The following is a 72,089-nucleotide window of genomic DNA, read 5'->3' as shown; positions in this document are numbered from 1 at the left end:
TATACTGTACAAACAAAAAGTATAATTTCTATTTCCAACGAAGTCTCAGAGATTCACTTAACGGATCTATTATATATATATATATATATATATATATATATATATATATATTATATTTATATTATATATTTTTTTCTTGATAAATTGTCAGTTGAGAAGCTGACTAAATATGCTGCAGACAATTCTTCTCTCTAAACCTATATAAGATCAGGGATATCGCTCAGCAGCCAGACCTGTATGCTGAGCTGAGATGCCACGTTACAGATCTGTACTGCTCCATGTTGTATCACAGATACATGGAACAACCTAGAACAGCAAGATGGCTGATACATGTTCTCTCTGCAAAACAATATTTCTCCTTTTTATCATATCCAGCACAGAATCTAAAAAGTTGAGCTCAGGACCTGGATGTTTTATTGGAAATAAAGAGAATCTTATAAATGCTGAATATTTTCAGGATGGGGACTTCATTATCGGAGGGATTCTAAGTGTCCACTATTATCACAGAAACTTAGCAATCTCTTATGATAAATCATATTCCCTGTGTATGCTGTAAGTAATTTAAACATTAAACTCAGTTCTCACGTGCATTGCTTCCTCTGATTGTTTTCTGATTTTCTGACCTCTTTGACCATCAAAGAAGCAGAAATAAAGTCATACATTAATTAGCTAATAATAATAATAATAATAATAATAATAATAATAATTTAATAATCATTTTCTTTTCCATAAAAAAAAGAGACTAAAGAAAATTTGCCCTTTTTTTTTATTGAAGTCTATGATGATGTAAAGAAAAGAGTGTTTAACTACAGTCTGTTTTTTTTATTTGTTTTTAAGAAACTTTTCATGTACAAATAGCCTTAACCCCTTAAAGACAGAGCCTGAAATGGCCTTAATGACAGAGACAAATTTTATGAATATGACCTGTGTCACTTTATTCATTAATAACTTCGGGATGCTTTTACCTATCTGCCTGATTCTGAGATTGTTTTCTCATGACATATGGTAATTTACATTTCTGGTAAATTGGAGTCGATATTTATAAGGAATCTTATAAAAATCCAAAATAACATGCAAAATTGGGAAAAAAAGCATTTTTCCAACTTTGAAACTTTTCTGCTTATACAAAAAATGGTTATGCCACATAAATTATATATTAAATAGCATTAGCAATAAGTCTACTTTATGTTGGCGGCACTTAATAAACTATCTTTCCTTTTTTTAGACAATAGGAAGCTTAAAACATTTGCAGCAATTTTCCAAATTTTCGGTAAAATTTCTAAATCAGATTTTTTTTCAGGGACCTGTTCAGGTTTAGGCTGGGTTCACACTATGTATATTTCATTCAGTATTGTGGTCCTCATATTGCAACCAAAACCAGGAGTGGATTAAAAACACAGAAAGGATCTGTCCACATAATGGTGAAATTGAGTGGATGGCCGCCATATAACAGTAAATAACTGCCATTATTTCAATATAACAGCTGTTGTTTTAAAATAACAGCAAATATTTGCCATTAAATGGCGGCCATCCACTCAATTTCAACATTGTGTGAACAGATCCTTTCTGTGTTTTCAATCCACTCCTGGTTTTGGTTGCAATATGAGGACCACAATACTGACTGAAATATACGTAGTGTGAACCCAGCCTAAGGCTATGTTCACACTGCGTATATGTCCGCTACTTGCGGCCGGCTACGTACGGACCGCGAACTTACGCCCGAAGTCTACTTACGCCTCCCAAGAGCCCTACGTAGCGATCTGACAGCGGTCTTTTACTTGGAAAGCTTGGCCTAGCCCCAGGCACCCCACAGAACCTTTTGGATCGGCACAAAAAGCTGCAAAAATGAAGAAATCACCACTACGTACGGGACCGCATGTAACGCTACGGGCATAAGTTCCGGCATTTTCGTACGCAAGCAATGGTCTGGTTAATTTTTTACGCCGCCACGTACGATCCGGGCGTAAGTTCATCGTAGTGTGAACTGTGCGCCTGTACTTCGTATACCTTCCATTATATGCAAACTACGTAAGTTTCCGGCAGTAGCGCGTTCCGCGAATAAGCGGCCGGAGACTTACGTAGTTTGCGTATAATGGAAAGTATACGAAGTACGGCCGTGTGAACATAGCCTTAAAGTGTATTTGGGGGGACTGTTATTATCAGAGAAATGCACCCCAATATTGATTGCCCCGTTTCTGCAGTTTATAGAAGTACACCATATGTGGCCCTATTGCGCTATTTGACGCAACCACAAGCCTCAGATATAAGGGAGCGCCTAGTGAATTTCAACGCCTCAGTTATACAGTATTTGGTCATTTTTGACTGTACCACTTCAGGTGCCAAAACATAAAAATCACCCCTAAAGGGACACCATTTAGAAAACTACACCCCTCAAGGAATGTAACGAGGGGTGCGATGAGCATTTGGACCCCATAGGTGCTTCACACATTTTCAGAACAATGTGGCGTGAAAAAGGAAAAAAAATATTTTTTTACACTAAAACGTTGTTCTAGACTTCATTTTTTCATTTTTACAAGGGGATAAAGGAAAAAAACAACACCAAACGTGTAGAGCAGTTTCTCCCGAGTACGAAAATACCCCACATGAGGACATAAAGTGCCAAGCGGGCGCAGGACAAGGTTCCAAAGGGAAGGAGCGCCAATTGGCCTTTGGAAGCTGAAGCTGAATCGTGGAAACATTGTGCGTAAATGTAAGCCGGTTTGCATTAAAGCCCACCCTGCGGGGGCGTACATTTATGCCCAATGTTGTTAACGGGTTAAAGGGGCAACTCATGCATTCAGAGTCTCTTAAACTATACATACCTTATACTATTCTCAACCAAGAAATAGATACATTGTTGGGGAAGACTTCCTGTCTGGTCCTTTTTTTTTTCTTTCCTTTTTTTAACAGAGCATGGACAAACAGAGATTGGCTTTGATAACATAGATTAACTTTTTTTTTTAAGGAAAGTATAGCACAAAGTATGTTTTGTTGAAAAATAAATCATTAAAATTAACATCACATGATTAGAATGACGGAAAAGGCGGTCATGATTCATAAAGCGCTAGTGCCTACTGGCCTACTGGCCTACTGCCCATACACAACCTATAATACCTTGGTGCGAGATTGCACAGGAAACCTGCAGAGGTTCATTTGATAGGTCAGAGCTGTGTTTGGTGGCATGATATATAAATACTACATTTAAAAAAAAAAATAAAAAAATAATAAAAAAAATAATATATATATATATATATATATATATATATATATATATATATACAGTATATATACATTTTTTTAGAAGGATTAGGACGGTGCAGTGCCCAGAAAGACTTCTTTTACATATGATACGCTAACTTTTAAAGAGACCCCCCCCCCCCCCCCATAAATAAGATTCACATCACAAAAAAACAACACTTTATTATTCACAAAAAAAGATTTAAAAATCCCCCAGCACCAAAATACATAAAAAAAACTATGGAGGAATCACATAAAGCTCCCAAAACACAGACCATGGACCTGGCAATAGTATAAACGTGAAGTATTCCCTCTGAAAAAGAGTTAATGCCCTTGTAAACAGTGGCGCAGCTATATCAGTCACAGCAGTCGCAGTCGTGAACCTGACCAACAGCTAGGGCCCAACCAGCCCCCCCCCCCATGCCACTTCACTCTGTTCCCTACTTTTTTTTCCGTGCAGCTGTTTGCATTTATGGGTCACATAGACCCATGGATGGAGGCTGCTGCTAATGGGCAAGTTCCAGAGCTGAGTGCAGGCCCCGCCTGCATCCTGTCAATTCCCCATTCGCATCCCATTCACTTGAATCACCCCTCCACCAGCCTCCAGCCCCCAGGTGCCGTAATGACAGCAGCCGCGGCCTCCATTAAAATGGACACAAAAGTAGTGTCAGCTACGTTTTTGTGTCCGTAAAAAAAAAAAAAACGGATCCGTTTTGATCCATTTTTTTTTTACAATGGAAGTCAATGGAAAAACGGATCAAAACAGATGCACACAAATGCATCCACCTTTTTCATCCGTTTTTTGCAAAAAACAGATTGCAAAAACGCAGTGTGAACCCAGCCTTACTGTGATAGATAATCAGTGTTAATACTCAGGACAGTGTCCTTACTACTACCTACAACAGTTATATTGTGTTCTTTAGGTATAAACTATGTTTCTAAAGGTGTGTCTTATTTTCTTTTCTGTTTCTAATGAAAGTTAAGTTTTATATATCAGTGGCCTCCTGTGAATTGCCACTTGTTGGCTTACTGTGCTTGTATACATGTATTGGTCCTCTGATGTCCACTCCGCACATCTGTTATTAAGCTCTAAGGCCTTATTCACACGTCCCGTAAAGTTGTCGGTAATTGCAGATCCTTAATAATGGTTCAACTTAGTTCACATTGATTTCAATAGGGCTATTCACAAAGTCAATTTTAATTTGTATCCGTAATCCGTTCCGTTAAAAAAAAAAAAGAAAAAAGGAAAAAGTATGGATTACCAATAGAAGTCTATGGGATCTGTAAAAGAAACATGAACCAAATCTAAGCAAACTAGTATTGTTCACATTTTACGAAAACAGATTCAAATACGGATGATTTTCCATGGATGTTTTGTGGCCCAGAAAAATCACTGTACTTGTGAATCAGTCCTAAGAAGATGGCGCAGGTGTAAGATTTGGAACTACAACAAAGAGCTGTGGGAGATAAGAGCATTGAGGCATAGCAGGCCTAGGGCATGGGAGCCCTAGATTTCGCTGTTTCGACACTGTCATGGTCGATAAAAAGATTTTTTTTAAATAAAACTAAAGCCACAAAAATACTTTTTGAAGATACGTCTGTACATTGTTTATTAAAGCCTACATGAATGTATGCGAGGTGACTAGAGATGAGCGAACCTCCAGCATGGTCGAGTCCATCCAAATCCGATCATTTGGCATTTGATTAGCGGGGGCTGCTGAAGTTGGATAAAGCTCTAAGATTGTCTGGAAAACATGGATACAGCATATGACTATATCCATGTTCACAACATAGCCTTAGGGCTTTATCCAACTTCAGCAGCCACCGCTAATCAAATGCCGAACGATCGGGTTCGGATGGAATTGAGCATGCTCCAGGTTCGCTCATCTCTAGAGGTGACAGATACTTTTTTTAAAGAAATAATTTTGTTTGTTAAAGATCACATTGTTCAAACAATCACAGTTTTTGGCCGTGATATTATAACTCAACAACTTAACATCATGATGCAAGAAACTGTTAGGGTATGTTCACACTGAGCAAATGGGGCAGTGGAATTCAGCAGCGGAAGGTTCTGCTGCAGAATCCCGCCTGCTTCAATGTCAGACTGAATCTCTATGTGTCATGTCACTTTTTTGAGAGGAGGAGAGCAGAGACACGCAAGCCCTCCTATAGAAACGCTGTCTGATACTGAAGCAGGCGGGATTCCATGACTGAGAGATCCACCACAGAATTACGCCCCATTTGCTCAGTGTGAACCTATCCATACATGGTGCACCCCAGGGAAACTACCATCACCTGCCATCCAGCCCCCTTATAACTGGGCCCAAACACAAAGCATGGGAAGACCCTGTGGAAGTACTCCATCCCCTGTGACACAGTATATGACTGGAAAAATATTACATGTCCCAGCCATCCCAAACAGATCCTCCTAGTTGCACCATGACATTGGTGCAAACAATACAGGCAGATATGTATTAGCATTGTGATTTAGTAAGTCAACTCTCTTTAATTCTGCACTCTCCTCTTTTCCATGTTATATAGACCACTTACCGTCTTCTACAAATATGTCCTGGCTTTCATTTTTGCCATAGATGAAATAAACAAGAACCCTGATATATTACCCAATGTGACTCTGGGATACCATGTGATTGATCCGTGTAACAGTGTGAATAAAGCCTTAGAAAGCTTGTTTCAGATCCTGTCCGGTCCTGGTGATATAATCCCAAATTATTCTCATCGAGGCTCCGAGAGACTGGCCGGGATTATTGGAGATCATAATGTAAAGACGTCTTCCTTCATAGCACATATAGTGAACATCTATAGATATACACAGGTAAGTTATGCTGTATATTGAATCTTTATCGTATACATAATGGAAATTTAACTTATGGTATGCCAAAAGATTGCACTGAAAATGGTGTTACTTTTTCAGGAAATGTTGAGAAACTAAATTTTTCACTTAGATAGAAAGTACTAAAGACACATGGTACATTGTAGCTAGCTTTGTATGTGGCTGTGTGGTGTTCCATTATGGGTGTTGCTAGTTTATATACACCTTGCAAAAGCCTGTACTCTAAGTAAAAGTAAATCTTATGTGTAAGTATTGCACAGATGTAGTACTCAAGGGGTTATTGTTCGTGATTTTTGCACCAATAAGAGCTCTTTCCTCTTCTCCACCTATCTCCATTTTCCTTCTTCTTTTGCTCTTCTCCACCACTCACAGCAGGTATTACATACCCTGTAGGAAGTTGTCACATGGGGAGAGGAGGTGTAGTCAGACATTTAGTCAGTCTTAGTCTGGTTCCTGTACAGAGAGGACACAAGCCAGAAGGATCCCTACAGCAGTCAAGTTGGGCCCTGGCTTATGCCAGGTTCCCTGTTAGAGGACAGTCCAATGTGGTCTAGTCTGGAGTGAGTTAGTGGGCAGACGCACATGGGAAGCACAGTTGCTCTTTTCTTGAAAGCAGCACTTCTGCTCACTATGCAGTGCTAAACACTCACAGAGAGGACAAAGTCAGGGATCATCCCAGCCCGCACCAAGAACAAGTCTAAAGGTGCAGGAGAGTATCCTGAAACAAGAGGAACTGATCCGGATAAAGCAAAGTTGCTACAAGCCTATATACTCTATCTTGCAGCGCGGGTGTAACCAGATAAACTTGGCAACTCTGCTCATCCCAGGTAACAAGGTCTAGGGCTTGTGTCACCCTAAGAGGATGGGTCACCTGACACTGTAGGGCAAAAGGTGATATAGCGACTAAGGTAAAAACACGGGAACAAGTAAACTTCTTCTTCTAAAGTTCCAGCAGGTCACATTACTACTTGGGTTGGGACTCTGGTGACCTCCTCCTCTCAACTTCTCTGTACTCACTTTACTTCTCAGCACGCAACCAAGCCAGCATGGCTATGCTACCTATCCAGCTCTCAGCAAAAGTCTTGTCAGTCAAGTCCAAAGTGTTTTATCAAGTCAGAAGTCTATTATCTACAACGGTATTAAGTATTCCTAAAAAGATATGTTTATTTATTGTAACAGGACTCAGTGATTATTACTCTAACACAGACACAGTAATGGCATCTTCCTTGGGTCATCTTCCCTCTCTGTGGGTGTCGGTACCGATAGTCCATGTGGGTCACAGCTCCACTCTGGACCACCGTGATAAGCGTTCAAGGGAACCCCACCCCCTAACCCCCACTCCTACACAGCCCGGCAGGTCACCGACCACAGGGGAAAGGGTATGGAGAGTAAAGGAGCAGTGGAGCAGTTGCCCCAGCAACAAATCAGATTGCTCCTTTTTAAAAAAAAAAGACTTCTGAAAAATGAAAACTGTACTCTACATAGTTACATAGTCAATAAGCATGAAAAAAAGCAGAGAGTCCATCAAGTTTAACCTACAGAAAGCCTATTGTGCTGATCAAGGGGAAGGCAAAACCCCTCATGATGAAGATAAAAATTGCCCCATTACAGGGAGACAATTCCTTCCCGACTCGACTCCAATTTAACAATCAGAATAATCCCTGAATCAATGTCCTATTACATGTAATCTAGTGCCTATAACTAGGAATATAATATTTTTCAAGAAAACCATCCACCCTTGAACTTATTTAATGAATTAGGCATGACAACATCATGTGGCAGAGAGTTCCATAGTCTCACTGCTCTTACAGTAAAGAATCTGTGCTCACGGTGAAACTTTCATTCCTCTAGACGTAGAGGATGCCCCCTTGTCATGGTTACAGGCCTAGATGTAAAAAAAATCACTACAAAGACCTATGTACTGTCCATTCATTATTTGTACATTGTGACCAGATCGCCCCTAAGACATCTTTTTTCTAAACTAAATAATAGTGATGAGCGAACATGCTCGTTCGAGTATTAGGGTACTCGATGGTACTCGTTACTCGGACAAGCATCTCGAGATACTCGAGAAAATCTCATCATCCGTTTCCAGTAAGTTTGGGCACTATTTCTCAGCCAATAAACATTCAGGAGACTCTTTGGTACATCCTGCGATCACGTGGGACCCATACATGTCGATAGCAGCGATTGGTTGGCCAGATCAGATGACCCTGCCGTATAAAAATCGTGGCCACCGAGGCTCGGCTCACATGCATGCTGGAAGAGATTAGGGACAGAGCTGCTGCTGGTCAGGGAGAGCGTTAGGGAGAGAATTAGCTTTCCAGTAGGAAGGGAATAGGCAGTAGGCAGCAGCGAAAGAACCAAAACAGCCCTTGTAAGGGCTTCAAATCATTTTTAAATTATATTACTACAGACTGCTGGCTGGGACTTACAGTGCAGCTACCACGATTTCAGCAGCACACTGGTGATCAGCTGCTGGCAGAAAGGGGACATTAGGTGTTGCATACAGACCCCTAAGGAGTGCTCAGTACTCTTTTATGATTTTGTGTCTGGTGGTGCTGCTGACGTACATTGTATTGCTGTGATTTGTATTACACCTGCATAGAACTTCACTGCTCATTGTAAGGGGGTGTCACAGAGTGTATTGGTGCAGCAAACACCAGATTGTATACCACAGCCCCCCAAAAAACTAGTGGGACCACTAGTATATTTTCTGATTTCTGTATTTCTTACTAAAGCCATATCTAAGTTAACTACTGTTTAAACAGTGTAAAGGGGGTGTCACAGAGTGTATTGGTGCAGCCACCAACAGATTGTATACCACTGCCCCCCAAAACTATTGGGACCACTAGTATATTTTCTGATTTCTGTATTTCTTACTCAAAGGCGGCATATCTAAGTTCACTACTGCTTGCACAGTGTAAAGGGGGTGTCACAGAGTATATAAATGCAGCCACCAACAGATTGTATCCCACAACCCCGCAAAAACTAGTGGGACCACTAGTACAGTATATTTTCTGATTTCTGTCTTTCTTACTCAAGGCATATCTAAGCTCCATACTGTGCAGTGTGCATAAAATGGTGAACCTCAGGGGTAAGGGTCGAGAACGAGGACATGAGTGTGGGCGTGGGGTTCCAAGCGATGCAGTTGGCAGAGGCCATGGTTCAGAGCAGGGTGACACAGCAGCACCCGTTGAAGAAGGAGCAGTGGCACACCGCAGACGTTCACTCCCTAGCTTTTTCACCCAACTTACCGGGTCTAATGGTAGACCGATATTGAAACCGCAGCAGTCTGAACAGGTGATCACGGGGATAGCTGATGATGTGTCCAGTAACTTATCCACCACCCAGTCTTCCAAGCAGTCCACCCACGTCACCCAAGGGAGTGGAACCCTTGCTGCATCAGCTCAGCCTCCTTCCCCACAGCCTGGCTCCTCCAAAGACAGAAGGGATTTAGATCCACCACCTCCCAGGAACTCTTTTCTGGACCCTTCCCTGAGTCTGAGCACATTGATTACATATTTATTACAAAATCGTAACAAAGACTGCACAGTGTTTTGCTCATTCTGGAAAGATGAAGCTCAGTGATACACAACTCTGGAAATTGTGCAAAGGTTGCAGCAGTATCTTTCTCCTTAAGAGTGGATTATTGGTTAAGTCTGCCCATTCCCTGCCACAGGGGCCTGCAGATCCTTGCACTGCAAGAAGATACATACTCCTCTGGGTGTGAAGGGAAGGAACATGGCAGAAATGCGCCTTTCAAAAACGGGGGAAATAAAATTAAGGAAGCTGACCTTGTCCATCTTTGCAAATGAAATACGAGAAGGATTTTCAAAAATGCACAAACATGTGTTTCTTTTATTACCAAATAATGCTACAATGAACAATGCAAACTTTGCTGTCTAATTTTGTGTTTGTCTCTCTCTCTCTCTCTTTCTTTTTTTTGTAAAATTTGGAAACAGAGTGGTAAACTTTGTCAGTATACTGTTCTTAACTGTGTGTCTGTATACACACCTGTGTCTGCTGGCATAAAATGATAACAATACAAAAGAGGAAAAAGGAAAAAAAAAATCCGACCCTGCTCAAACTAAAGAAAAAAATGACAATTCTAGTTGTTGGGCAGCACATAATTAGTAAGGCAGGAACTCAAGTGATGATCCCTTTACATGAGACAATTGCCAGATCCTCAAGGAATTAAAACCAGGATGCCTGAGCCACATCAGTTCTGCAGTTATGTTGAGTACTGTGCTGAGACAGCCATACCCCATGAACATCACATGATGCAGGGAATGTTACTCCAACTGCTACAGTCAAAGTCAAACTCAAAACAGCAGTGGGGGGAGAGGTGGTGACTCACATGATGCAGGGAATGTTACCCCAACTGCTACAGTCAAATTTAAAGTCAAATTCAAACTCAAAACAGGGGTGGGGGGAGAGGTGGTGAGTCACATGATGCAGGAAATGTTACCCCAACTTCTGCAGTAAAATTTAAACTCACATCCAATTTAGAATCCTTGTCTTGTCCATTTCGAACCATATTATCTGTGGATGTAATCTTACGGGTGTCCTCTGCCGTCCTTTCACCAGTACCTTCTATCTTCTTTGGATGTTGCTATGTTGTGTTATGCAAAGTTTTTGGGTGGTTCATCATGTGCTACCTCTGTTTTAATGGTTCCCTGTGTTCTCACTGCCATGCTGTGCCAAGCTAAATTTTGGGATGGTTCATATGCTACCTCTGTTTTAATCCTTCACTGTGTGATCATTGCCATACTGTTGCCCAAAATTTGGCTTAATAGTGTGATTAGGCAGCCTCAGAGGCATCCATGCATGCTGCCCCTGCTGTTTCTTGTCCATTTCCGTGGTGTTTCCTCATTTTCTGAGGTTGACTGGTTTTCACGCGACCTTCCCTCTACCGAGCTTGTGTCCCCTGCAAAAATGCTCGAGTTTCCCATTGACTTCAATGGGGAAACGTTGCTAAACGTGCACTTCAGTATCGGGAAATATTTGTCTCGAGTAAGGAGCATCTGAGCATTTTAGTACTCGCTCATCACTACTAAATAACCCTAAGTTTAATAACCTGTTTTGATAACGTAACCCACCCATTCCCTTAATGACCTTGTTTACCCTCCTCTGCAACCGCTCCAGTTCAGTCATGTCCTTTCTTATATACCAGTGTCCAAAACTGTACACAGTACTCCATGTGTAGTCTGACCAGTGATTTGTGAAGAGGCAAAACTACTCATCTTTAGCATCTATGCCTCTTTTGATGTATCCCATCATTTTATTAGCCTTGGCTGCCACTGCCTATCACTGATTACTAAAGTTGAGTTTACTGTCCACTGATATCCCCAGGTCTTTTTGAAAGCAGTTTTACATAGTGTTTAATGAATTAGCACATAATCGTACTTTTTTCTATGGCCTAAATGCCTATTTTTACATTTATTCACATTAAATCTCATTTGCAATTTCTCTGCCTCAGCTTCCAGCTTCTTCAAATACCTCTGTTATATTATATTATTCTCTGTGGTGATTACTTTACGCAGTTTAGTGTCATCTGCAAAAATAGACCATCACTTCAAGCGGCACAGTATCAAATGCCTTTTAAAAGTCCAGATACACTATCCACACACCCCACTAGGTCACGTCTATATCTGACCTCCTTATAGAAGCTGATCAAATTAGTCTGACAGGAGATCCCTCATTAACCCTCAAATACTTTACCCACTATAGATGTTAGACTTACAGGCTTATAGTTTTAAAGGTCAATTTTTTTACCCCGTCTTAAATATTGGAACCACATTAGCTCTCTGATTGGTAACTATGGGCAACTTTTTTTTAAACTTTCCTATTGTCTTTTGTGTCATGTGGCCATATGGTACATTTATTGTTGGCTGGCCTTAGCTATGTATGATTAGTGTGGTAACACTGAAGGCCACAGGAGGAGGAGGAGGTTATGGACTCTCAAGCACAACCGTATATACAGCAGATAAATGTGTGTATGTGGGGACAACACTGTGGTGTACAGCCACCACCACATATATAGACTGCTTATAGGAGACTCCAGTAAACACTCCACTTTTTACTGTACCTTGATGACATTGGAAGAGCCAAACATAACCACACCATGTAATCAGAACAATAGGTTATCAATAGTTGAAGGGCAAGGTGTCAACAAATGCACCAACACTGATCAGCTTTTTAGCACCCGCACTACAGTGAGAACAGAGCAAGAAGTAGTTTACTCTGTTCCCTGTGAAGCTGTGGCACCAGTGCCCTGTATCCCAAACTTACTATTCTGTTACTTTATCTAGATCACCTACAGCACCACAGATTCATTGTTATCCAACAGAAGGCTCTTCCCTTATTTATTCCAAATTTTTCCCAGTAACCAGATCCAGTTCCTGGCAATTATTATGCTACTAAAACATTTTGAATGGACCTGGATCGGTGTAGCTGCATCTGACGATGAAGCTGGACAAAACCAGAGTAAGGAGCTTAAGAACGCCGCAGCTATTCATGGCATCTGCATTGAGTTCATTGTCTCCTTCCCAAGACTAGATCAAAACTATAGACCAGTCTCAGAGAAGAGCATGCACATTCTTCTCAAATCAACCTCAACAGTAATGGTTTTGTGCGGCACACCTCCTATCACTGCAGAAGATATTTTACAACCTCTTTGCAACAGCAGTAAAGTGAAAACTCTGATTATACCGGCAGGGTCAATCATTCATGTTATAAGTGCCTATAAAATTAGACCATTATTGGATGGAAGTCTGGTGTTTTCACCACCTTTAAAACATGTTCCACATATAACAAGATTTCTAGATGACATCAGCCTTGAAAATCGTCCAGATGACATTATACTTCAATCTATTCTTTCCCACCATTTTAACTGCATTACTTCAAATAAATACTTAAATTTATTAGGCAACGCTGCTCGGAACTGCAACAAAAGTGTAAAGTTAGTGGAATATGGTGACAACCAGTATAAGACTAAAACATTGACAACAACTCTCCCAATTTATAGAGCTGTCTATGCCATAGCGCATTCTCTGCATAAAATGCAATTGTACCCCTCAAAATATCCAAATAGTGACGTAACCTATAACCTCAGACACATATACAAGGTAATACAATGAGTGAACATGTATAATAATAATAATATTTAAATATTACACAAATGGCTTAATCAAATGTTCTGTAATCGGTTTGTGAATATGGATGATGTGCAACAAAACGTTGTCCCTACCTACTTTCAGAGCAGGTCCTAAACAACCGTCTACAACTTGGCGACAGTCTCTGCTCTGAGGTGCAAAAACAGTTAATACGGAAAAGGAAAGAAGGAGCTGCTGCACATCACACCTACGGCTGACACTAATGCCTCTCGGCTACATTTAAAAACCAACGCCAGGATGTTGGTATATAATTTGATCTAACCATATTTCCTCATGTACCACGTGCAGGTCTCCTGGTTTACATGAGTCCGTACATTAACTCAACACTGTGTCAGTCAGCTACCGCCAAAACTGCAAAGCATAGTCTCTTGCACAGAAGTTGAAACTTCACCCTAGAGGGCGGCACTGATGCCTTATCAGCGATTATCGTTCGTAATGGCTGATAATCGGTCAATTACAGACGATAATCACTTCATGTAATAGGGCCTTTAGGCTGCCTTCCCACCATGTTTTAGGTTTTAGCTACTCTCAAAAAGTCAGTAAAAGATTCCACAGTTCAGACCGACTTGTTCAAACAAACGAAAAAGATTTACCTTGTTCCTGAACTTTTTCAGAAAAATTGCGCGTGCTTGTGAAGTCCACGGTACAGTTGTCATTTTGTACGTTGGTATGCCTTTTTGACATTATGCTTATGAACTGTCCATTGTAAACAATCAAATATTCTGTGATTTATTGTATTTTATTTGAAGTTTTTAGAAAAAGCTAATTTTGAAGATCCCACTGGAGAAGAAGTGTTCTTTAATGAGAAAAGAGAAATGATCGAAGAGCTTGATATCACTAATTATGAACTTTTACCTAAGGAGAATTATAAAACTATTGGCAAGTTTACTGTAACTGCTCAGAGAGAACAACAGCTTATTATGTACAAAATTCCGCATTACTGGAAATATGGGGAGGTTAGTGTTCGTTTGTTACTATGAGAGATGGCAGTTCTGTTAGACTTATTCCTTTCGTTCATGGCGACACAACTTTCTTTTTATAATAGATTTTAAAATTTTACAATTGAAAAGTAAAAAAAAAAAACAACTTTAAATAAATCAGTATTAGGCTATGTTTAGGTCACATAACATGTTCTGGTCTCAGAAAAGATCATCCCGGCCAGTACGGATGATCTTTAGCGTGGCTAAGTTCTGATGCGGGCACACCTGTGAGCACCCACATCAGAACTCCCCCCTGCACACAATGCCGCATGCTCCATTGTGTGAACTGACAGGGTTTTCTGTGGCCACTTTTCATTGAATAGCGGCCGCAGAAAACTGACATGTCAGTTTCTCACTGTGTCGCTCGAGATCCCGGGCGGAGTATATACTATGTGTATACACTCCGGCCGAGATTCCCTCAGTCTTCAGCACAACATAAGTTCCTTACTATTCAAGGCCGTTGTAACAACGTCCGTGATTACTGCGGAACTTACATTGTGTGAACATGGCCTAAGGGTATGTTCACACAACATATAAACATATAAACCGTTTTTCGGCACTTAAAACAACAGTCGAAAATAATTGACATGATCTTTATTTCGACGGCCTAAAACAATTAAAATCATCATCATTGCCCAACAATTGTTTGCACAAAAATGAATGACTTCTTCCAGACGTACCCTCTATTTACCTGATTTGGTGTGTGTGTGTGTGTGTGGGGGGGGGGGGGGGCAGCAAAGCAGGGAGAAATTGAGATTTATAGTAGTTCATACCTGTCAACAGGCTTTAAAGAGGTTGTACCACCAGGTACGTCCTCTTTAATATGACACAGGGATAAAACGGCGCCGTGACAGGGAAGCCGGTTCCACGGTCTGTTTTTCGAACTGCGGCCTGGTTCCCCTGTACGGTGCTGTTCTTTCCACAGTTACTGGCCGGTGCTCAAGCACTGGAGGTAGGCTGGCCCGCCCCCAGTGGGAGGGGATTCCCTCCCTTGTATGACGCGGCTCATGTCCGCTCATCCACTCAGCACTCGTAACGGGGTCCTGTTGATTGCCAGGGAGGTGAGAGCATGTTATTTCTTTGTGCTTGTGAAAAAAAATAAGTCTGCCCGTTCTTCTCCTTTAATTTATCAATTATTTGGAGTATTAATGGGTAAAATGTAGAGATGCGGTGACATCTTACTGGAATGTTGCAAACACTTAGGGTGAGACATGCTTCGTTACTTAAATTTGTTGCATGGCTTGGCTTTTTCTGAAATAGAGTCTCTGACATTAAAAATAACATGTCATAAAGTAGATTAAAACTTGATCGCAGCCCTACTTAACATTTACTGTGAGAGAGAGTGCGACGTTGGCCATGCCAACCGCTCCCGGGTCACTCATTTGTTACAATAATGTAGCCTCATTGACTTACATTGTAGGTTATACAGCTGGCGAGTGGATCACATGGCCATTACTCTCCCCCCTGGCTATATCACCTAATAACAGCAGCTCTCAGCAGTAAGACACACTGTGATCAATGACTTTTGACACATTTGATGATACGTCAAAAGTTTTTAATGGCAGCGACTAGAGATCAGCGCTTGAGTAATGGGGTACTTGAAAGTACTCCATGCTCAAAAGAGTACCGCTTGGTGCTTCAGTAAAACTGATCTCCATCCCACATGTTGAGTGGCATTTGTCAGACAATAAACATGTGAGGAACTAGTCGGGAGATCCTGCTACGTAGCAGCCATGTTGGCTGCTGGTATTGCTGTTATTGGTTGGCTTCATCAGGTGACCTGGGAGTATATAGACCTAGGTCCCCTGATGCTTGATTCACTTGTGGTCTGTTAGCTAATAGGGAGAGCTCCTGGAGCAGGGAAAGACGTAGCGTAGGGTAGTTAGGTTGGTAATTAGCCTACAACGAAACCCAATAGTCCTTTTCAGGACTAGCAAAGTCTAAGGGGGGCATTTATTAAGTCCGGCGTTTTTTACGCCAGACTTAAAAATGCCCCCGCAGCTCCGGCGCTACGGAGATTTATGTAGAGGCGGACTGCCTCTCCATAAATCCCGTGCATGCCGGTGCGCATCACCAAAAACCTACACCAGCTGAGGACTGGAGTAGGTTTTCGGCGTATATTTGGGCAGAACAGATGGTAAACCGCGCGAACTCTGAGTCGCGCCCTCCGTTCCGCCCACTACACACCCCCTTTGCGCCCCCCCTGGCGTACTTGGCGGAAAGTGCCGATTTGCGAATATTTTATTCGCAAATCGGCCATTTGCCATTTCGGCACTTTTCGCCGAAAATCATCCGTTCGCAGGATGATACATGTGGCCCTAAGTGTCACACACAAAAAAAACACATTGTCCACACAACCAAAAAGTATTATAGGAATACTAAAAGTGGTATACAGCTAGGAAATAATCCACAACTTATTTTTTATTATTATTTTTAGAGATAGTGTTATACCTATTGTAAACAGTGGTACATAGTGGTACAATGTAGTGGTGTTGCTGAGTGAGTATGTGCCTTTGTATACTGTGTTTAATCTGCTCACAAAACATGGGCAAGCCTAGAGGAAAGGAAGGAGGATATGGGCGTAGGGATGCGGACAGAGGCCATGTGACTGGTTATAGTAAGAGCCTTCTGCTGCTGCTAAGGTAGAACAAAAACACAGCTCATGCAGGATCAATGGCCTTCGCTCCCAGGTGTCAGGGATATGAGTTACACCAATATTAGATCCACAGTGGTGCAAGCAGGTGTAGATATTGATGGCAGATAATGCGGACAGTTAATCTTCCACCACACAGCATTCCACAGTGATGGCTGATTCCCCTTTGAGATCCTCCTCTGAAGGTGAAATGAGCATTCGAGCATTGTGGTGCTCCCTCATCTCTAGTTTTTACCCACAATTATAAAAAGGGCCACAACAGGCTTTCACCCACTATTTTATGGGGGTCACTACCAGGCTTTCTCCTACAAATATAAGGAGGGTCTCCGCCAGGTTCTCGCACAAAGGGAGGCATTTATTAAGTCCGGCGTTTTTTACGCCGGACTTAAAAATGCCCCCGCAGCTCCGGCGCTACGGAGATTTATGTAGAGGCGGACTGCCTGTACATAAATCCTGTGCGCGCCGGTGCGCACCGCCGAAAACCTACGCCAGCTGAGTACTGGAGTAGGTTTTCGGCGTAGAATTGGGCGGAACGGATGATAAATCGCGCGGACTCTGAGTCCGCGCCCTCCGTTCCGCCCACTTCCCGCCTACTTTCCGCCCCCTTTCCGCCCCCTGGCGTACTCGGCGGAAAGTGCCGATTTGCGATTATTTTATTCGCAAATCGGCCATTTGCGTATAAAATAATACGCAAATCGGCACTTTCCGCCAAAAATCATCCGTCCGCCGGATGATACATGTGGCCCAAAATGTTTACAGCATGTGCAAAAGGCGCTCCTCCATGTGTAATAAATGGTATATGAAATTCCCTTTTTTTCCCTTCAATTTTTGGTAGCACTTGGTGCATTGTGTTGATGAGTCCATCCTTTAACATTTAAACATGATGGGTCTGACCACGTCACGCACACAAACACTGACAGTTACCGATGGGTGTAGTTTGAGTTCCCCCTCGTCTACGGCATGTGTAGTCAGAAATGACAGGAACAACTAAGGTGAGAGATGGGCAAGCATTTAAAGGGTGTAGGGAGATTTTTTTTTTCCCTTTCTGGCTTCTACATTAAAGTGTGTTTCCTAACTTTTTCCCCCACTTTAAATTGGACTTTATATTGGGTCAGGTGCACAATATTATCAGTTTTTAAGGGTACAAACCCACTTGGCGGGTCTGCAGCGAGCCTCCTTGCTGCGTTTTTGCAGCGAGACTCGCTGCAGATCCCAGCCCTATACTTTCATTAGCAGAGAAACTCGCAGCAGGGATGTACATCCCTGCTGCGATTTTGTCTGCAGCCCTCTCCATTAACCCCCTAGCCGCCGGACATTATACATCACCGGGTCCCCGTTCCTGCTTGCTTCGGGGCTCCCGGTGTCTTCACAGCCCGCCAGGCCAATCAGTGCGCTGCGGCAAGGCAGCGCACTGATTGGCCGGGCAGAACGTGCCGGGAGCCGCCGAAGCAAGCAGGAGCGGGGACCTCGTAATGTATATCCTGCCTGCCCCCCCTGCCGCCCCGATCGCCCCCGGCTGCATGATCGCCCCCCGCACCCCCCGCCCACATGATCGCCCCCAGTACCCCCTGGCCGTACGATTGCCCCCCCCCCGCAGCCCCGATCACCCCACGCAGCCGCCGGCAGCACGATCGCCCCCCCCGCAGCCCCCGGCCAGGGGGGGCGGGGGGGCGATCGTGCGGCCGGGGGCTGCGGGGGGCTATCATGTGGCCGGGGGCTGCTGGGGGGGCGAACGTACGGCCGGGGGCTGCGGGGGGCGATCATGCAGCCGGGGGCTGGGGGCGATCGGGGCTGCAGGGGGGGGCGGGCAGGATATACATTACCAGGTCCCCTCTCCTGCTTGCTTCAGCGGCTCCCGGCACGTTCCGCCCGGCCAATCAGTGCGCTGCCCCGCCGCAGCGCAATGATTGGCCGGGCGGGCCGTGAAGACACCGGGAGCCCCGAAGCAAGCAGGAACGGGGACCCGGTAATGTATAATGTCCGGCGGCTAGGGGGTTAATGGGGCGGCAAGGAGACTCGCTGCAGATCCGGCAAGTGGGTTTGTAGCCTAAAAGTGGTGTAATTCAGGGACATGGGAGTCTTTAAGGCAACCATGCACGCTCAATCTGCTGGGCCAGTTCCATTTCTGTTGTGTTGCCATCACTTTCTGAGATTTTCAGGTGCACCAGACATCCTCCCCTCTGTCCAGTATGAAGCTCTTAAAAAATACTTGAGTCTCCCATTGGCTTTCCTGGGGTTAGTAACACAAATTGAGCACTTGAGCCTTAGAAAGTACTTGACTTGAGTAATGAGCATTTAAGCATTTTAGTATTGCTCATCTCTAATAAAGACTTAAATTTGCTGATTACTTGGAGTATTCATGGGCAAACGTAGAGATTGAAAATTAGGAGAGAGCATTTTTTCTTAAATAAAACCTTTCCAAATTAATACATACATATTAACATGTATAATGTCTTATTTTTATATTGTCGTGTAGGTCCCAATTTCAAAGTGCTCAGCAGATTGTCCTCCAGGGTATAGACGAATCCAAGACAATGTAATCCATAAGTGCTGTTTTTACTGTCACCAATGTGCTGAGGGAGAAATCTCAAATGATACAGGTAAAAAAAAAAAAAAAAAACATTATATTTGTCAGTCTTTTTAGTTTCAAGCATTGGATATTTTCTGTATTTTAGTTGCTATAATACATTTCATGCCCTTAGTTATTACTTACACTTTAAAGTTCAACTCTGAAACATTAATAATTAATAGTTTTCAATGGGAACCCAAGTCCATATGTTTTCTTTCTTTACTTAAGAAAACATACTGTATGCAATTTTTTATGCAACTTTTTTGAGAAAAATTATAGCAGACGTACAATGTGATATGTGCTTAGTAAGTACAGGAGCAGGTACTTCAACATGAGTCTCTGCTCTTGTACATATCTACCTGAAGTGAATGATAATGATATATACTGTATATATATACAGTACAGTGGTACCTTGGTTTAAGAGCGTTTTGATTTAAGAGCTCACAGTTTTTCAAAATTGTGACTTGGTTTAAGAGCATTGCTTTGGTTTAAGAGCTCCATGTACTGGGTGGAAGCGCGAGTGTGGGAGGGGCATGGTCTGCATAGCGGGGTCTACAGCACTGTACTCTGACCCAGGAAGTCTACCTCACCTTCCAAATCATAGCAGATCCACTTCAGGCTGCGGCTTGCACCAGGGGACAGGACTGTGGAGGTAATCTCTCCATAGCTGTAACCCTTCTCTCCCCAGACAGAGACTGACGCATTATGGGCCCACATCTGCATGCTCATTCCTTCATGCTCCCTGCAGTCTCTACCAGCCCTTGTGTTTCCCATCCTCTCCATTATTGTACAGTACCTTATAATATCACATATTCTGCTGTTTCTGAATGTTTGTTTTATCTGTTTTACATGTTATTTAGAATAATAAATCATTATTTTGGGGGTGTGGAACCAATTGTCTGCATTTTTATGATTTCTTATGGAAAAATTTGCTTTGGTTTAAGAGTGGATTTGGATTACAAGCACAGTCCCGGAACGAATTATGCTCGTAATCCAAGGCACCACTGTATGTATGTATATATATATATATATATATATATATATATATATATATATATATATATATTTCCCTTACGTCCTAAGCAGCAGCACATAACGGGGAAGATTCTATCTTCCTGCAATGATAGGACAGATGGTAACAAGCAATAAAGAGTTAATTGCCCCGCCTATAAGGCCCTATGCTGACCCAGCCTCCTTGTGTTTTTTTTTTCTGTCCTTCTGTGGGACAGGTGGTAGGAGGAGAGCAGGGAGCAGGCCTATGTGTGTGTCTCTGCTCTCCTTCCAATAATTCTTCTTTTCCACATGGTTGTGTGGAGAGGGAGAGTTATTTTGTATATGTATTTTGTTTTCTATCCTGCTCTGTTGTGTACAGAGCAAAGATTTTATTTTTCTTATGGAAGCAGCCGCCATCTCAGTGATCGCTCAGCTTCTATGCTCTGGTCAGTAAGTATTATGGCGCCATCCGCTGCCGGGGCTGCACGTGGCTGCTAACCATGGCGCTGCTCAGACAGGATGCCGCTTCCTGGTGTCTGTCCTCACTCTTCAGAGAGGTAAGTCATAGTCATACTGCCTCTTTTGTGAGGAATTGTATGCTGCCTGTGCAGGCTCTCTGCCTGGAAGCCTGACCTGTATTGCAGGAGGCCTGTGTGCAGGCTAATGGGTATAATTTATAATAGTTTATAATTTATTTATTTTTATTTTTTTGCCTATGCGAGCTCTGTGAGACAGTTCCGCTATGTGATCATGTGGTATGGGTCCTGCTATGTAATAATACAGTAAAAGCTATGGATCTGCTATATGTGAATGCTGCCTTAGATAAGAGCTGTTAGTTGTGCGGTCTCTGAGCTGTTTGTGCACCTGGTTGCTGATTTCTTGCACTAGTTGCTGGTTGTGTATTGATTGCACCTGGTATCTTTCTTACACTGGCACTGCTTTTGTTGCATTGAAGCTATGAAGCTGCATTGTGTGTACACAACCCTAGATTTGCTAGGTGTGTATTGGTGACACCTGATGCATGATTCATTACACCTGAGTGTGATTCCTGGCTCTAGTACTGCGATTGAAGAATGCAGGGAAGCTGTGAGACTGCAGTGTGTGAACACAAGCCCAGAGTTGCTAGGTGAATATTTATTCCTTGCTCCAGTTCTGCTGTGGAAGGATGCATTGTGTGAACACAAGCCTAGAGTTGCTATTATTGCTCCTGACCTCTGATTCCTTGCTCTAGCACTGTTGTGCAAAGATGAATTGTGTGAACACAAGCCTAGAGTTGCTGTTATTGCACCTGATGTCTGATTCCTTGCTCTAGCACTATTGTGGAAAGATGCATTGTGTTAACACAAGCCTAAAGTTGCTATTTTTTTATTACACCTGATGTTTCTCTTAGTACTGCTATTGAATGAGGCAGTAAAGTTATGAAACTTCGTTGTGTGAACACAACCCTAGGATTGCTAGTGGTGTATTGATTGCACCTTAATGTCATCTATAGCTCTGCTTTTTGTTTGATGCAGTGCAGTTATGAGACTGCATTGTATGAACACAACCCTAAAGTTCCTGGTTGTGTATTGAGTGCATCTGGGTTTTTTTCTAGCACGGTTACTTATATTTAATGTTGCATTGAAGCTATGAAACAGCATTGTGTGTACACACGCCTAGAGTTGTATAGTACTGCTATTCTTAAAATAGTAAAACATAGATATTGCAGGGTATGATCACAACTTTAGAGTTTCTAGTTGTGTACCGAGTATACCTGGTGGCTGTCTTACATTAGTTCTGCTATTGAAACAATGATCCATTGAAACAATGAGGCTGCATCGTGTGAACACAGCCTTAGAATTGCTAGTTGTGTTTGCTAGTTGTGTATCAGGTGCTCTGAGGTATCTGGTTTTCTTGCACTACACAGCAGTCTGTTGCCTCTTTACCTGGCACAGGTTTATTATCATTTTATCTCACTTAATGCAGGAATCTAATTTTCAGGGTGAGGAAACCTTTGGGAAAGCTCAGTCATATATGTATGTGTATCCTGCAAGATTCCACATACAGATGGCAGTGGAATTTTTTTTTTTTTTTGTAGATTGTATCTTCTTTGTAAACCATTACAGAAAATGCTATATCTTAAGCAGATAGTGCTTACTTCTGAGTATGCGTGTCACTCCACATTTGGCTTCCCGATCCATGGCCCCTCCACATTTGGCTTCCCGATCCATGGCCCCTCCACGCTTGGAGAGGAGCATTAGACTTTGCCAGAGATGGATGTTCTTTCTAATAATACTCTATGTACCATGAGAATCCACCTGAATGGATTGGGGACACTGAGGAAGGACTCTTCCTTACAGAAAGGTACAATCTCTGCCCCAGTCTGAAAAGGAGAAGGAAATCCTCCCTTGTTCCCCATTCTATAGAAGTTTCCAGCATGGAAGGTACTGGAAGAAATGATGGATCCGTCACTAAAAGGGATCATCCATCTCAGAGGTCTTGTGGATGTGGACAAAGAAGCTTGTGACAAAAGCTACTCTGGCAGCAACCGTGGGCTTACCTTATGATGCCAAATTCTCGACAGTTTCCGATCCAAAGAAGGTAAGTTGTTGGTGAACGTCCATAGATCTACAGTTCTAAGCAAAGAAGGTTCTATATGGAGAACATATGCTCTGTGTTCCCCCTCCTAAAGGAGACTAACCATGCTAGTTGTGAGAGACACATATCTACATGTACCTGGCTACAGAGAAGACTGTATACACCTGCATATACCTGGCTACAGAGAAGACTGCATATTCCTTTGCATCTTTCTGAAATCACCTCAGCTCCCTTTACATTCACTAAGGTTACCTGCTGGGCCTGGAATGACATATATCTATCCTAAGATAAGAAGGGAAGTAGATGGGACACTCTTTTATATGTCATGTCAGCTGTAGTCACCATCTGGAGAGAATCCAAGATCACCATTGGCTCCTTCCTGCACGAGTGATTAATTGTCAAAAACTTACAGTACTATATTTTCACCTACCTGTAACCATTCCTGGGTCAGGATTCCTAGAACTCCCCAATTGGTGTATCTTCACCCAATGATGTGAAGGTCTCATGACGTCTGCAAGCAACGAATTGAATCGGCAGGTTGGCATATGTATCCCCTTGCAGCAGATGCTGTCAGTATGGGACCAAAGAATAAACAGCCTACATTGGGTTATGGTTTATACCCACAGATAAAAGGGCCTCAACATTTTCTTCAGTTAGTGGCTGACCAATCTCGCCCTCAAAGTGGGTGGAGGCAACCACCGATCTATCTAACAAAGGGTGAGACAGGCGAAGAAGACTGTGTTCCTAACAGAAGTGGCTGTCATCCAACATGTGAGAGATGAGTGCGGTAAGTGAGCTCCAGTCCACTTCAGCACATCAATCTATGGGGAAGCTATCGGGGTAAGCTCAAGAATGCATCTACAGTGGTGCACATCGATCTTCAGAGCTGCATGGGATCAGTAGCATTACTGTTAAAAGCAGAAGCTGTTTTTGCATGGACCAAGAGATCTATCCAGCAACAAGGGAAGTCACAATACCTTAATGTAAAAGGCTAAAGCCATTATATTACCCTGACAGAAGAATGGTCTCTGGACCAGGAGATGTTCTAGTGAATCGCCAGATATTACAGTGACCCATTGGTCCCATGGCCATTTCGGGTAAAACCAGGATGCGTGGTTTAACTCCTAAAAACTACTGTGGACAACAATAAGTAGAAGTCTTGTAAAAAGACAATACAGGATCAGTCTCATTAATCCTGATAGCCACAGATTGGCCCAAGAGGTCATTGTGGTAATTGTTGTCCTCTCCTAATGAATATGTCCAAAAGGACATTTTGGAGACTTCCCCAGATTCCTCACCTAGGACTGATTATGGACGGATTATGTCTGGCAAATCACCAGATATTATGGCGACCCTTACGTGGACCTAATGGCCATTTCAGATATTGCCAGAATATGTGGTTTTTACTCCCTAAAACTGCTAGGGACGACAACCCGTAGTAGTCTTGTAAGGACAAGACAGAATCATGCCTCATTACTCCTAATAGCTCAAGGAGGCATGGTTGTTCTCTCCTGATGCATGTGTCCAAAAGGACATTTTGGAGACTTTCCCAGAATCCTCACTTACTGTCACAGAAGGGCAGATTGTGTCTGGGTCTGGACCACCTATGATTGACAGCCTGATGACTGAGGCTTTTTAGAATTGGTGGTAAACATGATTCTGCTATTAAGAGCAGAACCCACAAAGAAAACCTCCCTGACATTGTCTATCCTGGTTGAAGAATTGGACTTGTATCACTGGCTAGAAAGGCGATCCTTCGATTTCTCCAGGAAGGGTTTGAGAATGGGCTGAAGCTGCGACCGTCAAAGTACATGTCTTTGCTCTTTATGCTCTTCCAGACAGCTGACTGTCCCATAAATCCCTAATACAGAGATTTATTAAAGCTACGCAAAGGATTAAAGCAACTGTAATGGATCCAACTCCCAGGTGGGATCCGGGACTCGTCCTTCGTCCTTCATCACCTTGCACGGCTTCGTTTTGAGTTCTTATCTTTAGTTGAATTAAAATACCTCACCCTCAAGGTATGCTTCCTAGTAGCTATTACATCTGCTAAACGCAGGAGTGTGCTCAGACATTAGGAGCCACTGAACCATATCTTGTTATCCTTCAGGACTTTGTCTTTTACCCTTAAGGTTCCTTCCTTATCCAACATTACTCAGCAGATTGAGTTACCTGTTTTTGCCTAAATTCCTCCAATGAGGAAGCGTTACAACCGAGCACTCTGGATGTGGGCGGAGCCTTGTGCCGACACTCTCTGGTTGTGGGCGGAGCATTGAGAGTTTATTAAGTGAGAACCAGAGAAGTCAGAAGATTTTATCTGTATTTTTTTTCAGGAAGGAACAGTGATTGGAAGTCCTCAAAAGCCACTTTATCCAGATGGATACGGCAGACTCTGTGTGTTACCAAGAGGTGAGAGTCCCAAGTACCTGAATCCATTAAGGCCCTTACCACAAGGGCAATGTCTACATCCTGGGTGGAGGAGATGTGCATGCCCATTGATCAGATATACAGAACTGCATTGTGGTCTTATACTTTTGGACATTAGAACTTCTGGGCAACCAATCTTGGTAAACCAGTTCTCATTGCTGCTGTATGATTCTCACACCCTTTATGTGATCTTGCTATATCCCCATTATGTGCTGCTGCTTAGGACGTAAGGGAAAGTGGAATTTTATACTCACCGTAAATTCTCTTTCCTGTAGTCCGAAGCAGCAGCACAAACTAACCCTCCCTATAAAAGTTTATGCATCATACCTTGAGTGTTTTGGGTTATGTTTTCCTAGATCGTTAGCAGCTCAGAGACCGCACAACTAACAGCTCTTATCTAAGGCAGCATTCACATATAGCAGATCCATAGCTTTTACTGTATTATTACATAGCAGGACCCATACCACATGATCACATAGCGGAACTGTCTCACAGAGCTCGCATAGGCAAAAAAATAAAAATAAATAAATTATAAACTATTATAAATTATACCCATTAGCCTGCACACAGGCCTCCTGCAATACAGGTCAGGCTTCCAGGCAGAGAGCCTGCACAGGCAGCATACAATTCCTCACAAAAGAGGCAGTATGACTATGACTTACCTCTCTGAAGAGTGAGGACAGACACCAGGAAGCGGCATCCTGTCTGAGCAGCGCCATGGTTAGCAGCCACGTGCAGCCCCGGCAGCGGATGGCGCCATAATACTTACTGACCAGAGCATAGAAGCTGAGCGATCACTGAGATGGCGGCTGCTTCCATAAGAAAAATAAAATCTTTGCTCTGTACACAACAGAGCAGGATAGAAAACAAAATACATATACAAAATAACTCTCCCTCTCCACACAACCATGTGGAAAAGAAGAATTATTGGAAGGAGAGCAGAGACACACACATAGGCCTGCTCCCTGCTCTCCTCCTACCACCTGTCCCACAGAAGGACAGAAAAAAAAAACACAAGGAGGCTGGGTCAGCATAGGGCCTTATAGGCGGGGCAATTAACTCTTTATTGCTTGTTACCATCTGTCCTATCATTGCAGGAAGATAGAATCTTCCCCGTTATGTGCTGCTGCTTAGGACTACAGGAAAGAGAATTTACGGTGAGTATAAAATTCCACTATATATATATATATATATATATATATATATATATTGGATTCAGATTAAACAGATTGTTTTGATATTGCAACAATTCATGCATGTATGATTATTATTGTCACATGGGTAAAAGTTTAAAAAAATTAAGATTAACATATTTATTAAGCACACTAAAGAGGACCTGTGGCTGTCACTGCTACCATTAAATAACATAAGGTGCCCTGCGAACATATTTTTCTTTTCTAGTTTTTTTTATATGCCCTTCCTTTCCTGAAATATGTAGGTTCAAATTTTATTAAATCAGTTACTAGTCAGATGGGTGTGAACTTAATTTATTAATGGGAATAAATATCAAGTAATAGTACATATAATAAAAAATAATAATAAAAAAAAGCTGTTTTTATCACCTCATCAGATGCATATCCCTCAATTTAATGTCTGTCTATCAAAAGGAGGTGGGAAAGTTTATACATTAAAGCTTTTCACAACCATGGGTCATTGATGCCTCAATGCCAAAGTTGCTGGGCAAACTGGGCATTGAAGTCCTTATGTTTGTCCCCTCTGTCCCGGCTGGCCTTACCTTCCTCCCTTCCCCATTGGCCTGAGGTTTCCAGTTTCCATGGCTACCTTCGGGGCTCTGCAATCACATTGCAGAGCCTGGTGGATGGCTACCAGACAAAGAATTCTCCCTTAGTAGAGCAAGACTTGTCTTTTTGAAGCCCTATAGATGCTGCGGTCGCGCCAGTTATAGTATCTATAGGGCTAATTTTTCCAGTGCTGACAGTTGCAGCAGGACTCCGGCTATCACTGACAGCTTGGACCTGCCACGGATGACACAGGCACAGCTTCAGTGCCTGTGTCATCCAGGGAATGTAAATTTACATCGCTGCAGCCCTGGGCATTGTCTGCAGTGACAATAATTTACAGTGCAGCGGCTGGAGAGGGTAAAGTGCTATACATACACAATTTAAACGTAATGTTGTTCTATATTCAATATGGAGGTTAATCTGTTTGTTCTGTTACGTAAATAGATGGAAAAAAAACTGAATTGTTTTCTAAAGTAATAAACATCATCATCACCATCACACAATATATATATCACCTGTGTTTTATTTTTTTTATTTTTTTTTTCAGCTAAAGGGATCTGCCAGAAGTGTCCAGAAGATCAATGGCCTAATGATAACAATCAATGTGTATTAAAGTCAGTGGAATATTTATCCTACACCAGTGACCCCATAACTATTGTCATCTCCAGCATTTCTATATTTTTCTTTATTATTGCCTCTATTATTTTGGGCATCTTTATTCTCTACAGAGCCACCCCAATCGTCAAAGCCAACAACCAAACTCTGAGCTTCTGTCTATTAGCCTCTATTATGTTGAGTTTCCTCTGTGTCTTCTTGTTCATGGGTCGTCCTCTCCATGTAACCTGCATGCTTCGCCAGACTTCATTTGGAATCATCTTCTCAGTGGTTGTTTCTTGTATTCTGGCCAAGGTTATTCTAGTCTACATGGCCTTCAAAGCCACAAAACCCGGATGTACCTGGAGAAACTTCATCAGTGCAAAACTTTCCAGCTCTATAGTTATTATTGCTGCTCTTCTCCAGGTGATAATCAGTACAGTCTGGTTATCTGTTTCCCCTCCATTCCCAGAAGCCAATACTCACATCTACCAAGACAGAATTATCCTTCTCTGCAATGAAGGGTCAATGTTAGCGTTTTATGTCTCCCTGGCTTACATGGGGCTTCTTGCTGCGCTGAGCTTATTTTTTGCTTTCATGTCCAGAAATTTACCAGATAGTTTTAATGAAGCTAAAAACATCACATTCAGCATACTGGTTGTGTGCAGTGTCTGGGTGGCTTTTATCCCGGCCTATATGAGTGTTACTGGGAAGAATACAGTTCTTGTAGAAATATTTGCTGTAATATCTTCAAGTGTTGGTATTTTAGGCTGCATATTCTTCCCGAAATGTTATATTATACTGGTCAGACCAGATTTAAATTATAAAAGCAGTTTGCTCAGATAATGTAGGCTAATAATAATAATAATAATAATAATAATAATAATAATAAATTATAGAATATAAGATAAAGCATTAATTATTTAGACCCTGGCACCCTGATATATCTTAGATTTACTTTTTAATAAAGATAGTTACTTTTCTCAGATTTATGACTATAACTTTATTTAAGAATTACCTCATTCTTTGGGCAATTTATGATGCATCAGAATGTATTAGTCATGTATTTCAGTATTTTTTTTTTTTTTTTTTTTTTTTTTTATAAATAACACATAAGTAGTAGGAAACAGAAGGGAAACACTTGGGAAGTATTTGGTGAAAACTAGAGTTGAGTAAACTTCTCAAAAATTGGCTTGGCCAATTCCAAAATTCTAGTGGAAATGTTTGGTTTAGATCGAATAAAAAAAAAAATAGGTTAAAAAGGAGTGAAAAAAACTGTGCAAATATTTTACTATAATTTTGCCCTTTCAATTTCACTCCCAGCATGCTGGTTGTGTGTAGTGTCTGGGTGGCTTTTATCCAGGCCTATATTACTGGAGTATTACTGGAAAGAATACAGTTCTTGTAGAAATATTTGCTGTAATATCTTCAAGTGTTGTTGTTTAAGGCTATGTTCACACATAGTATTGCTGTCAGTCTTCTGGTCAGTATTTTTTTCAAAACAGGACTGAGTTGAATACACAGACTGTGCAAATCTTTCCATAATAATTTTGCCCTGTCATTTTGGCTACAAATACTAACCAAAACACTGACAGAAATACTGACCAAAATACAGTGTGTGTGTGTGTGTGTGTGTGTGTGTGTGTGTGCATATCCTATATACTTCCCTATGGCTGCGTTCACACTACGTATATTTCAGTCAGTATATGTATATTTCAGTCAGTATATTTGTCAGTATTGCAACCAAAACCAGGAGTGGATTAAAAACACAGAAAGGATCTGTTCACACAATGTTGAAATTGAGTGGATGGCCGCCATTTAATGGCAAATATTTGCTGGTATTTTAAACAATGGCTTTTGTATTGAAATAATGGCAATTATTTATTGTTATATGGCGTCCATCCACTCAATTTCAACATTGTGTGAACAGATCCTTTCTGTGTTTTTAATCCACTCCTGGTTTTGGTTGCAATATGAGGACCACAATACTGACAGAAATATACGTAGGTGAACCCAGCCTCAATGTTACATTTTACTGGTCAGACTAGATTTATATTCTAAAAGCAGTTTGCTCAGAAAATGTGGGCATCTATTAATACGCTAAACAATAATAATAAAATAAAATAAAAACAGCATGACTATTTAGAGAAGCTGGAGGCTTGGGCGGAGAAATAGCGAAGGAAGTTTAATGTGGATAAATGTAAGGTTATACATTTGGGCCATAGAAATTATAAGTACAGCTTTGTGCTAAATAATAAAACACTGGGTAACACTGCTTCTGAAAAGGACCTGGGGGTATTGGTGGACAGTAAACATAACTTTAGTGATCAGAGCAAGGCAGCAGCTGCCAAGGCTAATAAAATAATGGGATGCATCAAATAAGCATGAATTCTAAAGATAAGAACATAGTTTTGCCTCTTTATAAACCACTGGTCAGACCACACATGGAGTATTGTGTACAGATTCAGCACTGGAATCTTAGAAGGACACAGCTAAACAGGAGCGGGTGCAGAGGAGGGGGACAAAGGTCATTAAAGGAATAGGTGGGTTACAGTACCAGGACAGGTTATCAAGCTTAGGGCTACAAATATCTGAATAGACAGTACAGAGATCTTTGTAGTGATGCACAAACAGTGAGACTGTGGAACTCTGGTGTAGACAGGCTACAAGAATGATGGCTGGTCCGAAGCATAAAAGCAATCAGGAAGTACTTGAGGATCTAAATCTTCGTAGTCTAGAAGAAAGAAGGGAAAGGGGGGACTTGATCAAAACCTTTAAATATGTTAAAGGACTAAATAAGGTTTAAGAGGGAAGTGTTTTTAATAATAAAAAAAAACCTGAACACGAGAAAAAGGGGACATAATCTGAGGTTAGTGGGGGAAAAGGTGTCCTGACTGGAGTCGTGGATCCGCTGTACCCTTGCTAGCCCTGTCATAAGGGCACCATTGAGCGGAGTCAGAGGGGCCACTGGTCTTCACAAGTGCCCACTGCAAGGAGGGATGGAATTGCTTCGGCAGATGACCTCTAGGTCACTACCTCTTGCTTGGCTTTCTAGCGGCGGTGGGCAAGGTGCAGCTGGAGACAGGTCAGCAGGCAGCAGAACTCACGTCTGGAACTGTGATAGGGCAGGTGCAGCTTTATAGGGTAGGTGATTAGATGCAAAACTAATTAGGGACGTATCCCTTTAAATCCAGTGATGGCTGCACCGTGCCCCTGCAAGTGGGCTCTGGCACCAGCTAAAGACAATGAGCATATTACAAAGAATGGATCCATTACAATTCCATTTTTTGAAGGAACAAAACATTTTTGACAATTCTCATCTGTCTTTTCCAATAAAAAGATAAGAAAATGGAAATGTGCGAAATAGACTCAGAGGGGGGCATTTATTAAGTCCGGCGTTTTTTACGCCGGACTTATAAATGCCCCCACAGCTCCGGCGCTACAGAGATTTATGTAGAGGCGGACTGCCTCTACATAAATCCCGTGCGCGCCGCTGCGCACCGCCGAAAACCTACGCCAGCTGAGGACTGGAGTAGGTTTTCGGCGTACATTTGGGCGGAACGCATGGTAAATTGCGCGGACTCTGAGTCCGCCCCCTTCGTTCCGCCCACTACACGCCCCCTTTCCGCCCCCCTGGCGTACTCGGCGGAAAGTGCCGATTTGCGAATATTTTATTCGCAAATCGGCCATTTGCGAATAAAAAAATACGTAAATCGGCACTTTCCGCCGAAAATCATCCGTTCGCCGGATGATACATGTGGCCCAGAGTCTTCTATCCATGACAGATGCCTTGTTTAAAACAGGGAAGTTTGTCCCCTTTCTCTCCCTGTATAGTTGTAGACATATTGCCTGTCTTCCCAACCACTGCGCTCTTCTCTGAGAACGGTGTCCGAGCTGTGGAATCCTTGGGAGCAGCAGGTGTGTACTTTCACTCCCTTTATGTCTCCCACTGAGATTGCACACATTTTCAGGGCTTGGATTGTCCCTGGAAATATGTGTAACCTCAGTGGGAAACATAGTGATGCTGAGCTGATTCATTGCTTCCCCCTTATTCCTCCAACGTTGAACCAGGAAGTGAATAAAGGCCAGAGGTGCTAAGTTAAATTTAACTCAATAGGGTTCTATAAAGATCTCATAGGTTAACTATAATGCAAATTTCTTATTCTTCTTTTTACCTTTTTATAAAATCCTTTGAGACACACATGGTTAATAAGAATTATGTGATATCAGAAAAAAAAATAATAATTACAAATAATAAATAATAATAACAAAAAGAAAAAAAAGATATATATATATATATATATATATATATATATATATATATATATATATATATACATACACACTATCGTTCAAAAATTTGGGGACACCCAAACAATTTTGTGTTTTCCATGAAAAGTCACACTTATTCACCACCATACGTTGTGAAATGAATAGAAAATAGAGTCAAGACATTGACAAGGTTAAAAATAATGATTTGTATTTAAAATAACATTGTTTTTACATCACACTGTGCTTTTGTCAAAGAATCCACCTTTTGCATCAATTCCAGCATTGCCCACCTTTGGCATTCTAGCTATTAATCTGTTGAGGTAAGCTGGAGAAATTGCACCCCACGCTTCTAGAAGCAGCTCCCGCAAGTTGGATTGGTTGGATGTAGGGATGGTCCGAACAGAGTTCGGTTTTGTACGAACCCGAACCCTCGGTAATGATTCCCGCTGTCTGCCTGCTCCATGGAAAGGGCGGATACAGCGGGAGGACCGCCTGGAAAACTGGGATACAGCCATAGCCATAGGCTGAATCCCAGTTTTCCAGGCGGTCCCCCCGCTGTATCCACCCGCACCACGGAGCGGGCAGACAGTGGGAATCTGATGCCGAGCGTTAGGGTTCAAACGAACCCGAACCTCGGCAGGTTCGGACCATCCCTAGTTGGATGGGCAATTCTGGTGTACCATACAGTCATTCTGCTCCCACAACAGCTCAATGGGGTTCAGATCTGGTGACTGCGCTGGCAACTCCATTAGCGATAGAATACCAGCTGCCTGCTTCTGCTGTAAATAGTTCTTGCACAATTTGGAGGTGTGTTTAGGGTCATTGTCCTGTTGTAGGATGAAATTGGCTCCAATCAAGCGCTGTCCACTGGGTATGGCATGGCGTTGCAAAATTGAGTGATAGCCTTCCTTATTCAGAGTCCCTTTTACCCTGTACAAATCTCCCACCTTACCAGCACCAAAGCAACCCCAGACCATCACATTACCTCCACCATGCTTAACAGATGTCGTCAGGCATTCTTCTTCCAGCATCTTTTCATTTGCTCTGCGTCTCACAAACGTTCTTCTTTGTGATCCAAACACCTCAAACTTGGATTCATCCGTCTACAACACTTTTTTCCAGTCTTCCTCTGTCCAATGTCTGTGTTCTTTTGCCCATCTTAATCATTTTCTTTTATTGGCCAGTCTCAGATATGGCTTTTTCTTTGCCACTCTGCCCTGAAGCCCAAAATCCCCTTCACTGTAGATGTTGGCAGTGGTGTTTTGCGGGTACTATTTGATGAAAATGCCAGTTGTGAGGCTTCTGTTTCTAAAACTAGAGACTCTAATGTGCTTATCTTCTTGCTTAGTTGTGCAACGCGGCCTCCCACTTCTTTTTCTACTCTGGTTAGAGCCTGTTTGTGCTGTCCTCTGAAGGGAGTAGTACACACCGTTGTAGGAAATCTTCGATTTCTTAGCAATTGCTCGCATGGAATAGCCTTCATTTCTAAGAACAAGAATAGACTGTCGAGTTTCAGATGAAAGTTCTCTTTTTCTGGCCATTTTGAGCGTTTAATCATCAATTAGCCTTCTGAGCCAATGAGCAAACACATTGTACCATTAGAACACTGGAGTGATAGTTGCTGGAAATGGGCCTCTATACACCTGTGTAGATATTGCACCAAAAAACAGACATTTGCAGCTAGAATAGTCATTTACCACATAAGCAATATATAGAGTGTATATGTTTAAAGTTATGCAAAAGAGGAGTCCGTGGAGCCTCATTGAAGAGTCTCAAAACACAGGACTAGCCAGATATCCCTCCGGGAAGGACCCAGCCAAGGGGCAGCTCCTGTTAGGAAACCACCAAAACCACCATATTAAGTGGCCCTATAAGTCAGTGTAATGACAAGGGATAAACCAAGGCTAGGTAACCATCCACATACAGCTGTTTCGGGGTGTTGCTCCTCATCAGTGTGGAGCAGGATTCTGGCTAGGTGGGAGCAATGCCTAGTAGAGCCATAAGAGAAACAGATTGCTGAACTCAGGGAGAACAGCCAAATGACAACACTGCCGGCTGCTAGTGAAAGCGCTCAATGCAGTGAAGTCCTAGGTGCATTGCCCCCTGGGCATTGCCCCAATGAGGCTCCACGGACTCCGCTTTTGCATACTCATGTTTCCCAGGGGGCAATGCACCTAGGACTTCACTGCATTGAGCGCTTTTACTAGCAGCCGGCAGTGTTGTCGTTTGGCTGTTCTCCCTGAGTTCAGCAATCTGTTTTTCTTATGTTTAAAGTTAGGACTAGTTTAAAGTTATCTTCATTGAAAAGTACAGTGCTTTCCCTTAAAAAATAAGGACATTTCAATGTGACCCCAAACTTTTGAACGGTAGTGTACCTTACATGTTCATGTTTAGTTACTACAAACTGTTTTCCAGCTGAAGGGACCTGCCAGAAGTGTCCAGAAGATCAATGGCCTAATGACAACAATCAATGTGTACTAAAGACAGTTGAGTTTTTATCTTACATAGGTGATTTTATAACCATTGTCATCTCTAGCATTTCTATATTTTTCTTCATTATTGCCGCATTTGGGCATTTTTATTCTCCACAGAGCCACCCCAATTGTCAAAGCCAACAACCAAACTCTGAGCTTCTGTCTATTAGCCTTTATTATGCTGAGTTTCCTCTGTGTCTTCTTGTTCATGGGTCGTCCTCTCCATGTAACCTGCATGCTTCGCCAGACTTCATTTGGAATCATCTTCTCATTGGTTTTTCTCGTATTCTGGCCAAGGTTATTCTAGTCTACATGGCCTTCAAAGCCACAAAACCCGGATGTACCTGGAGAAACTTCATCAGTGCAAAACTTTCCAGCTGTATAGTTATTATTGTTGCTCTTCTCCAAGTGATAATCAGTACAGTCTGGTTATCTGTTTTCCCTCCATTCCCAGAAGCCAATACTCACATCTACCAAGACAAAATTATTCTTCTCTGCAATGAAGGGTCAATGCTGGCCTGATCCATACTCCTGGGCTATATGGGACTACTCGCTGCTGTTAGTTTCATTGTTGCTTTCTTGGCCAGAAATTTACCAGATAGTTTTAATGAAGCAAAAAACATCACATTCAGCATGCTGGTTGTGTGCAGTGTCTGGGTGGCTTTTATCCCGGCCTATATGAGTGTTACTGGGAAGAATACAGTTCTGGTAGAAATTGTTACTATATTGTTATATTGTCAGGATTCTGTGTTTTATGCTGCATTTTCTTCCCTAAATGTTGTATTGTACTGGTGAGACAAAATTTAAATTCTAAAAACAGTTTGCTCAGATAATATGGGCATCCAATAATAATAGGTTATACAATATAAAATATAGTATGGACATTTTAAACACATTATTAAATAAATTATTCTATGGGCAATTCATAATGGCTCACGATCAGAGATAGTCAAACTTTTGAAAACATAAGAAGAAATGGCATTGATGTACATGTTCACATGTTCATGTTTAGTTACTAGAAACTTTTTTCCAGCTAGCGGGACCAGAAGTGTCCAGAAGATCAATGGCCTAAAGACAAAAATCAATGTCTACCAAAGCCAATTGAAATAAACCTGTGTTTTACTTACAATAAAACTTACAATTTAATAGAATAGATAAAAATATGTGAACCACACACATATATTGTAGGGGTATTATTGGATGGGCTTTATGAAGGGGGGAGGTAGGTAGTTCATGCCCCCTAACCAGTTGATCACGCCTCCTCCTCCCCTGCCTTTTGGAGTACCCAGTGCTGACAACAGCTTGCCCCAACCACAAGGACGGTCCCTCCTTTTCACTAATGGAGGGAAAGGATGGGTATACTTACAATCAAAGACAACATTAAATCCAATTAAATCCAAGAATCCATAAAAAAAATTATTTAAAAAGCACAATACAACAAATAAAAAGATTTATTTCAGGGCCGAAACGACTCCTTCTTCAGGTAGGTGCATATATTCAACTAAATCATGGACCCTGTTTGTAGGAAATTACATGTGAACATAGGGGGCGGGTACAATCCCAGCTGGCAATCAATAAAAAATATTTAAAATCAATTAACACAAAATAAATAAATAATAAAAAAATAATAATAATACATTGAAATGTGAATAAAAATGAATGAATACAAACGTAGCAAATAAAAGTATACTATCTCACAATACAACTACAGAAGCAAGAAAAAAAAATATGTTTTAGCTAATAATAATATCTGACCTCATTCAGACCCTCCTAAACTACTTTGCTTTTCAAAACCTCAAATATGTTTGATGTATGTTTTGGGTCTATGGGCATAACGCTAAGGGAACTCATATCTTTATTTTGAGAAAAATTGAAATGGCATAATAGCCATGAAGAAAATAATATAAGTGCTGTGCCAACACCTCGTGCACTCAGGGCTATTCACATCTATGTCCAACTGATACCAATAAGTCCCCTGTTGGACAGAAAGATTAAAGTACCAAATATTAATAAGCACAAACAGAAGGTAAGTATAATGTAACTCCAGTTTATTCTTAGTAGGATCCCCTCAGCTCACCTCAGATGCCCTATGGGTTTATCAGGGAACCATGCTTAACGTAATTCATAAATAACAAATGTCTGTACAAAGATGATGCCCAAAACTAAAATGGTGATTACATATATCCAAATAATGCAAGAAAGATGGAGAAAAGAAGCATAGTCAAATGATACCATATGAAAAGCCTTGTATTTTACGTACTAATAATAGCAAGTACAGTAAATATGTTAGGAGTATCCACACTATAGTAAGGTGAAGATGAGAAAAAAATCTGAGGAAAAAAAAGACTGTAAAAAAGGCGCTGCTTGACATAAAAATAAATAAATAAATAAAAACATTGTTGATTTATTTTAAAAAAGCACAATACAACAAATAAAAAGTTTTATTTCTGGAACAATGACTTCTTCTGGCAGATACATTCGACTCCGAAACAAATATTTTTATTTGTTGTATTGTGCTTTTTTATTTATTTATTTTTTATGTGGAACAGCACTCTTTGCAGTCTTTTTTGCTCATATTTTTCATATCGCTACCGGAGGAGATTTTTCGCATTGGATCCTGACCGACAGCAGCAGCTCCCATATGGTCTTTAAGCTTTTCGGTGTTGTGCTTGTACCCAACCCGATCAGGTGTGCACACTTTGACCTGGTGTGTCCATTATTCACACTTGAAGTGTCTGTATATACCCTTTTATCTTTTCTCACTATGGTAAGTTGGTATTATATACCATTTATTAAGGCAAAGCATATTCCAGTCAAGCGGGTCCTAGTGTGACCATGCCCATATATTATATCAGTGATATTAACCATATGTAAGGCTAGGATGCATAGCGGAGATATGACCATAGATGAGAACCATGTCATTCCATGATGTCTACAATCCCCCTACAGTGAAGAAGAAATGACATTGAATTGCTAATATTAGGTCCCTTTATAGTATTAAATAGCAGCAACAAGTTTCATACTACGCACAGTTAAGAATAAATGGCATAATGGCGTTAAGGTCTTCAAAGCGACTCTGTGCCGACAATCTGAACTCCCTCCCACCCCCCCAAACTATTTCTACCTTTGGATAGCTGCTTTTAATCCAAGATCTGTCCTGGGGTCCGTTCGGCAGGTAATTCAGATATTGTCCTAAAAAAAACAACTCTTACCTTGCAGCCCTGTGCCCAACGGCTGTGTATGCGTTAGGTTTGCACACCCTCTCTGTCCCTTCTCCCAACCCTCCTCATCATTGGGAATTCTCCAGGCAGATTTTCTCCTATTCCTCACCTATGTGAGCTTGGCACATGGGTTGGATCGTTAAGGCACCTGTGTAGTGTTCACTGTAGAGGAATAGGAAAAATAGTGCCAGTGGCACTCCTAATGATTAAGAGGGTGGGGAGGAGGGATGGAGGGGTGGTGCAAAGTTAGAGCACAGATACTGTAAGCCACGGCCATTTGACACAGGGCTGCCAGTTTAAAAGTAGTTTGTTTAGGACAATAACTGCATCACCTGCCAAACGGACCCTTGGACAGATCTTGGATTAAAAGCAGCTATCTGAAGGTACAACTGGTTTGGGGGGGACATATTGTGGGTACAGAGTCACTTTAAATTTGTTCCTGTACTAGAAGGAATTAGCAGCAACAGGTTTGACAGGTTCTCCAATAAAAAAAAGTACTTATGACTTACATGTGACCACCATGCCCCCCGGTGATCCCTATTGCTGTACCCCCCCCCCCCCCCCACACACACACACACACACACACACACCAATCTCTTACATTCTCCCTATCCTTTTGATGGGGAAAAGGAAGTAGTAGAAACAGATTTGACACTGCATAAATTGAAGACAAAATGTCATTGGATTGTGGATACCCTTTCTAGAAGGAAGTAGCATGAACAGGTACAGTAAAGAAAAAAATGGCATTGAAGTTTGGAGAAAAATCCCTTTTCTATTAGGAAGTAGCAGCAACATGTTTGACACTCCATACAGTGAAGAAGAAATTACATTGAATTGTGGAAATTTATGGCCCTTGTTAGCAGGAAGTAGCATCACTAGGTTTGACACCATGAACAACAAAGAAGAAATGGCATTGAAGTTTGGGAGAAAAAAATTCTAGAAAGAAGTAGCAGCAACAGGTTTGATACCCCATACTGTAATAGAGAAATTCCATCTACCTCCCCCTAATGTGGTAACCTATCTCCTGTACGACTACATCAGTAAGGTGCCTCAGTTCTTTGCTTCTATCCCTTACTGGGGATTAGTCCCTCTGCTTATACTCTAGGGAGTGACTCTCCTGCCTGTAGAAATCCAGTAAAAGAAGACAAAGGTGGTCCTGTTATCCGGTTACCCCACCTCTAGGGTTCTGACTGCTCTAAAAACTAACTGTAAAAGACACCCCCTTCCTCCCCAACAAGAAATCCCCACCTTATATTGGGTAGTGTGACAGGAAGTAGGTAAGAAAGAGAAGAGGTGTACAGAGTGTCTGCTCCAATAGACAATCATATATATTAAACATCACATATAAACATAGCTAAACCTGGCTTTTACTGCAGTTTTGCACAGTTACTTTACCTGGGTGGTATAAAGCTTAGGGAACCACCTGTGGTGGAAAACTACACAATCTCCTTGCCAGTTCAATTCTGTCCCTTGCACTTGGGATGAGACAATGAGATGAGACTAAGCTGACTGCCTGCTGGTATGAAGTAGTCACCTAGAGCGATCGAGCAGAACTGCAGACTTACTACTCAGAATCCTTCCTTACCTCTCCTTATGCTACATTTACACGAAACGATAATTCGCCCAATCGTACGATTAACGATGTCGGAGTAACGTTTTTTTTTACATAACGATCAGCGTTTAGACGGTACGATATATCGTTCGGAAATATTGTTTTGCGATCGTTCTAAGATCGGCGGGGTGGCAATCGGGGCAGCGATTGGGGCGGCGGGGGTGGCGATTGGGGTGGCGGGGGTGTTGAATGGCCGGCGGTGGTGGCTATCGAGCAGGCGCAGGGGCTGTAGAATGCGTGGCCGGGCTGCGTACGGCTGGACTTTTGCGACGACCGTTTACAAGGAACGATCTGCAAATTTTTTGTGAACGATCAACGGCGATTTGAGAACATGTTGAAAGATCAAAATGAACGATTTCTTGTTGGTCGTTTGATCGTTCGCTGCGTTTACACATACGATTATCGCTTGAATTCGACCGTTATCGTGCAAATTCGCACGATAATCGTTCCATGTAAACGCAGCATTACCTCTTTCAATTCTTTTCCATGTTGCTGCTCAATCTGATAAACTGGTGATGAGACATTGAAATGAGAATCAGCTGCCTGCCTGCTGGTATAAAGAAGTCACTTGCTGCAGTCCAGGAGCATAGAATCCTTATCTCCCTGCCTGTTCAGTTCTGTCCTTTGCTGGGTGCTGCGGAATCTAGTCACTTAGGGTCCATTTACACAGAGGCTTTGGCTTCAAATCTTTGGCAGATAATCTGTCAGACAATCTTTCTGTGTAAATGGACCCTGTTCAGCTCTGTCCCTTGCTGCATGCTGCTGCTGGATCTGATGCAATGGCGATGAGACAATGGAATGAGAATCAGCTACCTGCCTGCTGGTATAATGTAGTCACTTGCTGCAGTCCAGCTGCACAGAATCCTTATCTCTCCCTGCCTGTTCAATTCTGTCCCTTGCTCTATGCTGATCATATGCTGAATGAGGAGATTAGAGTCTTCCTGTCTATTGTTATAAAGTAGTCAGTTGTACTGCACATTCTAATACTCTGCACATTTAAGCTTCTAAGCTGAAAATTTCTACTGCCAAAATGGCCACCAGCTTATACAGTATACAGCCTGTGACATCACTTGATTGGCTATGGTGTTTTCCCACTGTTGCTAGACATCCTGTCATCTCTCCTTGTTCTTGGTGACGTTGTGCTCTGCAATCTATCGGTTGCCAATTTGTCAAAGTTCGCCGCAACAAAACATCAAGGGCCTTGGGTCTTTGGGCTGAGCCTGATCAGCCACCATAGTTATGACACAGAAGGCTTCAGGGAAGAATCCTGGTGTCATTGCAACCATCGCAACAGTGCTTCTGCACAGCCCCGATGGGAAAAGAGGGAATATTCTCTCTCTATTCTACATTATAGGTGCTGTGATCGGCATGATTGCAGCACCTATACGGTTAACTGCCGCGATCCATGCTCAGCATGGGTCTCCCTGAACCCACTGGTGACTATATCCCACCTTGCCCATTTAAATGGTCTACAATCCTAACTGGGGCTCTTAAATACTTAAAGCTACCTCTGAGAACCCCCCCCCCCCCCCCCCCAAAAAAAAAAAAAAAAAAAAAAAAAAAAGTCTCTCACCCTTTGATTATTTTTAAATCCTTGATTCGATTTTTTTTTTTTTCCTGCCAAAATTGTGTTAGTATTGTACAAGTTCTCTTGGTACTCTTTCACATCTTTCGTTACTTGCTCCTCCAGTTAGTACTCTCTGCTACTACTTTGGGCATTGCATCTTTCCATTCATCCAAGGTCATCCAGTTTGGTCTCTCATAGACTCATAGCTGCTAAGCTTTTAATCCCTCTCTGGGGAATATTTTTTTATGCTACATTTGTGTTTTTTTGCCTTTGTGGTTCCTACTGATTTTAAAACACCATGTTCAACATTAAAATTGTGAAGCATAGGTTAGAATTGCCAAATTTGGTCTTCTATAGAGCTTACAAATATTATCATGAAAAAGGACAGTATATGTTTATTAATTTATATTTTATTTTTATTGGAAAATTTTAGGGAAAAAAAATTATATATTTAATGCAGTCGGCTTTTTGTATTCATTTCAGGCTTGAGGAAAATAATGTAGCACTTTGGGAAAAAAATTAAAGCTAAAAGTCCAGCACTAGAAGCCAATATGGAAAAAATTTCTACAGCCACCATGTTTTTTCCTTTGGTGCTCAGATAAGAAGGGACCATAGTAATCCAGACACTACAGAACACCAGCATACTGAATGTGATGTACTTGGCTTCATTAAAACGATCGGGTAATGTTCTAGCCAAATAAGCTACAGTAAAACTAACAGCTGCCAGGACAAATAAGTAACCTAGAACAGCAAAGAAACCAACTTGAGACCCTTCATTGCACTGAATGATGACTTTCCTGTGATAGGAATGAGTGTCCTGCTCCAGGTATGGGGGAGAAAAGTACAGCCAAATAATGCTGATAATAACCTCAATGGATGAGGCCACCACAACTATAGAGTTGGACACTTTGACCCCAATCACTTTTTTCCATCGACTTCCAGGCCTGGAAATTCTAAAAGCCATATAGACCATGATGGTTTTGGCCAAAACAGAAGAAACCGAGATAGAGAAGATGATGCCAAAAACTATTTGTCGTAATCTGCAGGTTCTATCGACAGGACGGCCAATAAATAAGAAGACACAGAGGAAGCAGAATGACAGCGAGATGAGGAGGATGAAACTCAGGGTCTTGTTATTTGCCTTCACAATGGGGGAATCTTTATGTGACACAAAAATTCCTAATATCAGTATAGATATTGTCCAGAACAGAATAGCAATGGAGGAAAAAGCTATGGAGCGTCCATCAGAGAAGGAGAGGAAGTCTTCAAGTTTGGGAAGACATTGATCTCTTTTATTGCTCGACCATTCTGTAGATAAACATTTTATGCAGTTATCACTATCTGAAAAGGTGCAGAAACAAATGTATTATATTTCATTTGCACACAGTTTTATGACAATAAAATGCACATAAAAAAGGGGGTATGCTCCCACAATGTCCTCCTAAGAGTTACCGATATCTTCAGCCACCTTCAACCCTCTCGGCTAATCACTGGCTGAAAAAAAATAGTGACGTAGCCAGTGATTGGTCCCAAGAGAGATGGCTTACTCAATTAATCACTGGCAGTGGCACTATCCCGTCTCAGTCAGTCATTGATTGGCTGAGCAGGATGACACTCTCATCTCCAGTCTATAAGAAGCATAGTCTCCTCCCCTTCTATATGCGGCTATTAAATGAACACTTATACAGTATCTATTTTTGTACTATCTACTTTTAAAATGCATGATGTTTAAATTATTATAACATTTTATTTCATAAATAATTTAACATGCAGAAATTGTTGTTTTTGTATATGAATTGTCAAAATATTTTATTTTTACCAGTGAAGTTGGATATTTCTCCTTCAGAGCACACTACACAGCCATAACAACATGTTGGGGCCCCTTCTATTTTAATTTTTCTCCTTCCAGGTGGACAATTCTCTGAACATTTAGATCTTGGTATCTAGAAAAAATAATACGGCTTTGAAAAAATATTTCTGTTAAGATATAGGGGGAGATTTATCAAAGGGTGTAAAATTTAGACTGGTGCAAACTGGCCACAGCAATCAATCACAGCTCAGCTTCCAGCTCTGGTGAAAGGAAAGAGGAGCTGTAATTGGTTGCTGTGGGCAGGTTGCACCAGTCTAAATTTTACACCCTTTGATAAATCTTCCCCATAGTGTTTTATGACCGTATGATAGAAATGATAATTTTTTTCAACTTTACCTTCAGGAGAGCATAATTCCTTTAAACACCATCATGTATAAGTATCCTGTGAACTGCCTTGCCTAAGTTCAATAGTGATTGTGGCATATAGGTTAGACAGAGGGAAAACCCCTCTGGTACCCAATTGGTCCTTGACAAAGTTATTTTGTCATGCTAAGGAGTGGAAATGGCATTTCAGAACTAGTTAAGGACCCTTGACTAGAGATGATCAAACCTCAGGACTTTGCAAGTTCGATCGAACTCGAAATTTACCACATGGGGAATGGCATAAAAAGGAAAAAATATTTTTAAAATTTTACCTTCCAAATATTAACTCCGCAAACACAAAAATTGTCTGTTTCATTAATGGGTTAACCCCTCAACAACGCATGATGGGTATACCCATCATGTGGCCGTTAAGGGTGATCAAAGAGGGCTACCGGCATAAGCGCTCTCTCCAGGGACCGCGAGTATTAGCCGATGGGCCGATCACCGCGGCCAGCTGATTAACTATTCAAATGCTCTCAGCTGCATTTGAATAGTATCTGTTCCCCCTTTCCCTGGTGTCTAGTGGGGGACCTCCCCCCCGCAATACGATTGCGGAGGGGAGATCACTTGGACTGAGCCGGCTGGGGCTCAGCGTTGGAATTACGCTGATCCCGGCTCGGCAATCCATGTAGCTTGTCTGCAAAATTGTAATAAAAATGTAATAAAAAGTGATCAAAAAGTCGCATATACGCAATCAAGGTACTGAAAGAAAGAACAGATTATGGCGCAAAAAAAGACATCTCACACAGCCCCATAGACCAAACAATAAAAACACTATAAGGATGGGATACGAAAGCGTAAAAAGGAAAACTGGCTCCTTCCTTAAAGGGTTAAAATAAATCTGCTACCCCCTGGCCACCTACCAAGTTGGTGGCACCGCTAGAAAGATATCCATGAAAGCATTTGTTTCCTGTGTCTGTTCTTATTTTCATTTAAAAACAAAAAACAAAACCCTTTATTTGGGCTATAAATAGTGCCAACAAGGGGGGGTCTATCATTCCTTGAGCCCTAGCACTGCTACACCTTAGTGTGCTGCATGCTTGCTCCTTGCATTATCAGTGTGAATATACTGACATAAAAGGGCCTGGGGAACATTAGGCTACCCCTCCTCCCTAGTGCTAGGGCCTGGGAAACATTAGGCTCCTCCTCTTTGACACTATTTATATGAAAAATACGTTTTTTTATGAAAATAAAAACACAGACACATGCATAAATTGTATGTTCTGAAAGCTTTCATTGTTGTCTATCCAATAGGGCCACTAGCTTGGTACGTCTTCAGGGAATGATAGTTACTTTAAGTGTCAGTGCTAGCATTATTTTATCTCTGTGTCTCATTGGGGAGATCGAGTGCCTGCCAGGACAGACAGAAAACAAAGGAGAAGTTTGGCGATAGATAAAATCCTGCAGTCAGCAGGAGGAGGGGGAAAATGAAAAGCAAGTAGGCACTAACCTCTCCTTGTGCCCACGGTGAGTGGCGGGAGCGGCCATGGGACCCCAACCAGAAGTCCCCTGGGTTGTGATGACTTCACGACCCGGGGAAAATGCCCGCCCCGGCTGCTGAACTGGCGTCTCAGCCAATCAATGACTGGAGCAGCTTCCCGCCCAATAATTGACTGGCTGAGCAGCCAGTCCATCATCCAGGTCGTGATGTGGACACTCCGGAGATCCCGTAGCCACTCCCAACACTCACCATGGGCACACAGGAAGGTAAGTGCCAAACAATTTCCCCCCTCTCCCTGCAGGCTTCAGGATTTTTGCAATCGCCGGACTTTTCTAAAGTTACCAACAATAAACATTTTCGAGTCTAAGAGGTTAAAACATTGGATGAACAATTCTCCTCAACAATTTATAAATGTATAATATCTCACCATTTTATTCTTCCAGGTTACCAGAGATGCATTGATGGAGAGCTGCTGGTCTGGCGATGCCCACGGTGTGTAAGAGCCGACATAATTTGTTATGGAGTATCTGTGGCTGATCCTTAACCAGTTGTATATAATATACACCGTATTCAATTCCCCTTTCTTGTCGTAGTATAATCTCCTTGTTGATCCATCATAATACTTAATATATTGCAAGTATTGGTTTAGCTTTAAAAAAATAAAAATAAAAAAATAAAAAATCACTTGTATATTTTGAAATCTAATTTTTAAAAATGAGGGACAGTTTGAGAGGAGAGCTTTTAAAGGAAAATTTTTGCCATTTTTAAAATTTAGCAGCCGACGGGCAGGGGGGAATTTGACAAAAGGAACTTACTTCTCCCCGTGCCCCATTCCTGTGGTGAGCGACGGGACTGGCCTCGGGACCCCCGCCGGGCTCTGGGATCTCCATTATCTCCAGAGCTGCACATGTCACAACCGGCTGATGGACTGGCCGCTCAGCCAGTCAGTAACTTCATTCAAATAAATGTTTTTTTTTTTTCTTTACATAGCCCCTATTGTTAAGTGGCAGCAGTAGGGGGCAACACAGGCTCCTCTGTTTCCACCAATGCTGGTAAAGCCCTGCTGAGAACTGCTAGGCTTCTGCACAATGCTATACAGATCAGAATCCCAATCGCCCTGTTACCTATATATTGCTATGTACAGAACCCAGGAGGGAAGGTGCTTATTGCTATAGCAGAGTGCGAAAACCTCTGCACTGCGAGGGGTGAATGCTATCATTACAAGGGACTCTAGCACAATGAGCAGTGATAGTTATTTTCTATGGGGATTTAGTACTGCTCTGGACAGTTCCTGACATGGAGAGAGGTGGAAGCAAAGAGCACTGTGTCAGACTGGAAAGAATACACCACTTCCTGCAGGGCATACATCATATGATAAATACTGGAAGACTGGCAGATTTTTAAAGGGGAACCATCAGCAGGTTGGACAAATCTTACCTGCCAATATGTCCCTTCTGCACAGGAGATGCTGAGGGGGAAGGTATGTCTCTTACCTTCCTCCTCTGCGCCATTCTCATGCAGTTAGTCATTTGCCTCATGGTCTGGGGAGACCATTAGCCGCACTGGGGCACCCATTAGGAGCACTGACCACCCCCATAGTGCCGATCTGACCCGCCCGCTTCTTCATTATCATAAGAAAGGGTAAACCGGGTGTGTGTTGGCACTATGAGGGCGGGTTGTGCTCCTAACAGTGCCCCAGTGCTCCTAACGGTCTCACCAGACAGTGGAGCAAAAGACTAACTGCACTGAAGCAGTGCTAAGAAGAAAGGTAACAGACATACCTATCAGCAGGTTAGATTTCCCCTTGAAGTAGAAATAAATTACAAATTAATAAAACTTTTTGACATCTGTTAGACAGGCCTGTAGTTCCTAACACAAACACTGGTGGCAGCAGAGGGGCTGCCCCCTACCATTCTGTACTTTACCTTTGACATGTACTGTGAATTGATTGATTGTAAAGCTATGCATATTCATAAAATAGTCATCATGATATTAATTTTTACTGTGGTTTATAATTTACCCTATGCCTGTGTTTAAGAGGTTTCATGTCATGTCTATGAAACATGGCTCCTTGATACGTAAGCATGGCATCCAATGCATAAGCCATGGTCAGCAGTGCTTTGTATACAACCGGAGACCCTATAGTGAATAAAGCATGTGGGATGTCTGTTATATCCTCGTTTCCTGAACACTTACGAAGTTTTATTTTATATAAGAGTTCAAAAACCTTGTTTTTGAATTTATTTGCTGACAGACACCCAAAACGTGTCATCCATATATCTTCAAGCATCTTGTCATGTGGATATTTGGAAGGATTGACCTTCTTAAGAAATTGCTCCATATCACCCGTTTTATATGGGTTCTTCACTAGTTCTTTACTGCTGTTCTGTTCTATGTGAGCCTCCATATTATGTAGAAATCCCAGGCAACAGTTAAATGCCTGGAAACACTGTTCCATGATTTCATTATTGGCGAACCAGTTAGGCGGAAGGATGAAAGTCTTTGTCTTCAGCACATTATCGGACAGCTGTAAACTGTCAATCATATAGAAAGAAACGGTTCCACATATCAGAATAATATTGGCGGATGAGTTTGAGATAATCTTCTGGCTTATTTCATTTCTATACTTTAGATTTTGGTTATTTTCCACACATTTAATACTTGTAAAAGACAAGATGTTAACGGTAAACTCGACGCAGATGTCATGGCTATAAAGAAATGAGGTCAGAGTTTGGCTTTCCTTCATTCCACTGTCATCGTCACTAGTAACAATTCCAACCCAGCTCCAGGAAAAATGCTTCAGTAGTCTTAAAATAGCGGAAAAGTAGACATGGTCACTATGTGCTGTACGGAAGAGATAGGGATACATAGTTCTATCACTGAGAAGGGGATCTGTAGCTCCATAGCTAATCTGGAAGAAAAAAATTACATTTATGCCCATTTACAGAAAAAAAAAATCAGTAAAGACAAAAAACTGAAGTAGAGTGAAACTACTCTTTGCAAAAACAAAAACAAAAACATCCCTTACCTAAAATCATCAGGCGTCAGGCGCACATCACTAAATGTAATAGCGAAGCGTGGCCCACGGAAAACATTTGAATAAACTTCATGCATTGCCACTTCATGCCCCCAGTCTGAATGTTGCAGCTTCTTAGAGATAAAAGGCCGCTCAGCCAATCACTGTCCGGGACCACCACAACCAATGATTGACTGAGTGGCCTGTCAGCTCAGAGAAGCTGCAGCATGCGGTGCTGGTAAGTGAGCAGAGGGAGCGTGGAGAGGTAATGTGTGAACAGTTTAGAGCAAGGGCTGCACAGACATCGCTAATGATGTCCATGCAGCCCTTACTAAATGATATTCGAGACGTGTAATAGGCTCAGTAAATGAGTTCAGATCTATCAGATCGCCCCTCATTAAATTATTGATCGGGGTGTCATTGGCCTGTGTAATAGGACCCTAAGAATGGGGTGGTGGTAATGGCAGGGGATAAAGAGAGGGAGAGTGAGACAAGAATGAGAGAGAGACATGCTGGGGACTAGGATTGCAATAATAAGAAAAGGAGACATGATGGGTCAAGGAACAAGATGGGAGCCATGCCAGGGAAAAGAAATACAACGGGAGCCATGGTGGGAACTAAGAATGAGATGTAGAGTCTTGCTAGGCAAAAAGATAGGGAGCCCTGCTGAAAACAAGGAATAAAAGGGGTGCCATGCTGGATATATAATCAGGATAGGACTTATGCGCAGAACTCACCAAGATGTTTAACCTGATCTTCTGGTGGAAGCATCAATTGCATGCCTTTTAGGAAGATCTGCATAATGACAGGTACGATAGTACATAGCTATCAGATGATCAGAGAGAGACTATTGAAAGTTCCGTATGTGCGGAGTATTTTACTAGCAATTATTGAAGTTCAGATATTAGTAAAGTAAGAAAATTATATAAATAAATTGATCAAACATCTAAAAAAAAGTATAAATAAAGAAACAAATCAGGCGTATTTTGTGGAGGAGGAGGAGGTTAGGATTCAGCAGGGCTTGATTTTGTTTTATCCTCATAAAAACGTAGAATTAGTTGTTAAAAAAAAGTAATATTGCTAACAGCAAATAAAATCTGGAGCCATTAGGGAGGCATACTGGACTCAAGACTTACTGTCTTTTTCCTCTTCCTCTTTTTCCTCTTATTTAGGAAAATATGCAGCAGAATGATTATTGGAACTCCCGACATCAAGAATCAATATGATGCCGGGAGAGCCTAAAGTGTTTAACCCTTATGCGACCCTGGACGTACCCGTTAGTCCAGGGCCGCCTCGCTGCGTTCAGAGCGGGGCATAATGCTTGAGAAAGAGAGATTCCTCTCGAAACGTCGCACGGCATGTGAACGCGGACGTTCCATCAAGAACTTGATCCGAATGGACAGATAGAGCTCGATTTGAGCCTTGGACTTTATTTCTTCCTCGTTTACTGTGACATTTTGCACAAAGTGGTGATATGTTTACAAAATGTAAGAATTTGAACTTTTCATAAAGGAAAAATCGCAACCGAGTTTTGTGTGTGCGTTTACATTGGACAATAAAAGTTATACATGTTATACATATATCGTTTTAATCGTAACGACTTGAGGAACATGCATAACAAATCAGTTTTACCCCAGGGCGAACAGCGTAAAAACGAAAAAACACCAAATAAAATTTCACCACACTTTGAATTTTTTTCTGGTTTCGCAGTGTACTTTATGAAAAAAATCAGCCTGTAATTGCAAAGTACAATTAGTGGCGCAAAAACTAAGGGCTCATGTGGCTTTCTAGGTGAAAAATGCAACTGCTATGGCCTTTTAAGCACAAGGAGGGAAAAACAAAAACGCAAAAATTTAAATTGGCCGGGTCCTCTAAGGGTTAAACCTTTGTATTAGCACAGTCCCACAAAGATTCAAATGCTTTCGGCTCTACCGGCCTCTATTGATGCATGTTGCTAGGAGTTCCAATATTTTTTTCCGTTGCACACTATCTGTATATATGGCTTGGGCACAGAACGCAGGAATGAATTATGCAAATTGTGCAACTCACTTGGGCTGGTATTGACTACCTAACCAACTCTAGAGGCTTAAAAATGGAGCGGGTTGGAAGCTAGAAGCAGTGGTCATCAGATGGCAATGCACAGAATATAAAAACTTTACTTAAATTGTCATCATAGAAAACTTTCGAAATGTCATAGAGACAGGTCAAAAGTTTTGATTAGTAACGTCTGAGTGTTCAGATCCGGACCGATCAGGAGAACAAGCAGAGCGTCCCTGCTCTATGTCAGCATAATCAGTCAGGGTCCATAGACTTACATTATGAGCCTAACTGATCCCGTAACACAGAGCCTGGAGAGGACCACACTCGGTCTTCTCCTGGCTCGTTTTCCAGACCCGGACTGATTAAAACTTTTTACATGTCTCCATGACATGTCAAAAGTTTTTTATGATGACAGTGACACTTTGAGCCATAGGTTACTTTCTAATGATACATTCAATTTAAGCAATCAATATTGTAAATATGATCTGCTTTAAAGGGGCTACCCAGTATTAGAAAAAAAAAAAGAAAAACCCAGCTACTTGGTTCCAGAAACCTCTCCTGTCCTCAGTTTGGGTGTATGGTTTCGCAGCTCAGTTCCATTGAAGTGAATAGAGCTGAAGTGTAATACCACACACAACTTGAGGACAGGGGTGTCCCTGTTTGTGCAGGAGAGTAGCTATGCTTTCTCTAACCCTGGATAATCCCTTTAAGAAAAATTGTCAAACAGAATAACATATTTAGTAGTATATAAAAGGGGTTCCGGATACATTTCTAAGTGATTTGTATTAAATGCTTGGGACTATAAATAATCCAAGTATTTATTTTTATTGTCATTTTCGAAATATAGAAAGTTTTTTTAAAGATTTTTTTTTTTTTTTTACATCTAAACTTCATTCGGTTTGGTTAACCTGGATAGACTCTTAAATTTATGAGACTGAACTACAGTATGTTTATTTGCTTATTCAAATGTATATTTTTGTTGGGTTCTTAATTCATACCTGTGTATATCCGTACACATTCAGCAGTTGTGCTATGGGTACAGTGGTTACAGATAGAAGATCTCCAATAAATCCGGCAATGTTATCTTCTCCGGTGCAGTAGTAGTTGGGCACAGTAGCTCCAGGGCCTGATAATATATGTATCATGCTTTTTACTGCTTTATTAGCATTGGCACAAGAATCATAGACGTAATAGCCCAAAGTCACATTGGGTAAAATGTCTGGATTTCTATTAACTTCTTCAATGGCAAATTTAAAATCCAAAAAGTATTTGTAATTGGATAACAGTGGCCTGTAAATAAATACAACATGTCTACACATCAATAAAACTACAGTTGTATGTTAATCCCTTTCTGCATCAGAACTTAAATGTACTTTCTGATGCGGGTGGGGTGGTTCAGTGAGGCGCTGCATGGCAAACCCCACTCTTAACCGCAACTATTCCGGCTGCTATCTGTAGCCTGGCACTGTGGCTAGCGACCTCTGCAGCAAAACTGACAGCTGCATTTAAATGTCTTATGTACCCTTATTCCTGGTGTCTGGTGGGGGTATCTCCCACCCACAATGTGATCGCGAAGAGGACATCCCTTCCTCTTATCGGGCCAGGCCTTAGCGTCAGAATGATTCTGATACCGGCTCAACAATCTGTAGTTCTGGTCTGCGGTAGAGCAGAGTACAGCACTGATCCAATCGATTAGGGCTGTATAATGTATACTACACTGATCTATATAATAGATCAATGCAGTAACAATAAAGGTTCCCCAAGGGGACAGAAGTTAAAGTATAAAAAATAAGTTTTCACTAATAAAAAAAAACCCTCCCATTATAAAAGTTTAAATCACCCCCTTTTCTCATTTCATTAATAAAAATAAATAAACAAACATATTTGGTATTGCCGTGTGTGTAATCGCCCAAACTATTAAATTATCTCATTCCTGATCTCGCACGGTAGACGGCGTAAGCTCAAAAACCTGCCAAAGTGCAAAATTGCTGTTTTTTTGGTCACATCAAATCCAGAAAAATAGTAATAAAAATGATGAAAAAGTTACATATACAGTAGTTGCAAGCAAGGTACCAAAAGAAAGAACAGATCATGGCACAAAAAATAACATCTCACACAGACCCATAGACCAAAGGATAAAATGGTTACAAGAATGGGAATAGAGCAATTTTAAACATATTCAGTCTCCCCCCCCCCCCCCCCAAGGCTTAAATATTTCAAAAGCAGTCAGGTAAAATAAAAGTTATATAAATTACATACCATTGTAATCCAAAACACGAAACTCCCCAAAATGAAAACAAATTCCTTTTTTTTTTTTTTTTTTTTAAATTTCACTGCACAAATATTTTTTTCCGGTTTCACAGCATACTTTATATAAAAAAATTCTGGCATTGGAAAGTTCAATTTGTGTCGCAAAAAATAAGGGTTCACACGGGTCTGTAGGTGAAAAAATGCAAGGGCTTTGGCCTTTTAAACTCTTAACCCCTTCGGGACCAGGCTAATTTTAGTTTTTGCGTTTTCGTTTTTTCTTGTGCTTAAAAGGCCATAGCACTTTAATTTTTTCACCTACAGACCCACATGAGCTCTTATTTTTTGTGTCACTAATTGTTCTGTGCAATGACAGGCTGAACTTTTGCATAAAATATGCTGCAAAACCAGAAAAAAATTATATGCGCAGTGAAATTGAAAAAAAAAAACACAATTCTTTTTCTTTGGGGGATTGTGTTTTTACGCCGTGTGTCCTATAGAAAAACTGACATGTTTTATATATTCCTCAAGTTGTTACGATTAAAATGATATGTAACATGTATAACTTTTCTTTTATCTGATGGCCTGTAAAAAATTCAAACCATTGTTAACGAATATATGTTCCTTAAAATCGCTCCATTCCCAGGCTTAAAGCGCTTTTATCCTTTGGTTTATGAGGCTGTGTGAGGTGTAATTTTTTTGTGCCTTGATGTGTTCTTTCTATCGGTACCTTAATTGCGCATATGCGACTTTTTGATCACTTTTTATTACAATTTTTCTGGATTTGATGCGACCAAAAAATGTGCAAATTTGCACTTTGGGTATTTTTTTGCACTTACGCCGTTTACCTTGTCAGATCAGGAATGTAATAAATTAATAGTTCGGGCGATCACGCACGCAGCGATACCAAACTTGTTTTTTTTATTTATTTATTTTTATTTATAACATGGGAAAAGGGGGGTGATTAAAACTTTTATTAGGGGAGGTTTTTTTTTTTACTAATATTAACACTTTTTTTTTTTTTACTTTTACACATATACCAGAAGCCCCCCTAGGGGACTTCTAGTATATGCACTCTAATATCTCATTGATCTATGCTGTATATAGTAATACAGCATAGAGCGATGAGATAGGCACTTGATTGCTTCCAGCTGCTGCAGCCGGAAGCAACCGAGTGCCGAGCTGGGATCAGCGCCATTATGGCGCAGACCCCGGCCAGCAGCAGACAGGGAGATTACTTTATTACTTTGATTACTTTAATAGCGGGCATGGTGATCGGACCGTGCCCGCTAATAGCCACGGTCCCGGGCTACATGCGGCACCCGGGACCGCAGCGGTTCATAGCGGGGGTCTCCGCGTGGCCCCCCTCTGAACTCCCTGAGGCGGCCACAGGGCATAAATATACCCCTGTGTCTTTAAGGGGTTAAGCACAGAGAGAAAAAAACTTTAACACATAGATGAAAATCAGCCCAGTTCTGAAGGGTTTAAGTAATATGGATTTAGTCAACGTCAGTGTGACATTCTGGGGGTGCAGTGCACTAAAACTGGCTGCAGCACATCTGCATTACAAAGATTAAATAGGACTGTGTACTAAACTGGTGATACATACTCATCATCAGTCATACAGTAGTTTTTATGGTGCCCTATGCTACTAGTGCAACAGAAACCTAGTAAGTGGAAAAAGTAAACTAATAGTCCCCTGTGTGAAATGGAGAGAAAAGTGTGTGGGGCATTTTGGGTTTGGTCCTGTGACAGTGGAGTTGCAGGGCCATTCCATGGCCTCACTTCCCAGCATGTGCACGCTTTGCGGGGGAGGCGGTCGCTTACTGACACGGTACAGAGTTAGTGTAGGGACCCGTGTAAACAAGGATACCTGCACGTGGTACACGGGGCGTATTGGTTTGATCAAATTGTATACCAAATTCCTGGTGTTTGTTTTTAAAGTAGCTTAGCGGCTTTAGTATCAGCCAGAGGTGCAGCTGCACTCTTCTCTCCATTTCACTAATAGTCCCCTGCATCCCTGGCTTAATGTTAGTAGAGTTTTTGGGCTGTGTTATCAACCCAGGAAAACTTTACCCTGGCTAAAAAGTAAGTTAAAAGAGAAGTCCGGGCAGATCTCTTTTTTTCCACAAGTTTGAGGGAGGATACAAAAAATAACATGCTCTCACCTCCCTCCAGTATGATCGCATACCGCTGCTTCATTCCCTCGGTCTCCGGTTGCTTCTTAGTCTGAGTAGGGACACAGGACGTGACATGTCAGTGGCTGTAGCGGGGTCCTGCCTTGGCTGCTGACAGGCTGAATAAAGCTGACACATATCGGGTCTCCACTCAGACCACAAAGCAGCCGGGGACCCGTGGTACGGAGCAGTGGTATACGGCCACCTGCGATTGTGCCGGGGAGGTTAGAGCATGTTGTTTCTTTTATCTTTCCTTTCCCCGGCAGTTGCATGTCCTTTAAAGCATCACTGTCACTTCATAAAAGTTTTGACATGTCACAGAGACATGTCAAAAGTTTTGATCGGTCCGGGTCTGAGTGTTCAGATCTGTACCGATTGGGAGATAGAGCCGAGGGAAGACGCGCTGCAGCACGTCCTCTCCCAGCTCTCAGTCACGTGATCAGTCAGACTTACAATGGAGCTCTATGGAGCCCGACTAATCAGTCCGACTGATCACGTGACTCAGAGCTGGGAGAGGACACACTGCAGACTTCTTCTTTTTTTTTGTTAAAGGGGTACTACGGCCCTGCAGTATAATCTGTGTATGGCCAGGGAGGGGGTTGAAATAGAAGCCGGCGGTGACTTACCTCCCCGGTTCCAGCGGCGGCTCCCGGATCGCGCAGTCCCATACCCCCGTCCCACGGCCGCTTCCTGGTTAGAGCTGCAGCTTGAGACGCGACGTCTCAAGGCTACTCTGCCATGCAGCGGTCGTACCGGAGTCTCACCTCGGAGGCTGAATGGCTGAGCTTCCTTGAGACGTCACGTCTCATGCCGCAGCTCAGTCCAGGAAGCAGCCGTGGGACAGGGGTACGAAGCGGCGCGATATGGGAGTCGTCACTGGAACCAGGGAGGTAAGTCACCGCTGGCTTCTATTTCAACCCTCTCCCGGACTGTACATAGATTATACTGCAGGGCCAGAGTACCCCTTTAATAATATGTTGTGAAACCAGGTGACAGTGTGAAAAGTAGCATCAATTTTCACCTACCCCATGCAAACCATTATCCTCTGATATTTATTAGGAAACTCATCCATGTTCAGATTCACAGTAAAAATTCCTCCAATTATTATGTCTCCACCTTTATAATATCCATATTCTTCTATTGCATTTTTCATTCTCAACCAACACATAGGTGACGAAGCCAAAGTCATCCAAAGTGTTAGACACATTAGAATCACAGATGAAACTACTGGAGACATACTTGATTTTCTAACAATTTGACTCTTAGAATCAATGTACATTATAATCTGTGTAGATTTCAGTGACATAACATCGGCAGCCCATCACTGACATTCTGCCTGTGTGCCGGTACATGCAGCATCTCAGGCTCTATATATCTACTTGAGCTACTGAGGATCTGTAATTAACTCACAATGTAGAGTAATATTAAACTCACCAGATGCGCCCAACAATATTTCTATCTACTGTAGCTTAATAAAAAAGTCTTCTTAACCAATTCATGAAAAAATATGATAGATGTCTTAGGCCATGTTCACATAGCGTAAAAGACCGTCTATTCCGTGACCCAGCTGGGTACTTCAGTACCCGCCAGCTGATCTTTACTGCTGCTCAATTTAGGTGCGGGCACATCCGTGTGCACCGGCATCCAAATTCCCCGCTGCACGCTCCATTGTGTGAACTGACAGGGTTTTCTGCGGCCGCTGTTCAATGACATTTCAGTTTCTTGCGGCACCGCTAGAGATCCTGGCCAGAGTGTATACTATATTTATACACTCCAGCCGAGATTCCATAGAAGGCAGCACTACGTAAGCTCCTAGCAATCACGGACAATGTTGCAACTATGCAACAGCGGCCGTGATTACTACGTAGTGTATGTAGTGTGAACATAGCCTAAGGTGGTATTTCCCCATCAATGTAAATGCATGCATCTAAAATCAAGCCCCCTTGTATTTTCCAATGGCAGCGTGATGACATTGCAGAAAACAATTGGGTGTGGTTTCAAAAAGAGCTAGAAATGGATTTTGTGAGGTTCGCAAATTGTGGGTTTAAAATTTTAATAATCTTAAATTTTAATAAAACAGACAATCTATAGTAGTTACAGTACTGGGACTATTACAGAAGGACAAATTTGTTAACGCATGTTCTTGTAAAAGTATAAAAAAAAAAGAAAGCGAATCACAATTAAAAAAAAAAAAAAGTAAATCAGCCAGTAAATCATCCAATTCCCACCATGGACAGCAGTGGACCTCAGTGGAATAGCGGCATAATATTTTTTCCTCCCAGGACAGCAGTGGATATTGGTAAATGAGTGGTTTAGAGTGACACTTTCACAAATTTCTAGAACACAGTAAGAGTATAGTTTGAGCACTGATTATGAAAGGCGGATGTTCAGTTCACTGATTAAAATGAATTTTTAGAACACAGTAGGAGTGGAATGCGACCACTGATTATGTAAGGCACACGCTCAATTCACTGATCCCAGTAAGTTGGTATAAACTGAGTAGGAGATTACAGGAGTTTACAGTACCCAGTGAGTGAATAATATGGACTGTGTCTTCACTGGTCCCAGTGAATTCCTATAGGCACCCAGTTACTTGGTAAACTGGACACTTGGTTGACAGCTACAACAAAAAAATCACCCACAATCAACCCTCCTATCCTCTCCTCTTTTCTATGTCCCTATCGCTCTGTTAGTTTCTCCCTGCTCTGCTCTAACTGTCTGCTGCCATCCAGCTCTCTCCTCCACACACAGCCGACTGGCAACCTTCATTACCGTACCTCCTTATATAGAGGGGGAGGTGCTGACATCACAGAGGGGCCTGCAGCTGATTGGACGGGCGCTAGGGATTATGGTTAATCGCTTTCTCATGCCCAGTAACAGCGAACATGTTCGAACCCCAAGACTTTTGCTAATTTCTTAACGAATCCTTGTGAATTCACTTCGCAGAACGAAGCGAATTGACAGCGATATTGGCAGCTAATCTGCTTCTCCAGATTCGCTTTGCTCATTTCTAGTTCCAAACCAATGAATTTGCATGCAAGGGGAAACACAGCCTGAATATATTCAGCAGAATGGGAAAATGAGGGCACAGAGGGGGCCTAACTACTATAGGGGGGCAAAAAGCGGGCCTAACTAATGAGGGCAAATAAACCAAACATATAAAAATACATAGTAATAATAAATATTTATCTCCATCCAACTTTTAGCTAGTAAAACATCTGTTGGCCCAAGCATCAAAGAAGATATTCAGGTTATTCAGGCTGAATGTTTTCTTTCAGATAGAGACTTAAGCATTTCTACTACAGAGCATTCCCCTTTTTGTTTTTGTCCTGTGTTGCTTTAAGTTTAGGCTTATTGTCCTACTAAAAGACCTCCATGAACTTGGAACTCCCTCTCCAATGTTTTGCTCTTGATATGGAGAAAGAGTAAACACAAAAATGGGGATTTTGTATCACACAGGAATCTTAATTAATTCATAGCCCAGGCCCCTTATAAATCCAAGTGTGTCCACTGGGTCAAAGCTGGTGTAGATTTCAGCTTTGATTTATGTCACTTCACTTGCATTAACATTTATAGGTCTGTAGGATGACAGGACTATATAGAGACAGAGGGACCTAAGTACTAATGGGAGCACAGGGCAGACCTAACTACTATTTGGAGGCATAGAAGGGAGTAACTACTATATGAGAGCATAAAAAGTCCTAATTACTATATGGGGGCACAGAGGGGCCTAACTTCTATATGAGAACAAAAAGACTGTAGAAGTAGCGAAAAAGAGGACCCCCTTATTTCTTCAGTGCCTATAATTGATATTAAAATTTTACCTTTATTAAACATTTATTGATGCACCAACTTTAACAAAAAATAAGCAAATCAGAGTAGATTGAAGAGAAATGTCACATATGAGCAAGCTAGGAGCACATTGAGATCTATACAATCTGCTTCTGTTTCGTGTGCAGCAGCCATTGTTGCAATAGTGCAGTGTCTGTGGGGTGGTGGGACTCCTTGAGTGTATTCCACAGATTCTGAACATCCTCTGCATATGCGCCAGTTGCGCATCGAATCCGGATCGCGGCTGGGCTTCTTAGGGTTCCATCACCTCCCCCTCTGGGTTTTAAAGGGGAAGGAAGCGTCTTCATGTTCAAACATGTCCAACATATGGATTATACACTCTGCAGAAATATAGATCTATGCCAATACCATGCCGAAAGAATGAAATGAATCCTGATACATTTATGCAAATTTTTTCTCCATAGACATATATTTTCCCATTGTTTGTGCATAATAGCAAGCTTACATTGTATTGTTATAGGGGGATCCAATGATATTGTCTATGTATACTAATAAGCACGAGTGGAAACCTTTAAACCTTTAATTTTGTACCACTCTAGTCACTATGTAGACATTTTGTGTCATTATCACTTCATTATTTGTTAGCACATTTTTATTGTCTTATATGTTTTTGTTTAAAGCCATGATTATGGGCTAGCCAGCCCAAAACGTGTCGGAATTCTATCTAAAATTAAATAAATTATTCACTGTTTTAAAGAGCTAGAGAAAGTCCAAGTGTTTTTCATATTTGAAGACCCCAGTGTCCGGCGATTAATCTCACATGTTCTTGGTGTGGTATACAGCCCGGGAAGATATCTTGTTAATGGATTAAAGGGAAGGCTGACATACTACTCTAATTGTGTTTGATAAAACATATATAGTAATTGCCATATACTGTAGAGCGTAGGACCATAAAAAGTAAATGAAGTTAGGGGATGATACATTTAATCTTTAGAAAATCTATTATTTTTCATCATTAAGTTGATGTAGTTGTATTTTTAAACTATGCAGTCGATTTTCTCTTATTCATTTCAGGCTTGAGGAAAATAATGTAGCACTTTGGGAAAAATATAAAACCTAAAAGTCCAACACTGGAGGCCAAGATGGAGAAAATTTCTACGGCCACCATGTTTTTTCCTTTGGTGCTCAGATAGGAAGGGACCATAGTAATCCAGACACTACAGAACACCAGCATACTGAATGTGATGTACTTGGCTTCATTAAACCGATCGGGTAATGTTCTAGCCAAATAAGCTACTGTAAAACTAACAGCTGCCAGGACAAATAAGTAACCTAGAACAGCAAAGAAGCCAACTTGAGACCCTTCATTGCACTGAAAGTGTCACTGTCGTGATTTTTTTTTTTTTTTTTCAGAAATCAATAGTCCAGGCGATTTTAAGAAACTTTGTAATTAGGTTTATTAGCCAAAAAATGCATTTTTATAATGAAAAAGCAGTTTGAAGCTCTCTTCCTTGTCTTCATTGTTCTCCTATGGAGAGAGCTAAAGAAAAGACCAAAACAGGACAACAAAGAGTTAATCTACAAATACCTCACCCATTATCTCCTGGGACAGTCACCACTGACCTGTCTGAGCTCAGATTACAGCTGTCACCCAGCTCTGTGCCTGTAATCCTCTGTTATCTGCTTTCTGCGGCCAGCTAACTCCCTCCTTCCTCCTCCCCCCTCCCCTCTCCCTAGAGCAGACAGGGTACGACTTATGCAACAAGTCACAATTTTCAGATTTTTTGCAGTGGATGGAAAAGAGGAAGGAGGGGGGGACATGGGAAAAGGCTTTTTACATGCAGATAATGGCATATTTGGCTAATAAACCCAATTACAAAGTTTCTTAAAATCGCCTAGACTATTGATTTCTGCAAAAAAAAAAAAAAAAAAAATACGACAGTGACTCTTGAATGATGACTTTCCTGTGATAGGAATGGGTGTCCTGCTCCAGGTATGGGGGAGAAAAGTATAGCCAAATAATGCTGATAATAACCTCAATGGATGAGGCCACCACAACTATAGAGTTGGACAATTTCATGCTAAACAGTCTTTTCCATCCACTTCCAGGTCTGGATATTTTAAAAGCCATATAGACCATGATGGTTTTGGCCAAAACAGAAGATAACGAGATGGAGAAGATGATGCCAAAAACTATTTGTCGTAATCTGCAGGTTCTATCGACAGGACGGCCAATAAATATGAAGACACAGAGGAAGCACAATGACAACGAGATGAGGAGGATGAAGCTCAGGGTCTTGTTATTTGCCTTCACAATGGGGGAATCTTTATGTGACACAAAAATTCCTAATATCAAAATAGATATTGTCCAGAACAGAACAGCAATGGAGGAAAGAGCTATGGAGAGTCCATCAGAGAAGGAGAGGAAGTCTTCAAGTTTGGGCAGACACTGATCTCTTTTACTACTTGACCATTCTGAAGGCAAACATTTTATGCAGTTATCACTATCTGGGAAAACAGATTTGTAAAAAAAAAAAAAAAAAAAAAAAAAGAAAGAAAGTTATGTAACAGAACTAGAAAACCATGGAGCTTTGTTACTAAAACAATAATAAAACAAAATCATCATTGGTCTATTACCGTGATTTACTTTTTGGGGAAAGTATAGCCTATTTTCTGTGGTGATTAATTGTTTGTCTCACAATTGTCTCAAAAAAGTCTCAGAATTCTCCTGAAATAATTGGTTAAAAAATTATTTATAAGTGGATAAGTGTGTGAAATGTATAGTCACACATTTTTTCCAATACCTGAGTGCAGATGACCAGTGGATTTTCTTTTAATAAATTGATCAACAAATAGTATTTTTAAAGGCTTAGTAGCGGAAGGTGTAAATACAGCGTACACGGTAATCATTACTAAGCTTAGGCTAAGTGTTGACCTGTAAAATGGCTAGCAGTAGCATTATTCTCCAAGTACCCATGGTGACAGGAGTACTGGGAAGGGCCAAATACCAGTGTGGTCCTGGACCTGTCTCTGTTTCATAGCCAGTCAGGTGAAAACCCAAATAGCAGCAGTCTAGTACCCCCAGGGTGGGAGGGGGCACTTATTTAAGCATTTTCCAACCAGTTTTTACTAGCCTGCTATCATCCTTCCTCCTCTACAGTAATCTCTTGGCTACTGTCTGGCCCTCAGGGGCTTATGTGGGAAGGCTGTGCGGGCTAAAGCTATAGATCATAGATCAGGGATGGTTGTCAGGAAGTTTTAATACAGTCCACCCCCCACCCCAGACTGTTTTGACAGTGGATCAGATCGTATCCTGTTGTGGGAAGCCAAGTCTTCCTATTATATTACCACTGGTTTACATTTACAATGTTAAAATGCCACAGTTTGCTTTGACAGCAGCATTTTAACAGTTAATAGGCAGTATGTCGTCATCACCCCTTGTGACTATGAGAGGCAGCCGTCTTCTACTGAATGCAGCAGGGGGCTGCCCCTTATGAAGTGGGCCCAAGCCCAACCCAATTCCATACACATGATGCAGAGCAGAGTTGCAATACCACACATAACCCAAGGAAAGGGAGCACATTTCTTACACATTTTTTTTTCTTCTTTTTTACAACATGGTCCATAATTTTTTTCACATTACCAGTCAAAATAATTTAGCCTGCCATTTTTATATGAATCTATGTTTACCAGTTGTATTAGATATTTTGCCTTCAGAGCAATTTACACAGTCATAACAGCAGATTGGCTTCTTATTATTCTTGATCTTCCTGCTACCAGGTAGACAATTCTTTGAACATTGAGATCTTGGAACCTATAATGGAAAAATATGAAAAATTCTTCTTCTGAAGAAAAGAAGTATATTCCATATTTCATCAATAACTCATGTTTCAGCACTCATTAGTTGGTTATAGTAGGAGAGTGAGGAGCTGGTACTTTTGATCCAAGTATTTTAGGTGGGATACCTTTATTTGCCAAAAAAAAAAATGGTATTTGTGAGCTTTCGTGATTCAAAAAATCCCTTCAACAGAAAAATTTGTCTGATGAAGAGATCTTTTGAATCTTGAAAACTTAAAATTCTAACATTTTTTTGTTGGCCAATAAAGGAATCACTCCTAAAACACATTGAGCGAAGGTATTTACCACCACATAGATTTTCCTGGCTAACATGGTACCATACTTTTTTTTTCTAATGCGAGAGTAAGAAAAATTCTAAATTATATTGCAAAATATTTTTAAAAAATGTGTAAGAAAAAAAAATACCCCCAATTTCTCACCTCTTTATTTTTCCAGGTTACCAGAGATGTGTTGAAGTGAAGCTGCTTGTCTGGCGGTGCCCATGGCATAAAAGAACCCACAAGGTAAAATGTAGAAAAAGTCTTGTTTATCATCATCCTGTTATATATCCTATACATTGTGTTCATCGCCCCATTATCATGGTAGTATAATCTCTTTTCTGATCCATCATTGTACTGAATATCCCTCAAGTATTGATTTAGCTTTCGGTAAAAGAGGAATCATATGTTATGAAATGAAATATCAAAAGCTTACTTTAAGTAGTGACCAGTTTTAGAATCATTTTAGGGTAATGTAACCATCTCCCATTGCTGTCAGTGATAGCCAGGGACCCGCCGCAATTGTTAACCCTACAGTTAACCCTATAGATACTGTAAGCCACACGACCGCAGAATCTATAGGGCTTCAGACAGAGAATTCTCCCTCTACAGAGGTAGAATTCTCTGTCTAGTAATCGGGGCTCTGTGATGGGATCGCACAGCCCCAATGGTTGGGTCGAGTCATGCACCTTGCTAGTTTTTAAATGTATGAATAAAAGTTAAATTGTATCCATTGCAACCACGTCCTGGAGTGCTGGCTACTAAACTACTAAAGAAAAAGCTTCAGCCCCAATGGTAGTCATGGACAACAGAAGCCTTAGGGGAAAGGAGGGAGAGAGGGCCGCAAGCGCTGCCTCCTACCCTCTCTCCCCTGCAACTGTTGCAGGCTTCTAACAGTGTCAGGGTATAGCAGAGAGGGGAAAGACCTAGGGATTTCATCTTATGGGAACATTATGATCCTATAAGCTAAAGTCCAAAAATGACCTGGGCATTGAGGTATCAATGACCCATGGTCTTATATGGTGAATCAGTGATTTCTGGCGTAAAAAAATTATTATAATTTTCAGTTTGCCAAACACACCAGTTTTGTAAAGTGTCAGGTAACATGGACATGGTTGGAGGGGATGGGCTGTGGTCAAAAAGAAATTTTAGAACAGTTCTACAATTTTGCTCATGCTGAAGAGAACTTTTAGCATTCTTAGTGATCCTGAAGCTCATATTCTAAGGGCCCTATTAGGCGGGACGATTATTGTGCGGAAAATTATTATATCATTTCAATTCAAACAATAATTGTTCCAGGTAATTGCAGGCAATGGTCGAAAAATTGTGTATTGTTGATTTTTTATTTAGATCTGATCCTAAAAATAATCGTTCGCTCTAATCGTTCCACATTCATTTGCTGTAATTCTGCATTTGTTCATTACTCGTTCAGTGTAATTACACATTGTTCCTTCTTTTGCTGGGATCAGATGGAGTAAACAATCCTAGTAATGAGGGCTGTAATGATCGTAACTAATGACTATCGTGTGGTGAATGATTTTGAGTTAACGATAAACAAACTCATTTGCAATTGTTTATCAATAATCACCTAATCGTCTAATAGAACCCTAATGGTGCTTACACACACACACACACAGATTTATGTGACAGATTTTTGAAGCCAAAGCCAGGAACTTACTATAAACAGAGAACAGGTCATAAAGGAAAGACTGAGATTTCTCCTCTTTTCAAATCCATTCCTGGCTTTGGCTTCAAAAATCTGTCAGATAAATCTTTCTGTGTAAACGCACCGCAAGAGCACCATAAATTAAAGAAAATATTGAGAATTGAAATTTTTCTAATTCACTTTTTAAAGAGGTTATACTAGGAGTAGAAATGGTCCTATCTGTACCCCTCCCCGATGCTCTGCTTCTTCCCATGGCCTTTTGGAAGAGGCAGAGGTAAAAGGGGTCAGGTGGTAAAACTAAGTCAACACCTAAAGTCCAATACCCATATCATCACAACAGCAATAATATTGTACAATGTGAACATTGTGTGGCGCATGGTTTTGCCTGAATGCAATGCTCGCAAATGTACCCACCCCCTCTTATTTTAGAAAGTATACTTCCAAAGCAGCTAGTGATAGGTAGTGAAGCGCTGGGGTACAGAACAGGTAGGACCTTTTTTGTTTCCCAGATAACCCTATATAATACTCTGGGGGGGATTTATGAAGACCGGCGTACAACTACAGGCGTAAATCATGATAAATGAGGTGCAGGAGGAGTCCACGCCTCCACCCCACCTTGTCGTCCCCCTCCCCAAGCTCCTTCAGCCCGCCCGGTGAGTGGGGCATACGGCAGGCGTACGCAAGGAAGAAGGGGCAAATCTGCATCTCATCCCTGGCGTACGACTCATAAATGTCCTCATACGTTTCATAAATGTCCTCATCTGTCTTTTAGATTCTTCATCTTAGTACCTATTGGAGGGTGAGGCGAATGGTTGTCCAGGACTAGAATGAAACCATTGGGTCAGTATAGCAAGCATATTCTACTGTATTACTGTGTAGATTTCACTTCTGCTCAGTCACTTTGCATTTTAATTCAAAAAAATTATCTCCTCCTCTCCCCCCCACCCTCCATTTCAATTCCACTGCTCACTGTTGCCTTTTACTACACTCTATCATGTATCATCATGCCCATTGATACTATGGTTATGTTTTGGTTTACCTTATGTCTGTACTTATGCATTTTCACTTTATTCCTATAAAAATCTTTTCCCAAAGATGTAAGCATAGCATCCAGTGCATAAGCCATTGTAAGTAATGAATTATAGACCACTGGAGAGCCTATACTGAATAAAGAGTATGGGATTTTTATTCTATTTTTGTCTCCTGAACAATTACGCAGTTTTACTTGGAATAAAGCTTCATACAAACTATTTTGAATTTGGTTGAAACTATTTTGATTTGGTTGAAAAGCACAAATCATGTAACATCTGTATAGCTCCAAACAACTTATCATCTGGATAATTGGAAGACCGGACGTTTTTAAGAAATTCTTTTATGTCAACTTTATCATATGGATTGATCAAAAATTCTTTATGTCTATTAAATTCGAACATTTGAAAAATTTTAACATTTATATAATAAAGAAATCCCAGGCAACAGTTAAATGCTTGCAAGCATTGTTCTACTATTTCATTATTGACAAACCAGTTGGGTGGAAGGATAAAAGTCTTTGTCTTCAGAACATAATCGGGAAGCTGTAAATTGTCAGCTATATAGAAAGAAACTGTTCCACATATAAGAATAATATTAGAAGAGGAGCTTGAGATGAATCACTTGTTTTTCTCATTTATTTGTTCTAGCTCTTTAAGATTTTCAGCACCGCGGAGAGTTGATAAAGGAAAGACTTTAGCGGTAAACTCTACGCAGATGTCATGACTAATAAGAAATTAGGTCAGAGTTTGGCTTTCCTTGATTCCGCTGTCATCTGCGCTGGTAACAATTCCAACCCAGCTCCATGAAAAATGTTTCAGTAGCTTTAAAATAGCAGAAAAGTAGACATGGTCAATATGTCCTGTACGAAAGAGATAGGGATACATAGTTCTATGACTGAGAAGGGGATCTGTAGCCTCATAGCTGATCTGGAGAAAAAACTAAAATTAGGTATGGGCATGTAAAAAAAAAATATCTCTGTTGCCAAAAAAAGATGACTAATGAGTATTGGTGTTCAAATGAATATACATATGAAAAAACAGATTCCAAGGGCCCACAATGAACATACCAGGACTTTTACTTGTGTTCATCATTGTGCTTCTCCACATATAACATTCTCTATGCATATCAGTGGAGTGGCAACTTTTTTTCCATGCTGCACACTGTTAATATAGTAGCCCAGTATAGTTACTGGTCTGAAACATATAAACCAATACAGTTATGGTATCAGTACAGGTTTGGAACCATTACCATGATGAAGCCATGGGAAAAGGAGATACACATGGAGTTCAAATGGATACCTTATTACTCTGATAGATAGAAAGATAGCTGATTATTACTGCCCTTATAGATGTAGAGTTAACATCTAGTTAATAACCTGTAAACTAGGTGTGTCAAATCGACAAATCTAACTTGTCACTCTTTGAATCTTTACAAATTTGTGCAGTGCCCTGGTATCTGTTTTCTAGCTATTTTAAAGCTAATATATCACAAGGTACATTACTTTGGGTTTTTTACATGAACTGACTGGTGCCGGTCAACTACCGAGCACAGGCCCGCCCCGGAGCACTGAAGGCAGGCCCGCCAGTGTGATGATCTCCCCTCTCCTCTGTGATGCAGTTCCATTGATTCTAACAGAGCCGCATTACAGAAGGGAGGGGGTTTTGTCATACTCGGGCTGGAAGGCCTGCTCTTAGTGCTCCGGGGCGGGCCTGTGCTTGATAAAAGACCAGCACCATGCATGGTAACCAGACAGGCAGTTCATAAAAAGGACCACGTCACCAGCATCTCCTCTCTGATGCAGGTCTTTTCATGTATAAAAAAAAAAAAAAAAAAACATAACAAAGAACCTAGTGGTACATTCGCTTTAAGGTTGTCGTGTGGCAGAGGATTACCTTGCTATGCACTTTAATTGTTTTTGGGTATCATATATTCTGTGTATGTACTGCTACTTAACTTGTCACACTCCTACACACTGTTAAAAGAATACACTGCATACACTAAAGTATATTGGCAGTGCTAGGTGGCAGTGTACTACTGCTGTGTCTTTACCACACCCAAGTAGTGGAATGGAAGTAAGAAGGTTAAGTCACATCATGCCTCTTAAAAGCTGTTCCTAGTTATTAATTTGGAAGGGGGTGGACCTTAACCAGTCTGAGCTTGGCCTTTGGCCAGAGCATGTTTCTGCTACCTCAGCTTCTGCTAGTTAGACCATTTAGTAAGTTACAGTATATAGCTATATAGCTGTCCCCGGTGTATTATGCCAGGGCATTGCTTGGGAATAGACTGGTGACGTGCAGAAACCGGATGGGGTTCAAAAAAAGGACTGTGCCACCAGCATCCCTACATTGGCGCCAGTCTGTTCATATAGAAAACACAAAAGCAATTTACCTAGTGGTACATTCCATTAAAGGGGTATTCCAGGAAAAATAAATTTCCCTCCTAACCACAAGATGGGGGGAAAAGAAGGAGATCGCGGGGGGTCAAACCCCTGAACCTCCCGGCGACCTCCTGACGACCCTGGCCGTCTCTGTTATGAATAGAGCTATGGGTCCAGCACGCGACCCGCAGCTCTAGTCATACAGCACTCTTATCTTTACGACACTCCATACGAATAAATAGAGTTGCGAGTCAAGTAAGGGAAATCACCCGGGGGGGGGGGGGGGGTAGTCAGGACTCGGACCGCTTGTGATCTCCTTCTTTTCCCCTATCCTGTGAACAGGGGAAAAGTGAAATTTCCTAAGGAACTCACCTTTAACATTCAGTATGTTCTAGAATGTTGTAAAAGACTGCAATTCATGCAGAAATTTGCTCATTCTCTGCCTTCCCTGGATCATTCCTTTATAATAATTTGAACTTGATTGGGTTTGTTTGATTTAGCCATGTTAGTTAGTGTGTGACTTTTTGTGACATACCTGTGTATATTCGTACACGTTCAGCAGTTGTGCTATGGGCAGAGTGGTTACAGATAGAAGATCTCCAATAAATCCGGCAATGTTATCTTCTCCTGTGCAGTAGTAGTTGGGTACAGTAGCTCCAGGGCCTGATAATATCTGTATTGTACTTTTCACAGCTTTATTCGCATTGGCACAAGAATCATAAACGTGATAGCCCAAAGTCACATTGGGTAAAATGTAAGGATTTCTATTCACTTCTTCAACGGCCAATCGAAAATCCAAAAAGTATTTGTAATTGGAGAAAACAGGCCTGTAAATAAATATTTTTTCCAGCAATTAACCCCACATAACCCAGTCCAAAATGGCTTTAATGACTGCGCCAATTTTCATTTTTGCATTTTTTTCATCCTCACCTTTTAACAGCTACAGTGCTTTTATTTCCCCTTCTACAGGGCTATGTTAGGGCTCTGATTTTTAAGGAACACGTATACTATGTACAGTAAGGTGGCCATTTTGATGAATAGAAGGCTGCTAATAATGAATATGATCAGTATTGATGGGCGTCTATGTTACAAGACGGCCACCTTTCCTGATATTTTCCTAAAGTAGGAACATAGCCTAATGGTGCTTTTCAATGCATTATAAAATGTATTAAGGGGGGGATGCAACTTTGTAACTTTTTTTTTTTTTTTTTGGGGGGGGGGGGGGGTGTTCCATGTCTACGTGATGCGCTTTATGGTGAAACTCCCATAATATCTTTATTCTATATGTCAGTACAAACACATCGATGTGCATGTTTTCATCGCTTTTTCAGTATTTTATTATTATTTTTTTTTCCAATAAAGGACAAAGTCATATAACTTTCTGCCCAATCCCTGTCGACCACAGCTGGCGCCATCTTGTGTCGATGACGTCTTCACAGAGGGCCAGCCCCCTCCTCTGCTACATTGTCAGATGACTCACATCTGGCTCAGCTCAGATTGGCTGAGCAAGCTGTTAGTCATCTGACACTGTCATCTTAATTATAACTAGTTTAAGTACAAAAATGGTGTTTGACTAATCCATAAAGTTTAGCGCTGCCCAACAGACGCCAACAGTTAGAAGCAGATCAAAAGCTAAAACAAAAGTGCACAATGTACGCGTTTCAAGGGACAAGTCCTCTTCATCAGAATAGCAGTACATCAATCTTTAAAAATGGTGAAAGACGCCCCTAGGGGCGGGGCTACATTCAAAATACATAAATAAACAAACAGAAAAGTTTTTATCATACATCAAACTAAAAAAATATATATAGATAGATTGTATGTATAGGAGTTTATATGACTAGTACAATGAGGAGCTGAATTCAGATATAAAAAAATAGCAGGAACATGTCAGGAGCTGGGCTGTCCACAGATCCGGCATATAGCCGTCACGTAGTACATAGCACGTTTGTACTACAAGATGGCTAAATGAGGATCTGCCGACATCCCCGCTCCTGACATGTTCCTGCTATTTTTTAATATCTGAATTCAGCCCCTCATTGTACTAGTCTTACAAACTCCTATACATACAATCTATCTATATATAAATATATTTTTTTAGTTTGATGTATGATAAACATATTTCTGTTTGTTTATTTGTGTATTTTGAATGTAGCCCCGCCCCTAGGGGGTGTGTCTGTCACAATTTTTAAAGATTGCTGTTCTATTTAATACCCGCCTATCTACACCATTGTATGCTCTTCTTTTCTGATGAAGAGGACTTGTTCCTGATATATATGTTTTGATAAACTGTATAAACTGATAAACTTTTCTGTTTGTTTATTTGTGTATTTTGAATGTAGCCCAGCCCCTAGGGGCGTGTCTAGTGCCATTTTCAAAGATTGCTGTGCTATTTAATACCTGCCTATCCGCACCATTGTATGCACTGCTATTCTGATGAAGAGGACTTGTTCATTGAAACGTGTAAATTGTGCAATTTTAAGCTATGTTAACACTACGTAAAACTACGGCCGTCGTTCTCGCTGCAGAACTACGGCCGTAGTTTTGCGGGGTGGGACATAGCCTTGTGTGCAATTGGATCCCGGTCGGAGCGTACACACATCGTATACTCTCCGGCCGGGATATGTGCGGTGCCGGAAAAAACTGACAGGTCAGTTTTCTGCAGCCGGAATTCAGTGAATTCCGGCCGCAGAAAGACCTGTCAGTTCACACAGTGAAGCGAGCGGCTCCGGCCGCTCGCTTCACTGTGGGCAATGGTAAGCTCTAATGCGGGCGCACTCTGATGCGCCAACATCAGAGCCCTGCGTCACGGAACGGCCGGTCTCATACGTAGTGTGAACATAGCCTTAATAAATATTTAATAGAGATGAGGGAACCGGGTTCGGGTTCGAGTCCATCCGAACCAGAACGATCAGCATTTGATTAGTGGTGGCTGCTGAACTTGGATAAAGCTCTAAGGTTGTCTGGAAAACATGGATACAGCCAATGACTAATCAAATGCCGAAAGTTCGGGTTCGGATGGACTCGAGCATGCTCAAGGTTCGCTCATCTCTAGTCTGTTGGGCAGTGCTAACCTTTATGGATTAGTCACACACCATTTGTGTACTTAGACTAGCTCTATCACGATGGGCCCCTACCTGGGAGCATCCTGTTTGGACTATTGGTACCCATTTGGGTGATATGCATAAAGCCCAAGGGGTTTGAAGGTGAGCACCCCATCAGCACCTTGCTTTAAAATTTTACTTGTTTGTACGGTATAACATGATGCACTGCTGCCTGGCTGTTTTTCTCCCTTGTCTAGCTTAATTAGAAGGCTGTGCCAAATTATGAAGACTGGAGCTTGGACCCATGATCAACATGAAATTCAAAGAAAAATGAATCCAGGAGTGAGGGTAAGTATAAAAATGTGTTTGCTTACCCTCTTTGTTTTATAGTTGTTGTTTTTTTTTTTTTACCTGCAGGACTGTATGGGAAGTAATTTTTTACACCATGAGCTCTAGTTTTTATTAGTATTGTATTTGTGTAGATCGGATATTTTGATCGCTCTTTATTATTTTTTTTCCCCCGGTATATAATGTAACAAAAAAAAAAACTGTAATCCTGGCCCTTTTTTTGATTATTTTTATTTATGACATTTGTCTGTGGCTGGCTCTATAAAAACATAACCAATCGGGCCGCACGAAGACAAGTAGAACTCCTTTAGTGGTTATGAAAAACTATTGGGACCCTGGCAGTCCCATTGCAGTGGTCTCGATAGTTAAGTGACAGGATCTGTTCTTGTCACTTACTCTTAAACACCTTGATCACACCACAATTGGGGTGTTTAAGGGGTTAATTATAGGCTGCAGCATGTTCACTACTGCTTGTCATTAACGGTGAGAGTCTGACTACAGAGCTTGCTAGATACGGGTATGGCATGGGTCATCTGGTAACAGGTGCCCATGCCATGCAGTACAGTATAGTTCATCTAGGGCTTAATACTTTTTCATTTTATTTTATTGGGTCTTATTTTTTTTATTTACTTTTCTTATTGCATTGTATATGAAGATTTAGATTACCTTGTAAGAAGTCCACCTAAATGGATTACTATGCTCAGCCTAAAAATAATCTCAATAAAAATAACATTGACATTTCTAATGATCAAAAGTCAAAAGTTACTGCAAATGACAGTAACTCTTCAATAATACTACAGGACTCAACAACATATAGAATGTATTAAAATATATAAAATTTCCTGCTGCCTCCTCTCAGACAGCCTAAATTTAAATCAGATTTTATTTACTTTTTGCATTAAAAAACAGTAAAACAAAATTATGCCATACAAAATTTAGGAGTGTAGTATAGTCCAAGAAAATTGCTGAATTGAATAAACTGAATTGTTAAAGAAAGCATAATTGATATTAGTTAATACTATATTGTCCCTTGCATATGTTACAGATTTTGAACCACAGAATTGATGGATCCCAAGGGCACTTTCTTAAAATACAATAAATTACTGAACACTTCCTAGGTAAAGTTTGACTCATTCAAGGGTACCTTTAAATTAAATCCTACACCCTAATCAATGTGACTACATCCCACACTGACCAAAATCTGTGCATAATCCCCATTAATTAGAATAGGGCTTGTGCATGGAACTCGGCTGATATGGGACTTATCTACAGGTACCCGATCTTTCAGCATCAAATCTCATGGCACACCAGTTGGGACATAAGACCATAATGAAAAGAACCCTTTAAGAATAAAACTACAGGTATAATAATTTTCTAGTGTATAAGCAATTTTTTTTATTTTATTTTAATCTGCCCATAAGAAGACATTGCAGTCTGATGTATATCAGCTGGAAACTTATTCATGTTCATATTCACAGTATATTGTGACTTACATATAACAAAACATAATTCTGTCATATTTATTCAATTTAAACTCCTCCATGTTAAAATTAACCGTAAATATTCCTCCAAATATAATGTCTCCTTCCTTATAATATTTATATTCTTCTATTG

The 72,089-nt window shown here is 41.2% G+C and overlaps 3 protein-coding genes and 1 pseudogene across 3 annotated transcripts; 2 read left to right on the top strand and 2 right to left on the bottom strand.

Moving 5' to 3' along the window:
• Positions 1–12,183: 12,183 nt before the first annotated feature.
• LOC138796515 (vomeronasal type-2 receptor 26-like) lies at positions 12,184–28,647 on the top strand. The gene is made up of 5 exons (XM_069976122.1): positions 12,184–12,306; positions 12,403–13,218; positions 14,016–14,188; positions 19,376–19,435; positions 27,936–28,647. Exons 1-5 carry the CDS (start codon positions 12,184–12,186, stop codon positions 28,645–28,647), a joined length of 1,884 nt encoding a protein of 627 aa, XP_069832223.1.
• A 2,939-nt stretch (positions 28,648–31,586) lies between these two features.
• On the top strand, positions 31,587–35,380 carry LOC138796514 (vomeronasal type-2 receptor 26-like; annotated as a pseudogene).
• A 6,018-nt stretch (positions 35,381–41,398) lies between these two features.
• Positions 41,399–55,254, bottom strand: LOC138796513 (vomeronasal type-2 receptor 26-like). The gene is made up of 7 exons (XM_069976120.1): positions 55,127–55,254; positions 50,676–50,967; positions 46,642–47,532; positions 45,049–45,270; positions 43,346–43,351; positions 42,767–42,890; positions 41,399–42,288 (listed from the first exon to the last, which is right to left on the bottom strand). Exons 1-7 carry the CDS (start codon positions 55,252–55,254, stop codon positions 41,399–41,401), a joined length of 2,553 nt encoding a protein of 850 aa, XP_069832221.1.
• Positions 55,255–58,935: 3,681 nt separating this feature from the next.
• Positions 58,936–68,604, bottom strand: LOC138796512 (vomeronasal type-2 receptor 26-like). The gene is made up of 6 exons (XM_069976119.1): positions 68,564–68,604; positions 67,619–67,910; positions 62,171–62,392; positions 61,584–61,707; positions 59,848–60,401; positions 58,936–59,271 (listed from the first exon to the last, which is right to left on the bottom strand). The coding sequence occupies exons 1-6, from the start codon at positions 68,602–68,604 to the stop codon at positions 58,936–58,938; spliced, it is 1,569 nt and encodes a 522-aa protein (XP_069832220.1).
• Between the last annotated feature and the right edge of the window lie 3,485 nt (positions 68,605–72,089).

The sequence above is a fragment of the Dendropsophus ebraccatus genome, chromosome 7 (assembly GCF_027789765.1).
Source record: "Dendropsophus ebraccatus isolate aDenEbr1 chromosome 7, aDenEbr1.pat, whole genome shotgun sequence".
Classification (NCBI taxonomy): domain Eukaryota; kingdom Metazoa; phylum Chordata; class Amphibia; order Anura; family Hylidae; genus Dendropsophus; species Dendropsophus ebraccatus.
This window is presented reverse-complemented; position numbering and strand designations above follow the sequence as displayed.

What these genes read in the sequence shown, in the direction of transcription:
- LOC138796515 (XM_069976122.1), top strand. Translation starts at nt 12,184, where the DNA reads ATGACATTGGAAGAGCCAAACATAACCACACCATGTAATCAGAACAAT. An exon ending in ACCTCAGACACATATACAAG is followed by an intron (nt 13,219 to 14,015) that starts GTAATACAATGA and finishes TTTTATTTGAAG; the next exon opens with TTTTTAGAAAAAGCTAATTT. An exon ending in ATAGACGAATCCAAGACAAT is followed by an intron (nt 19,436 to 27,935) that starts GTAATCCATAAG and finishes TATTCTCTACAG; the next exon opens with AGCCACCCCAATCGTCAAAG.
- LOC138796512 (XM_069976119.1), bottom strand. Translation starts at nt 68,604, where the DNA reads ATGACTAACAGCTTGCTCAGCCAATCTGAGCTGAGCCAGAT. An exon ending in ACGTGTACGAATATACACAG is followed by an intron (nt 62,393 to 67,618) that starts GTATGTCACAAA and finishes TTTTACCGAAAG; the next exon opens with CTAAATCAATACTTGAGGGA. An exon ending in TAACCTGGAAAAATAAAGAG is followed by an intron (nt 61,708 to 62,170) that starts GTGAGAAATTGG and finishes TTTCCATTATAG; the next exon opens with GTTCCAAGATCTCAATGTTC.
- LOC138796513 (XM_069976120.1), bottom strand. Translation starts at nt 55,254, where the DNA reads ATGAAAAATGCAATAGAAGAATATGGATATTATAAAGGTGGAGACATA. An exon ending in ATGTGTACGGATATACACAG is followed by an intron (nt 47,533 to 50,675) that starts GTATGAATTAAG and finishes TTTTTCTTCCAG; the next exon opens with ATTAGCTATGGAGCTACAGA. An exon ending in CTCTTAAACACAGGCATAGG is followed by an intron (nt 45,271 to 46,641) that starts GTAAATTATAAA and finishes ATTTTTTTAAAG; the next exon opens with CTAAACCAATACTTGCAATA.